Source organism: Oppia nitens, unplaced genomic scaffold (assembly GCF_028296485.1).
Source record: "Oppia nitens isolate AA-2021 unplaced genomic scaffold, nextdenovo-longstitch-racon4-pilon3 scaffold3_pilon_pilon_pilon, whole genome shotgun sequence".
NCBI lineage: Eukaryota > Metazoa > Arthropoda > Arachnida > Sarcoptiformes > Oppiidae > Oppia > Oppia nitens.
In genome coordinates this window covers 5153410-5215319 of record NW_026533221.1, presented here as the reverse complement: position 1 = coordinate 5215319, position 61910 = coordinate 5153410, and the positions used below count along the sequence as shown (strand labels likewise).

The window sequence follows — 61910 nt, the reverse complement described above, 5'->3', positions numbered from 1 at the left end:
AATGATAGCATCACTTCATCACATTTGTTACAGTCATACACACCTAAGACAAAAAAAAATAGTGTTATTTTTTGTGTCCGAAAGCATTATTAATGAGACTATTTTTAGTAGACTTAATCTTTTGGTAAAATTCATTAAATTTCTTTCAAGTTTTACATCATTTGTTTACTTAGATATCTCAGCAATTCTTGTCGTTAAATGTAATGACATTTTGTCTAAAAAGAATTCTGTGATTCTGTAAATTCTGTAAATTCTGCAAATATTTAAATTTATTTGAAAAATGAAATCATTATATACTCACAACATTAAAATACTTATCATATTTTTTATTGGGGCAAACATTGTTTGGACAACATTTTTATGCCTCAATTAAGTTAATACACTTTTTTCTAGTAATTTATTGTGTAAATGAGTTTATTCATTATTTTTGCAAAACATCTGATAAAATGAAAAAATATAAATACACTAATAGATGATTTCATTTATTTCTGGTAATCGATGTTACATTTTTTTAGTATCATTTGTATGAAACTTATTATTACTAAAAAATCAATTTAACAAATAAAGAAACACAAAATTAAATACAAAATTTAGTTTAATATAAAGAAAAAATAGATCTTTTCATCAAAAGTATTATTGCACTAAAACTGTGAATTGATAATCATTTATACAAATATATACTGTACAACACTCTTTCAGGAAAGAGAGAGAGAGAGAGAGAGAGAGAGAGAGAGCATATCGTTAGTCGGTATCAAAAATTCAATGTAAAGTGAAAAACCCTAAAAACAATCTAAAAATAAGTTACAAAAATTGTAATGTTTAGCTTAGAGATGGATATATAGCATATTTTGCGACAAATATCAGTAAAATTGCGAAAGAATTGATGCCATAGTGAGGGAAGTTTGCTTGACTTCAAATAACATTCACTATATATAACAGTTTTTGTCATCAATTTTTTAGTTTACTAGGCTTTGGACCATATTTTTTGATTTTTTCAGACAAAAATAAATTGAAAAAAAGAAAAGTAAATCAATAAATCGTGAGAAAAATAAGTTTATAGAATAATAACACAATTTAAAAAACAGAGTTTTATATTTTTTGATTAACTATTTTTAAAAAATAGACATCTTTTGTTTGATATATACAGTATATATAACATTATAAGCACTAATCCATTAATTTTACGGTTCAAATATTGTTAAAAAAAACAAATAACATATGGATGTGTTAACCTTAGAAATATCACAAATTTTTATTATCAATAAAAAAGTTTTCAATAAGTGTTATGCCATCTCTTGTGTCTATACAGTACAGTATATACAACTATTATTATATAAGTAGAAATGGGTAAATAGAAAATTTCTAATAAATTTCTCAAAAATAAATTTCTATAGAAATTTTTAATTATTATCATACTATGGGATCCCCATATCTATAGCTATTGTAATACTATTTAATATATTAATGAGACATACATTGCAGATATACATACAAATGAGATCTTTATATATAAAATTATAGTTTTGTAAAATTTTATTAATCATTTAATTATATTTTTAGTTTAATATTAATTAAAATACTAATAATAAAAATAATATTTATTTGTAATCAAAATGTATTGTTATAAGATACAGTAACTACAGTAATATTGAGAAAACAAAATTAACATTGAGATCACATAAACAGAAATTTCTTTTAGAAACATTTTAGAAATTTCTCTATTATTTTATAAAATTTTATTTTTTGTCGACACTATATATAAGACATCCCTTTCCCGACTATCAAACATATCTTAATCAGAGTTAATGCATTTTTATCATTATAACTATTAAACTAATGCTTTAAAAGGTTTAGACAAAAAAACAAAAACAATTTTTATTACTGCCATAAATGTGTTGTTTATAAATAAACAGATATTTATGTGTCTAACGTTTGTTCAATGATTTATTGCCAGACATAGTAACCCTGATATTTGTCATCACTTGAATTAATCGTAATATTTAGGATTATATTAAATTATTTCCTATTTTTATTCTCTTTGATGTTTCTTTCAATGTTGTTATTCAACTATTATTTATTGATTTGTTTTTTTTGTCATTTGAATGACAACAACAACAAAATAGATCTGCAATTTAGTTATAAAAATAAAACCAAATTTATGCGAATATTTTTTTATTATATAAAATATATATATATATATATATATATATATATATATTATATCTATCATTTATAGTTTATCATATTATTTTTAAAAACTTTTAAAATTGTAAAGTATATTATAAGATGTATCATTAAAATTTTTATTTAAATATTAGTATTAGATATAAAATAGCATTTAATTTTATGTTTATTAGTAAACTTTTTATACTATCAATTATATTTCCTATGTAATTTTTTATCACTTTTATAGTACAGTATATTTAGAAAATAATCTATTTAATAAATAAATTTTTATTTTAAATAAGTAAAACATATTATTTGAGAAAATATACAATTATTTACAAATTTTTAATATATCATTATATCATTTATTATCATAAAATGGGATGATGTTAGTTTTTTGAAATTTTAAAGCTATTAAAGTTATTAACTAATTTATAATTATCAAATTTATTTAAATACAATATATAATTAGTGTGCTTGAGTATGCTAATTCACAAAAATATGACAAATTTATCAATATTACTGTATAATATATGTAATAAGTTATTTAAATATTACAATACTACTATTACACTTACATAATACCACAATAAAAATACATGTATTTAGTTTATAAATATACTCTTAGTTATAACTTTTAAAATTATAGAAAATTTAAAACATTAATTCAAAACTAATTTTGATGTTTTTAATAAATCTAGAAATAAATCAGTAAACAATTTAATTTCTGTATATAATTCTTGATAAATTATTTAATTATAATTAAATTTAATTACTTAATTCTGATTATATGCTTATAAATTATAATAATGTTTTTATAATACTGGTAATATACTATTATATATTATTAAAAAAGTATTAAATTTTAAATATTATATATTCTAAATAAAATTAAATATAACTTGAATTTTGAACAATAGATGGACTTTAATGCATACAAAATTCTATAATAATATTAAATAATCTGTAAGAATATTCTGTATATATCTATAACGTTAAAAAACATATGATTAAAATAATTTGTTTTAATTTATTAAATATATTTATATAGATAATTAACATGTTTTTATTAAGTATACAAATATATAAATTTATTACTTTAAATTAATTAAATTTTATTTTTTTGATTTAGCAATAAATCAGTATTCAATGGTCAACTCCCAGAGGACAGTCATAAACGTGACCCCAATGACCAGTCTTAAGACTTTTACAGTAAAAGATAAGTTTAACTGTTTTGGCGCATAATTTGCTGACAATTGAACCGCAATATTGACTTTTTTATTTGTAAATATTAGCCACCAATGGATACACATTTAAATTATTTGTTGTTTGCATTAAATGTAATTAAATGAATTGTCTTTTGAAGTTTGATTGAAAACAAGTTGGAGTTAAAGCTATTTATAAGATTGTATTTATAGTAAAACCAAAAGCCAATGGACCCATTATTTTCACAATTGTTATATAATAAACACCAAATCCTCTAATAAATACCTATATTATGATATAAAAAAAGAAAAAATCACATAAATAGAGATATTTGACTATAAAAAAAGTAATATTAAGAAAGTTGTTGAATAAAATTGGGTGCGGTTATGATTTTACAAATAATATTTATTTATTATTTGAAATGTTTATTATTAATATCAAAATAAAGTAAGAGTCAGTAGTCATTTCCTATTACTTTGATATATATAATATATCAAAATATTAATAATATAGATTTTCATAAATGTGACCATAGCTTATAATAAAATTGGTTTCAAAATATATGAAAATCTCATCTAAAATATAATCCAACCTAATGTTTATATCACTATATATTATACTAAATATCATTTGTATCATAAGATTTCTTTGAAGTATAATTATGAGTAAAATATGCACTTTTTATTTATAAAAAGTTTCTTAAATATTATAATATATAGTATATTATTCAGTAATTTGAATCTTTGTTTTAATTATTGTTTTTACAATTAAGTAAACAATTAATTAATAGATGCAATAAATACAGAAAAATAATCTCGATCTCAGCTAAATTAGTGTATGTTTTGATAATACTTTACAAAAACATTTTGATTGTCGGCTTAAATAAACACAAATTCAATGTTTATGAATCAGTTTTGCTGTGCTTTTCAATAGTTAATCGATTAAATGTTGTTATCTTCAGACACTTGTTCCGCTCAATTAATACAATGTTTTTTTGGAAACATTTTTACAAGATTTTTACAAATGTTATTAATTTTTATTTATGTTCACAAAATTTTTACAACACTTCTGTGTATAATTGTTGACATTTTTTATTGACTCTATAAAAACTAATAATATTTATTGATTATTAGATTTCTTTATTTTGTGACACATTTTCAACTTATTTAAAAATTGTATTTTATTTAACAACAAAAAATTCAAATCTCATTTATAATTTTATATAAATTTTTAATGTAGTTACTATTGCTATTATAGTTGGCTAATACAGTATTAGTTTAACAATGATTTATTATATTATTATTAAGATTGTTATTATTTTATTTAATAAATAGTTTTTATTGTTATATTATAAAATATTTTTTTTATGTATTAGTTTAGATTAAAAGTCATAACATCTAATAAAATTTATATATAAAATATTGAAATATGAAATTATGTGACAATCATTATTTATACAAACGTCTATAAAGTATTTGTGAATATCTCACTATTGTTTAGTACTATACTTATAAAAACGATATATACTGTACTAGAATATGTAGTTAAAGTTGGGGCAAATTTTCTATTGAAATATTTATTAAATTTTATTAATTGTTGAAAAATTCCGAAAACTTGTTTTATATAATAGAAGATATATTATAGTTAATCTATTTGTTAAAAATAAATATTATTTTATTTTTTGCTTAAATTATGTAATTAATATATGCTTATAAATTGCTGCTCAAATTAAATTAATGTTTATTATTATTATTTAAGTTTTGGATATTTTTGATACTTTTTTAAAATTATATCATTTCTTCTAACGGATTAAAGTAAGAATATATAATATATAACTTATTTTACAAAAAATATTGTAATTTTATTTAAGAAATTTACTTTTGGGAATGTTATCCGAACCCTATCTATAGTATAGAACTATATTTATAGCTATTATTGTCAACCAATAGACTCTTTCTTTTCACTCTTTTATCTCACTTTATGTACTTTTTTCGGTCGATTTTTTATTGTTTATCTTATTTGAAGTGAAAAAACAATGAAATAAATCAATTGCATCGAGAAATTAATTTCCTCACAAAACAGTCCTTAAGTCTCAAACAACTGTATGAATCAAATTAAATAACTCTGAGATTTTTTGGTCGCACTTGTGTTTGTGTGTAATGTGTAAATTAAATAGGAAATCAATGTTTGCTTCAAATTTATTACAAACAAATCATATAAAAAGCAAAAAACATGTTTTTTATGTAATACAAGATATCAAAAGAATTGTAATGAATTAAAATAATATTTTCATTCATTGATTATATGATTGAATTGAGTAGACATTTGGTGCCAACAAAACTGTCAAAAGAGACTATTTTTCAGAAGTTTTATACAACAAAATAATATTTATGTTTATATATACTAATATATATAATTTGTTATTATATAAATTTACACACATTTTTCAAACATTAAACCACTTTTATAAAAAATTGTATTATTTTTAAAACTCGTTTTATTTTACTTTTTAACAATTATTACTGTATTTGACATTTAATTTTTATCATACAGTATGTTAAGTTAAATACACTTAAATGTAGAAATATATGTATTAATTAGATTGTAATATTTATATAATATAATATATTGCCAATAGCTAAGTAGTAAATATAATATAGATAACATTGATATAATATTAAATATCATTTTATATTTTTTACACATCAATGTCATAGTTATTGACAAATAATTAATACTTTAAGTTAATAAATAATATATCAATTGTATTAACATAATGTTAGTAATGTTACAAATGTCAAGCGGTACCAAAAACTGTATATCAGATTAATATGAATTTATATAAATAACTAAATAAATTATTTAATTAAAATGATTTTTTTTAATTATATAATGAAAAAGTTAATATCGTTAGTATTTTATTTTTGTTTTGATATACTGTACTGTACTATACTGTATGGCATAAATTATAACAATGTATAATAATATGCAATACTGTATATACCGTACAGTACTTTAGCACTGAATGTTCACATTTAATATATTATTAAAATTGGCTTTTATTTAGTTAGTAGTAATATCTCTCTGCAGTCTATTTAACGATCAACTTATCACTGATGAGTGTTTCACTTGTTTTTATCTCTAAATAAATTAATACCAAAATGTTTGACTTCCGAGACCTCATTCTTGTCTATTCATTGACTCCAATGTGTTGTTGTATTAAATTATTTGGTATTCAACAGTCGTTTGCAATGATTTGTGTTGAATCCAAATGAATGGCTTCTCTCCACTGGAAAGACCTCTCATTGACTTTGACTGAAAGAAAACATTAAAAGTAATAATCAAATGGACATTAAATTTCCTCTAAATCTAAACAACACTTAAACATATCATATATGAAATGTCTATGAAGTCTATGACCTCTTATTAACTTATATTTTCAAATGTAATTCTTTGATAACATGTAATAATAATAGCAATGATTTTACTAAATATTATAAATTAATTATTAAATATTAATTAATACTTTATAAAAATTTCAATTTATTAATAAGTATTATTAAATTTTTAGAAATACAAATATAGTAGAAATACATAATTTATAGAAATTATAATATAATAAAAATTAAATTCATTAAAGTTTCTTTAATTACAACAAAAGTTTACAATATTATTGAATATTTATATTAATAGAAATTTAAATGTATGTAAATTTTGTAACTAATTTCTTTAAATTTATTTAAAATGACAATAAAATTAATAATATCTTTGATTTATTGATTTTCTTTAATTTTATTAAGTATTTATACTGTATATATAGTTAAGTAAATAAAATAAAATAAAATAAAATGAATAAATGAATTAACCGAAACTAATTATTGGTATGATTTGAATCAAAGACTTGATTTAAAGCAATTTTTATGTTGAGTACAATAGTATGTTTCAAACCTTATAAATAATTTCAAATATATTTGAATATTTATTATATAAATACAAAAAATATTAATTATATATAAATTTATATATAAATTTATATATATATATATCAGGAATAAGTAAGGGTGTAAGGGTCAAGTCAAATGTCCCATTAAAATCGATATTTTTAGATTTGTCCCCCACTCAGACTTTTTGACCAAATTGAAAAAATTGTGACCAAAAATCGAGGAGAAATGACACCTAAAATTTCTGCACCAAAATTATAATTTTAATTTATAATATTTTATTAAGTGTTATCTTAATATATTAAGTGTATATATAAACATATAAACATTACCTATTATTTAAAAAAAAAATTAAAATATTAAAAATAACTCATAGTATATTTAATGTTTTTATTAATTATTTTTAACTGTTAAATACAATTATTTTATTTTTTACTAATTAAAAAAAAATATTTTGAAAAATGATATAATTTATTGGGAATATTTACCTATTTTCCTACAATCTATATGAGAATTTAAGATATTTTTAGGGAATTTTCTTAACCCCCTTAATTTTGAATTTTTTTTTTATAACATTGCCGTAAGAATGCAATAAAAGTCTACACCCAACATATACCCCAAGATTTTTTAAAGACTCCCCCATAGATACCCCTAAAATCTTGCTTAACCCTGATATATATTAAATATACCAAATCAAATGTTTATAAAAATTAGATAAAGAAAAGTTTATTTAATTAATATTAAAATATAGTCACAATTTTATATTTTGATATTACTCTAAAATCAAATGATATATTATATTTATATAAAATTTTTTATGCAATATATTATTTTTAGAAATTTTATATTTCTCACTATATTGTAGAATACAAACAAATAAATATATAATATTAATATATACTCAAATGGTTTTTAAAAATGATTACAATAATATTAAACAATATTTAATTTATAATTTTTTAACTTAATTATAATATTCATCAATTTATTTAAAATATTATATTATATAATTATGTTTTATATTTTTACTTAATCTGAAAATAACTATTGTATTATAATGTCTATGAAATTTTGTATTTTTATTAGTATAATATATATAAACAACAATAAAAACAATATTAATATTTCAGTTATTATTAATAACAGTTATATATTTTTGTGTTAGTATACAATATGTTGTGTTTATTTGATGAAAATATTAAATAATTACATTTTACAATACTTTATGCAAACTTTCAATTTTATTTAAATTTAATTTGACAAAAAAAACTAGACTAATATCATATTATATTTTATACATAAAGAAGTAAACATTTATTAATATTTTAAATACAATTATACTTTACACAAATAATTACAATATAAATAAATAAAATCATCAACCACACATTACAGATTTAATTTATTGTATAATAAATATATTATATTATATTAATATTTATTTAATATACAAATATATAAATATTTGTATTAAATATATTAAATACATTTTAGAAAATTCAAATATAATATCTAACATTATGTTAGAGTTGTTAAAAACGGTGTATTTTGAAACATTGATAAATTGTACTTGGTTAATTGGTATGTATAATTTATTGTTAAATTAACACACATTATAATTAATATAAACGAAATAATGTAATAAATATATAAATATAAAGAAATGATTAAAAATATCTTTTAGTAGTGATTGAGTCGTTAGGGGACAGGGAGTCACTTCTTCGCGGAATTTTGTTGAGACTATTGACAGGACTGTCATAAAAGCTGGTGTGTCTCGACTTTCTTGTCGTGCCATTCATGTGTGCCTTTTGTGACCGATAGTACAGTTTCGAGCAATTGGGTGTTCCGGCTATAATAGTCGAGTAACTCATTTCAAGCAGTCTGTCCCCTGACATACAGGGCATACACCGACCAAACGTGTCCTTCAATGCGATCCGAAACTTACGAGACATAACCTGATAGAGGATCGGGTTTATGGTTGAACTCAAATAATATGTGACACCAGATATGTGTGTCAATATTGAGAAGACGTTCATCAGAAATGGTGTTAACATACTATTCCTCATCAATATTGTGGCCAAAACTCTTTGGGCGTGAAATGGAGAGTAACAGAAAAAGAAAGAAATAACGACTGCCACTGAAGGACAGACAGACAGACAGACAGACAGACACCAGTTTTCATCATTTATATAAAGAAAAGATAAAAAAAGAAAAACATTAGTAAATAAAAACAAAAGATATACTAATATATTTGAATAATAATTGAATTGTTATATAATTTTCTTAATGTCAATCAGTTATATGAAAGCAAATATTTATATATTAATTGAATCTCTATTTTGTCATATGTTTACATACTGTACACACCATTATTATTATAAGTGTCTAATAATAAACCAAATCAAAAGTTATTTGATTAGCATTAGACTAGTATTGATCAAACATTACATAAAAATAATTAACATTTAAAGCCTATACTCAAAATAAATAATAAATAAGATAATATTCAATAATTAATAATTTTATTTGCAAAAAAATAATAAATAAAATAACTATGTTTATCAATATTATAGAGTATTTATATAAAGTTATTGATATTGTATGAAATAAAGTGCTATCAATAGAAATGTTTACAATAATTTTGGGCCCAAATATTGTTTCTCATTACCAATCAATCTCACGGGACATATACTGTATAATAAATATTTTGATTCAATGAAAACATTAAAACCTTTAATATACAGTATAATAATAATAATAATACAAAAATATAATATTTTTATTATTTATTTATAAATGATCTAACTTTCAATAAAAAATATTTACTTTTTTTAATTTTCATCCATTTTTCTAAAAGTAATATAAATTTTGATTATTGTTATTATTGTATTTTAATAGTGAAATCAAATTTCATTTTTCATCAAAGTTTAGTTTTTAAAATATACGTTAATATAATGGAAATTACTCTTTCAATAAAATAAAAATTCATTTATCATTTTTTTTGTTGTTGAAATTAAAGTCATTTTTAACCTAAATGGTAAATCTGTAAATTGTTTAAAAATAGTAAAATAATATTTATTTATTTTTCATTTTCTTTATTTAATGATTAATGAGTTTATTATTTGTGTTTATTATATCATAATTTATTATCGTAACTTTTTAATTATAATAATCTTATTATAATTGTTTTCTAATATATTTTTTAATTAACTTATATAATAGTATATTTGAAAATATTATTTTGAAGTGTAAATAAAGATAATATACTTAGATATAATATATTTTATAAATTTTTTTATACAAATCTGAAATATCAAATGACAAGTAAATAATTTTACTTATATTTATATAGCAATAGTAGACAAATGATTAACAGTCGTATATTAATTAGTTATTAGTTTAGATAAGAACTTTGTATACAATACAGTCTAAACGTTTCCAATAAAAAGTTAATTAAAAACGATCATGCTCCTTTTATTTTCTAAAATAATTTTTAAACAAATATCAATAGATAACAATATCGTTAGAAAATAATTAATAACAATTAAGGAAAAGTTTTTTAAATCTATTTTTTATATTAAATTGTTTATAATATCATTATAAACTAAATACAAACTTTTATACATAACTTTGAAATAAATAATATAGTAATATACTGACATCTAAATGAATATAACTTTGACTATCAATATATATTTAATAATAAAACATTAATTTTAGTCCAAATTACATGCATTTATAAAAGAACAATGACTATATTACCAGTATTATTATTATTCATATTTAGTATATTTATAAAAATTAAAAAACTAAAAAATCAATTATTTATTTTTATTAGATTTTTGAAATTATTTTATCTTTGTTTTATTGAAAAAACAATTTATTTAATACTAAAGAAATCTTTATAATAAAAAATGGCTCATATAAAGATAAATTGAAATAGATTTAAGAAAATAAATAGTGAAAAATTGTTTTATCTCAAACATATCCTAACTATTGGATATAAATACAAATAAGTAAAAAATACATCATTAAATATCTAATTGGTTTAAATAATTAAATACATTGCAAAAGTGCAACAGTTTATCAAATTGGTTTCTCGTTTCTCAAAATGTTATCATTTGACAAAATTAAAGATTTTTCTTATAAAAACTTCAAATGTATAGGTTTTTCTGTCATTTTCAATATTCTACAAAAATATAATAAAAATATTTCTGACCTAAAGATATGTTTGACATATATTTGTTGTATATTTCAAGTATATTTAATAACAAGATTTAAAAGAAAAACAAAATGTCATTTCATAACACACCTGACATTATTAAAAATATATATTTTATAACATAGCTATAAAATTTTCGGAAATTGCTTAAATTTATGAAATAAATTACTATTGAATTATATTAAATATAAACAATTTTGTAAAATTAATTTATAGAATTGTGCTAAATATAACATAATAATATGTAAACAAAATTATTACTAGTTTATTAAAAAACCAAAAAGTTTGTTATATACACATTATGTAGTGTATATTAATAATATGGAAATGCATAAAAATATGTATTAATTAAATCAAGCAATATTTTAATAATATTTATATATTATAATTGAATTAAAAATAATATCACATTTTCATTTGTTATACAAATATTATATATTTTTCACGTTTTGCATTAAAATTCATCTGATAATGAAAAATTATTATATTGTAAATTATTTACAAAACCATTATAATAATTATACACATTTAACTATCTATTAATAATTAAAATATAAAAACTAATGATTATGTTTTAAATGTGTATTTTCATATATTATAATAATGCTGAAACCGTCACTTAAATTTTAAATATAATAATCTATAAGTTTCATAATATATTACTACAAACAAATATTTAAAATATCCTAAAGTTAATAAAACAGATTTTTAATAATTTTGCTAAATTCCTAAAAAATTAAATACATATAATAAATATAAAAATTTATTTAAGCCTATAATGTATAATATATCTAGAATTTTATTAGAGTATTGTAATAAAATACAGAGATAATGTAATAAATTTATATCCTCAAAATTATTTTTTAAATAAAATCAATTTTTTAAAAGCGTGTAAATTTGCTTCAATGTTGTTGTACTTATTTAGATTTATTTTAAAAGTATTATATATTTTTTACTATACTAATAGAACTTTTTTGTTTACCCCCTCATTATTTTTTGTATCTAAAATTTAAGCTTTGTAATTTGTTTTTTTTGTGTATAAGGTATAAAAAATAATATAATTATGAGCTAGAATTTCACTAATAATATTAACAAAACTAAACGCACATAAAATTAAAAAACTATTTTATGTATTACTTTAAAAATTTTGTGATTTTAATAACGAAACTTTATCGCGAGTTTAAGTGTAAAAGTCAAATACAATCAAATATCAAACGACAAAACTGCAAATTTATTTATTTGATACACATATATAGCATAGGTTCACAAAAATTCACATTTATATATATAACTGAACTAATCTCAGATTCAGTGGTCTAACCATTAATCAGATTACAAATGGCTTTTGAATTCTTTGATAAAAGTATTGTAATATTTTGTCATAAAATTTGTGCGAATAATACCTTATTTATAACACTAGCAATTGAAATGTGTATACAAATTTTACTTTTGATTTACGGTATATTATAATGTTATGTATGATTACTACAAACGAAATAAACTTAAAAATAAAAATTGAGTCAAAAACGATTTTTGTGGCAATAAATAGATTTTTTGACTAAAAATAATATCATCTGAAAAAACCATTTCAAGGAATTTTGAAAATGAGTTTTATTGCAAAACTTTATTTTCATAAAACTATTGATTATTAAATGAACAAATGTTTTACTTAATAAAGAAATTAAATTTTTTTTATCATGAATGTCATAAATTATCATAAGTTAAAAATTACTTAAAAATATTTATTAAAAAAATTAATTACATCATAATTGCTAAACAATATTTTTTTAATAAATTTTTTTCATTTAAAACTTATCTCAATCAAGTTAGTTAATATCTAATTATTAAATATTAGATACGTTTGCATGTAAATTAAGTTAAAAATTTCTTGGAGTTAAACATATATCAATTTAAGCATTAAATCAATTTATAAAATACTGTACTTTATCTTAGTGTATATATGAAATAAAATTGTATTTTATTTAAAAATAGAAACTTATTTAAAATAATCATTTTATAATAATTACAATAAGAAAGTGTATTATATATCCCAAAGTAAACATGAAATAGTTTTATAGTTATATAAATTTATTTTGTAAATGTTTTTGATAAACAGCTGACTTATCGATATAGTATTTGAATGCAAACTTAGTTTTAAGAGAAAATCAATAAACCCTTTCTTTAATAAAGTTTTTTTTTGTTAAATTGTTAAAAGTTGTTATTTTTTGAGTTAATAGTTTTTGATATATTCATGCTTTTCACGAATTCCTGAAAGGAATCCGTATATGCATTCTATAAGTCGGTCTGTCGGTCTGTCTGTCCCACGAGGACATAGGTTCGAATCCAGCCTCAGCTACGAATTTTTTTGTTTTTTTTATTTTTATTTTATTTTTTTTATTTTTTAAGTTTATTTTTAAGCAAAAAAAACAAAATGGAGTCCAATAATTAATAAAATTTTTTTTTGTTTTTTTTTAAATTTTTTTTAAAGTTTATTTTATCAATAATATAAAGAAAATAGTGTCAAAATTTTTTTATAAAATATTTTTTTTTAATTTATTTTAATTTTTATTTTAATTTTTAAGTTTAGATTTGTGTTAATAATCCTAATAATGTAAGGGATCTGCATTTAAATTTAATTTATTTTAATTTTAAAGTTTAGATTTGTTTTAAATAATCGTTATAATGTAAGTTTGTGCATTTAAATTTTTATTAAATTTTTAATACTTAAATACTAATGTTAAATATATACTTGTTTGAAATGAACAAAATAGTATAGAATTATGTGAAAAATTAAAAATATCTTGGTAGTACTTTTCCATAAACTCTGACGTAAGTGTAGTACGTTTATAGTAATTTTCCATGAACTCTGAATTCACAGTAAGTGTCATACTTTTTTTGTAGTTTTCCATGAACTTTTATGCATAATATGTGTCGAACTTTACTTGTAGTTTGCTTTGACCTCTGATGCAAAATACGTGTCGAAATTTAATTGTATTTTGGTTTGACCTCTGATGCATAATGTGTCGAAATTTACATGTAGTTTGGTTTGACGTGTTGTGCGACTGCTCAGTAGGAAGACTGCTATTTCTGCAGTGACCATCATTCAAAAGTCTGGCTTGGTTGGCTAAGCATCATCTACAACAGTAAGAGTAAGTTGTTATGACTAATTTATAAATTATTTATTAATTTTTGAATTTATCAACAGATGGCATTAATTGACGAATGCAAAGTATGCTATGTCGTAACGGTGCTGCTGATGTCCGAACTTTTGTGTGAAACATGTGAGCATCACATTTGACAGAGAAGTTTGTACAATGTTTAAGAATGGAGCGTCTTAAAGGCTTCATTAAACTTGTTTGTATTGTGTAAACTTTGGGTGGAACTAGAAATTTTGGACTAAAATGAAGAGTGACAACAGATAGAGATATTGGATGACGAACATCCAGTCCACCAACAATACGTCTTTGAGAATGATTGTATAATCTTTAGGCACCAATTGACCACAACATGTACTATCCGCATCCTACATATTGTTCTGAACAAGAGGAACCAATGTTTGCATAAAACGATGACGATTTTCTGTTTGCACCAAATGAAGATAACATCAGAGTCGAATCTCAAGAGATTGCCACTGACGAGGTCAACAATATTTCACTTCAAAACAATCCATTTATATTTGAAGACGATATTGACTTCGCTTGGGTTAACGAAATCATGGTGGTAACCATTGAAGACAACATTGAAGTCATAACAATCGATGACGCTGAAAATGATCTCATTACTTCAAATTTAATGACTTATCTCGAATTCCTGAAAGGAATACGTATATGCATTCTATAAGTCTGTCGGTCTGTCGGTCTGTCGGTCTGTCAGTCTGTCGGTCTGTCGGTCTGTCAGTCTATCGGTCTGTCGGTCTGTCGGTCTGTCAGTCTGTCGGTCTGTCGGTCTGTCGGTCTGTCGGTCTGTCAGTCTGTCGGTCTGTCGGTCTGTCGGTCTGTCGGTCTGTCGGTCTGTCGGTCTGTCGGTCTGTCGGTCTGTCGGTCTGTCGGTCTGTCGGTCTGTCGGTCTGTCGGTTTCCAATGGTGTCCAAAAATTAATTTAAAAAATTTAGAATTTTTTTTTTGTTTTTTTTTGAATTTTATTGAATATTGATTTTTTATTTTTTTCGTTTTTAAGTTTATTTTTTAGGAAAATAGTAGTTTATTTTGTAATACTGAATCATTTGATACCCCACATGACTATAGTTGTTTATTTTGTCATACTAAATCTTTTGATACCCTACATAACTATAGTTGATTTTATTTTATCATACTGAATTTAATTTTTAATTATGATTAGGAATTCGTGTGGAAATGCTTTCTAGCATTCTCAACTGGTTATTATTTAAAAACTTTTAATATGTATAGTAAATACTGTTAAATATAAAATAATATTTTTTTATTTATTATTGTTTACTAATTATTTATAAATTTTGCTTATATTTAAATAAATAAGTAATAAAATATAGACGTAATTTTAATATTTATGTTTATCTTAATATAGCATTAACTGTTTTGTATGTATCTAATATTAATAAATAAGTCAATCAATTGATGAGTCGTATTATACTATAGATTGCAAAACATTGTCAGCTCTTAAAGAGTAATAAAAGACTATTATTTGATGACTAACTTATTATTAGTTATTATACAAATAAGATATTAAATCATCTAACAATTATACTGTATATATAGTTATATTACATATTAATCTAGACTCAAGCCATTTATCATAAGAAACAATATGGTATTAACTCTTAATAGATAGCAAATGATGATAACATATTGTATAATAATATATAAGAGATAATAACTTCGATATCAGCCGTGTATTGGTTTAGCAAACACTTGTATAGCGATTGTAAGCATAAAATGGATATAATGTCTTCAATTGTCTCAAACCCATAACCACTACATTGTGTTGTCTTTTGTTAGAAAAGAATATTCTTTTATTTAATACAGTAATCGAAATATATATTTATTCTGTGAACGACTTTAACACACCATAAATACATTGATATTATTGACACAAATACCATAAACCATATAACATAACACACATTACAAGGCAAACAATCTCTATATTTAATCGCTGACTAAAAATAATAGAGAGATAAATATAAATAGTTTATCAATATTTAAACTCTAATATATACGTTATATAATGTATTGAAACAATTGATACAATTCTGTAATATATAATACTGTAGTTGTTTATTATAAACATAGTTGTTTTATTGAAATTTTTTAATTAGTTTTAAAATTTAAATAATTTTGCTGAACTAATCAATTATTTTAAATGTTATTTTACTAACGTTTATCTAATGTATATTAAAATGTGATCTCAAAGTACATAATCCCAAAAGGGTTTTAACTTTTTCATTAATTGGTATGTAATCGACAGAATCGGTATTAACGTCGATGTATTTGAGACATCATTTGGGTGTATGTTATCAACCATTTGTAAGCAATGTATCGATTGCTTAAATCTATGCTTCATTTGATAGACCGGTGCTATTTCAATGTCAAACAAGTAGGAAGTCTTTAGTATTAATACTTACAGTAAATACTGTATTGATTTTACAATCTTATTCATAACAATAGAAATAGTGATGTTGTGATTGTGTAAGAAATGCAAACATCGAGTTATTTACTGTATATATCATATATACTATAAATTGAATTTATGGCCCAAAATTGTCATCACTTGTTTGGCTATAAACCAATGTTTTCAACCTTATAAATAACAACAACAAATTCAATGATTCAAATATTTTGTCGGATAATATGATGTCTTTACATATCAATGATATCATACAAGTTACCCAAATTTAGTCTATATTTTTGGATACAAATTGATTTTGTGGAGCACTTGTCTAAAATGAAATTACAATTTATTTTTGTTTTACAAATAGCTTATAAATTCAATTGTCAAGTGATTTATTGTTGCTTTATATCTGCATCATATATTTGAGCTCAAATTATATTTGACCAATTTTTCATATATATATATACTGTATAACATATATAACAATAAAGTATATATACGTATATCATTGATATTTGTATCGCAAATATAAATATAGTTATAGGATATCATTGTTTCATGTGATATGAATCATATCAATGTCATTGTCAGCACAAACTGCTGTTTATTTTTTTCTAAGCATTTCATAAAATATTTAATATAATAATTTCAATCAATATATTAATATATTGACAAAATCAACATGCTCAACATGTATATATTTTTTATCTAATGTTCAAATAAATAAAAATATTTTACAAAAATATATTATATATTTGAAAAATAATAATTTATGCTTTTGCATATCAAATTTTATTTAGTATTATGATAAATATAATTGTTATATATATGATAAAAATAGATAACAAAACTAAACATCTTGATTAATAAAATTATAGTTAAGTTATATTTTTATTTTTGTTATAACTAAAACATAAAAAATTACACTTTATTTTTATCTGGAAGTAAATAAAAAAACTGTTTTTATTATACAGTATAATATTTAACTTTATTCTGGCATACATTACATTGTTAAACATTATATATAATCTTAATTTAATTATCTAAAAATACTAATATCTTATATTAATAAATAATTTAATTAATTTATTTTTAATTAAATTTTATGTACATTTTCTTAATAAATAACAAACTTTCTATATCTACATTTTAATTTTTATTAATTGTAAATCAAAAAGATGTAGACATAAATAATAAAAATTAATTTTAAAAATCATTAAAATAACTTCATTAATATATTAATCTATTTTGTTTATAATATTTAAGTTAATAAACCAAATAAAAATTCAAAAACACATTTTGAAAATTTTATTCAAATATAATACAATTTTTAATCACATTTTCAAAGTATTCTCTATATCACTCTATTTATACTTAAAAAAATAAGTTTTAGAATATTAATATAATTTTTTAAAAAGATATTTCATTTGTTATTATTGTAATTATAATATTATTATATAAAATCTACGAAATGTTAGAAAAATTATTAATTTAAATCAATATTGCATTATATTAATACAATTCTTAATATTATATTAATAAAACATGTATTTAATTTAAACTCAAATAATTTCAATCTTTGTTGTTTTTTTAGAGTTTCTTTGCTAATCATTAAATAACTTTTATATGTTTTATGTATAAAAATAAAATGTAATTTTATATATCTATTATTGTTTTTAAATTAAGTTTTACATAATAATTTATTTATAGAGATGGTTATATGGAAATTTATAATAAATTTCAATAATAAATTTTACTTTATTACTATGCTATGGGAACCACATAATGCAATACAGTATTATTGATACATAATTTACAACACACTATTAAACAAATAATATCCTTATATATAAAATTAATATAATTATTTCTGTTGTTATAAAATTTTACTTATAATTTAATTGTTTTTAATTAATTGTGATAAATAAAGATGGATAAATTATAGTCTAATAATAAGATACAAATTTAGTACTGAATAGCAAAACCTTAGACAGAAATATCTTTTAGAAATGTTCAAAAAATGTTCAATTATTTTATAAATTATTTTTTTTATCAATATATAGTTAACACAGTGTTATGTGATACAGTCATACAGTACAGTATTATAATGATAATGATAAAAAAATAATCTTATTTATAAAAATTGCTATATTTTTGTATTCAGTACATTTGAATATTATTTATTATTACTGTTATTATTGAAATATTAAGTTAATAATATTATAAAATAAATTATCAAGAACATTTTTTATGACTTAATAATAATAATATATTTCTAAAAAATAGTAAATTAATTTATAAAGACATGAAAACTCTAATAAATTTATAGTCATTTTGTAAAAATCGTAAAAATCATATGAAATGAGATGTTTTGTCAAATTCTAAATAGTGTATTAAAAATGTTAAAATATAATAAAATAGTTTTATATTGAAACCATATTTTATATTATATTAAATGTCAGTTACTTTAAATTAATGATAGCATGTTTAAAATATAATAAAAATTAAAAACTATATAAATTGCATAAAAATTTATTTTTACTTTTTACTATATGCTAGTTTAAAAAATAATTTTAATAATAATATATTATAAATTAAACAAATTAATGGTAATTTAATAGATTACTTAAACTATATGAAATGACATTTACTTATGTTAGCTATTAATTTAAATCATATTACAATATATGTTTTATACATTTAGTATAACAAGTCCAACATTTACTGTATATTATAGATTTGTGAGTAGTAGTGACCAACAAATATAGTGACTTTAATATAAAATCAATATAATTCAATACTAAAACTATAGCTATAATATAGTTGAAACAAAAATTTCCTGATTGTATATGTAATATCCAAAGATATCAAATGATACGGGAAGTCAATCCTAATACCGGTGTGCAGTCAATCAATCACTGACTGATTGTGTACCCAATAATATATCATTTCTATGTTAGTAATAAATGATAGACGACTTGTACTACTATTTAATTTATATAATTTAAAGCCATGTCCAGCGCCTACATCATAATGGACTGACACTATGTGAATGTTACTTAAATAAGATCCACTGATGTGGTAGTGATGAGCCAATTGTCAAGAGGTTCAACACTACACTATGTCATTGGCTAAGACTAGAACTGTATATTCTATGTAATACTACTACTAATAATAATAATTTGACAAACATTGCTAATGTGTGTATATGTGTGTATGAGATCATGTATTCAATACTGATTTAATATAACGACATAACTGGTATTACACTGTTATGTGTTTTTTATAATAAAAGCCACAGTAATAAAGTGAGCATGCTAAAATATTTTACACTTTGACATTATTTGATTTTTTTTGCAAAAATAATAGCTTTTTATTATATACAATACATTTACTGTAATAGAATTACACTATAATAGACTGTAATAAATTTAAATATATTTTACTTTAACAAAACTCTCATAAAATTTTGATATAAATATTAAATTATAGTATCAATGTAAACATCATATTATTATCGCATGATTTTTTAAAAATTAATTAAATAATCAATTATTTCGAGATTATGTATGTATTTGTAATGTGTGTTTGTGAGAAAGCAAGAAAGATATATATATTTATATTTTTTAATGATTAAAATATTTTAATTTATATTATATAATTGTTTTCTCGATATCACTTGAAAAACACAATATAACTGCAATTTTAAATAAATAAATAATTAATTAAATCATATTTCTACTAACACACTATAGATATAGATATAATAATAAAATTTAATTATTAATTGCATTAATTTTATTTTTAATAGTTTAAAATATAAATGCATAATAAAATAATACAATAGCAAAAATATTTACTAGTAAATGGTTAATTTTAGAAAAATTATAAAGAAACTCTACAATAAAAAAACATATTTATATTATGGTTTATATAAAAAATAAAAGAAAAAATAGTTATTTTGTTATCTAAATTAATTTAGCGTAATTTCCATTGTTGAAGATAACAATGTTTAAATTGTATGAATTTTATTAAATAAGAGTATATTAAATACAAAAGTCGAGTGCTTTAGTGGCGACAACTGTTTAAGTAATTAAGAAATTCCTGTATTAAACCATTTCTAGAAAAGTTACGCTTAATAATCAAAGTTACTATTTATATATATATATATATATATATATATATATATATATATATATATAATATAGTAACCAAAATTAAAATATTATTTAGAATATACTAAAATTATAATTTTATATTTATGTTATAATATAGAATAATCAACATAAATTCAAAAAATTGCTTATTGTGATAAATATCAATTATTTAATAATTAATGAACAATATAAACTAGAAATATTTCACAAATTATGATTATAACAAACATAAATTTACTTAATATTTATATTATATAATCAAGTGATATAAGATAAGTTAGTCAACCGATTCATAATTAGGTTAGTTTTTGATGTGTATGTGTCGGATGAATAAAACCAATGGATTTGACAATAATGTGTTCATTAAACACAAATGTAAGTGAAATGCTGGCACTTTTATTAATGGTTAAGTATATCAACTGTTATTTGAGATACTTTTTTTTGCTTCAGTCAACTGTTCCCGATCTCTATGTCACACATCTAACAAACCCAAGTGTGTACCACATTCGCTAACATTATTTAATTTCAATTATTTTTAATACCAAAATGCAATTTAATATATTGTTATACAGATGCCATACTATGCCATGTCATTTAGGCCACTTATGTATAATATTATAATTGTTAATTTTAGTTTACATATTTTATTCATAAGTTATATGAGGAAAAAAATCCATAAAATATTTATAAAGAAACTTTCATTTAATTATTTTTAATAAAAAAATTATTTAATTATATACTCTATATTTATTCTATTCATTTATCATATCTAGGGTTAGATTGAGATTCCCAGGGAGGGAAGTTCCCAAATAAAATCCCTCCAATTTTCCCGGAAAATATGGAAAATATATTATATTCCCTCCCTTGATCGTTAGAAAGGGAAAATATAATTTGTCATACATTATAAAGTACCTAATCTCAATGACTATGTGTTTCAATTGGGACCAGTATGTTAGCAATAACTCAATCAAAATATGAGTCAAATATTATTAAACATTTAGTAAAAACATTAAATACATTTTGCAGTCATTTACTATACAAACGTGTTTTTAATTAAACATTATGTAATGTGAGTTATGGTACGATAGGTGGTACCACAAGGAAATGTCTTCCCAGGGAATTCCCAGGGAAGAGGGAATATAAGGAACTTATGGAAAATAAGACGAGGGAGGGAATCTGATCTAACCCTAATCATATCTATAATATATTTAAAAATAGCAAATACTGTATATAATCTAAATATTATACTCAATAGTTTAAATATATTTTTTATTATCTGTATTCACTGATAATTTATTTTATTAGACAATATATAATTTATAAACCAAATAATAAAATAAAAATAAATGTGATGTAAAATATTATTCATTTTTATTATTTGAATTTTTTCTTAAGATATTTATTATATTTAAAGTACGGCTTATTCTAAAAATACTAAGTATTCACATGTTTTTACGAAAATAATAAATATTCAAATAAAATAATTTCCGACTATTTGCTCTAAATGTTTACTTTTAAATCCTATAATTTTAAACAATGAAATAAAAACTTATTTATGGAGAAAACAAATAAGAGATTCATTTCACATAATATACAGTATATATATATTTCTTTATATCTTAATATGAAAACATTTACTGTATTTTTACAAACATTTAAATAATATTTGTAAAACATAATTAACATCTATTTTAGTTCATATTATTTATTATTTTAATTTAGTAGCATAATAAAATTATTTATCATATAAATTATACAGCTAATTATTATTATTATTATTAATATCACAAAATAAAATTGATTAATTCTAAATATATATATATATATTTATTAATTTAATTTATTATATTTCAATATATATTTTAATGATTGATTATATTACTGTAAATATCAGTTTATGCGTGTAAAGTATAAACACTTTATGTTTGAAAATAACTTTAAAATATCTATATTTCACTAAAATATAGCAATAATTTAATTATCAAATAGACTTAAATTTAGCATTTTTAAAATTTATAGAAAGTATTCACTTTCTATATGTTTATTACTTTTCAAATAACTGCCGACTATTTTATGGGTCAAGTTTTGCCTAAAATCTCTATTAACTTTTATTATTTTATAATTAGAAACATTATTGATGCCCATTGTGTTTGGTATATATATTTTTATTAATATTAAGAAAAATTTATCCGTCCGTTAAATGGTTGATATATCATATAAGGGTCAGCACTGACCTTACTTTTTATGCTTATATATACCTGTGCTTCACGACTGCAACATATAAACTAAATTGTAATACAATTTCATATTAAAATAAAATGTTTTAATAAAAATAAAATTAGTTTTTTAATCTATTGGTGCGTCAAATGAGTAAATGCCGTAAAACTCAACTAATGTTTTACATGCGTTTTTAAGAAATTTCATTTTTTAAAACTGTAAACTTTTATAAAATGCACTAAAAAACTGTCCAAATATTTCGTAACTTTTATTTTATGTCAATTATTCATTATTTTAAAATAATTTTAATCACCTCTTTTTACATTAAAATCACTAAAAAATTGAAAATCGTGAAAATTTTATAAATTGACCACAATTTTTCTAAATAATTTTCGTGGAAATTTATGCAAATTGTACACAATAAATTTAACAAAAAAAAATAAAAAATCTTCGTTGTTAATAAAAAAAATTATATTAATTTTTATAAACTTTTCAACTTTTTAAAAATTTTGTTTGATTTAAATATCAAATATAGTTTTATACAATTCTTTTACGTATATGTATATTATATTAATATATAAACTGTACTATAATTATAACCATTATTGTCTATGACCATTATAAGCTAGAATGTATCATTAATTTGAGTAAATTAACATGGACAAATATTATATGTAATAATAAGATTAAATATAATCATACATTTGGCCAAAATGTGTTCAATAAATGATGTTGTCTTATATTTTAATGGTCACAACAATAGATTTAGCAAATGTTATAGATTAATGAATAGACATTTTGTTGTTAAATATTACTACATCTTGGTTATGCCAGCACTGGGTTAAACTCCATGAACCACTCAGTGCTTTAATTAAGAGCTATAGACCAGTTACTATTAATACTAACCGTTGCCCAACCGATGCCTACCCATTCAAGATATGAGAAGCCAACTATTGATCATTAGATTAGTAGAGCTTTTGATTTTTTGATTGCCGTCCATTCAAATCAATTTCTATACTTAACTATTGCAATAAAGACTTACCACTCATATACAGAATTGCCAAACAATATGCTGTAAAACTCATAAACTATAGGATTCATAGATTTCATACAATACTATTTACTAACTTTTTTGTTGTTTAACTCTATTGTTTGCAAAACTTTATCAAAATTTTGTTTATAATGAAAATTTAATCCTTTAAAATTGTTTCATAATACATCAAATTTATAATATTTAATTTTAAAATATAAGTATAATCGTTTTATTGAAAAATATTTATCTAGTTATTATGTAGATATTATAGTTATAATTCATAAAAATTTTATACAAAAAAAGTTTATTGAAAAAATGTTTAAAAATTTTATATATTGAATATTATCAACTAAAATAATAACATTTTAATTAAATTTAAATAAATTTAATCTATCTAATTCTTATATTTAAATTACTTTAAATATTATTTGCTTTATTTTATATCAATACTAATAAATCTAGTAAATAAAAACTTATTAAAATATAGTTTACTAAAATATTTATAAATAAAAAAATTAATTAGATGTCAAAATTATAAAATAAAAATTTTATTTTATACAATATTAAATTACATTAAAAATTTTCTTTTTCAGTGAGTTTATTGATATTCAAATTTTATTTTATTAAACATTTGCCGCACATATCCTAATATATCACATTTCTTTCACTCTTTTATTGTAATGGTAAATATATTTATATATAATACCTAACTTTTTAATAAATTTTTTATTATGTAAATTAAAGTTGTATATATTTTTAATTTATTTAAATTATACAATAGTTTAGTTTTTTTTTAATAATAAAGCAATATATTATGTATTATAAAATTCAAATATATATATATATATATATAATATTAATAGTTAAAGTTTATTATAAAGATTTTGTTCATATTTTATAATCTATTTCTATATAAATTTTGGCATTAAAGTAGAGTTAATAAAAATCAATATCTTATATGTTATAATCAAAAATATTTACAACTTATATAAAAATAGAGCCTAACTTTAATTATATAGAAAAATTTTATAATTCAAAAATATGATCAATCAATTTAATAAAATATATCGAATATTATAATTTTTATCAAAACATATCAAAATAAAAAAAACATAATTCAATAATAATATTTGTATATTTGGTATTGAGATTACATGGGGCCAACAGTTTAACTAACTTATATGGTCGTCATATATTATATATTAATATTAAATTTTAGTTTTTATACATTTCTCAAATAATTTTTGTAAAATTTCATATAAACTAAATTATTTGCACAATTTTATTTAATACTGTATTTAGGTTTTAGATCTATCCATTGAATATTTTTTTAAATGTTAAAAAATTTTACTCAACATAAACATATCCCTTGGTAGACCCTATTTTTACTAACATATAATGGTATACAATAAAATGTAAATGTACTATCCTGTACTGTATATATTGTATATTATATATATATATATATATATATATATATATATATATATATATTTAATATATTATTTATTTATTTATATACAATATTATGATAAACTCGATGTTAACGTTATATTAATGCTAATCAATGCAATCAAATATAGCAAGTATTGTTGGAAAGAGTCTTTCAAGGAGAACACTGACACCACATTTGCATCTAATATGTCATCATTTCTATCACTTTTTCATTGCATTGATGTTTAAAATAAGGAAATGTTTACAATTATATTATTCATTTCATTTAAAATTATAATATCTTACATAATGTGAATTTCCGCTTAAATGATAGCCAGTGATAGATAACAAATAAAAACAAAATTTTATAAATTACTGTTTTCGCAATGAGTCAACAAAAATAAAAAATATTTATTAATATAAATTTTATTTATAAAAGCTTACAAAATAATATAATAGCTACCATTTACTATTATTATTTGATAATTCAAGATCTAATTTATATAATTTAATTGTAATTATTATAATATATAAAAAACATATATAATTATATATTTTTTGCTTATATTTTCAATAATATTGTTTTTAATCATAAAGCAAAGCCAATGGATGTATAAAAATATTACATAAAATAGACTCATCAGTTATGTGATGCTATTTTAGGTATTTTTAGTCATAGGCTCGCATTATCCGCTAATATTGATTTTAAACATTGTCTGCCAATTGAAATAATATATTGTGCTTCAAATTGGAGTTAATATTAAGCTTACAAAATAAAAACAAAGATATATTGTATATATATTTTATTGAACATAAAAATATAAATAAATATATTAATTATATAAATATTATCTTTATGATTGTAACGATATAAAATTTTCAAAATAAAATATATAAAAATAATAAATTTAAAATTATAGCTTTTATTTTTAATCATTGTACTGTAAATAATATTTTATAAATAAATACTAAAAATTTTCTAAATATAAAAAGCAAACCTATAAAAAAATATTTTTAATTTAAGTGATGTACCCATAACTTGCTTATTATGTCATTTATTATTAGTATAACAAGTTATTTATTCAAGCAATTTCTCCTGGCTCATTTATTTAAACTATCTAAGCATCAAATTATTATATTTATACTTAACATTAAGTTAACTATATATATATATACAGTATATATGTATATAAATTTACAGCTGTATATATTATATATACAGTCCATTGTCCATGTATACAGTATATATGATATGATAGCATCAAAATAGTTATTTATATAGAAAATTAAAATTATAAACATATTGTTTAATGATTATAACATTACTACAATTTCAATCATATTTCATTGATTTATCAATTAATTGTTATCATCACTAGCCTTAATATAAAATAAAATTAACCATTTTTGTTTTATTTGACACAATTTCAAACTTTATGTAAATAACATAAAACTTTATTTGTTTGTTAGTTACTCAGTTGGCATAAAACTCAATTTTAATTAAAATGAAAGAAATTCAATACAATATTTGGTACAATTATTTTAAATGTTAATATATTTTTAAACAATATGTTTCTATTTATATAATCGTAAGAATTAAAAATATATAATAATCATTTAATAATTATATTTAATATGTTATGTAATATTAAATGTTTAACACGCAATGAACTAATTATACATTATTTTATGGTTAACAATTTGATAATTAAAACATAGCTAAATATTAAAGATTGCTAATAAGTTTTTTGATAGATTAGTATTATAAAAATTAGTATTTTTGTTTATACATTACTTTTATACAGTAATGTTATATAAGTTTGAAGTTAAGCCTATTATTAGAGATCCGTTTCATTTGTAGCTCTATTGGGGGCTTAAGAGGTAATAATACATTTGAGACCTAATCAATGCTATGGTTATGCAATCAACTATAATGATATATATTGCTAAGTGATATTTTATATGTATTTTATGTGTAATAACTAAAAAAGTAAAGTGTCTGTTAATGTATACAAACATAATTTGTCTTTTATTTTATTTAAAATATAACAATAAATTGCTAAATATAATAATAAATTAAAGTAGAGTTAACAATGTTATAAATATAATAATTATATGAATAATGAATATAATATGATGATTAAGAAAACTATTAAAAACTAATGAACAAATGTTTTTAAAATTTATAAATATTTTTAAACTAAAAAATATTTTCACAGGATATCACTCAACAATATACTAGTAGTATAATACTACACATGTTTGTACTTTAAGGTACAGTGTTATTGATCAGTGAAAATATCATTAAAATATCCAAAAATTGATTTCAAACATGTTTTGCGTGCATTATATGCAAAACACATTTTTTGCCGAAAACAAGATATAAATTTATAAAAAAAATATTTATAAAAAACACAAAATTTTCTCTCAAATGACATACAGTTAATGATGCTGATAGGTTTTACACTGTCTTATAAACTTAAAAAACAAAAATATCTATAAATAGTAATCAGATATAAGATCGTCAACTAAAATAAGAAACCAAAAAACTCAATCTTTAAGTGTCTTATTTTAGAAGTGAATTAAATGTAATCCATTTTGTTTGCAACTGTAAAATAAAAATATTTTTTTAAAAGAAAAACCAATTCAAATGTTGTGATATGTATAACAAAAAAGCGTTACAATAAAATATATAACAGTTTTTATAGTATAGATATAAAAGAGTTTCTTTTATATTAGTAAGCAAATGGCTTTAAATATAAATGACTGGGCGCTACAATTTTTTTTATCTCACCAGTGTAGAATATTTTAGATACATTAAAGACAGTCATCTGGAAATGTGTGTATCAAATGTATAAATAGAGATATAATGTATAAATGAAATGAAGAAATGCTTTTTACTTTCAATTGTCAATTGCTTTTAGTTGTCATCTTTATAGTGGTTCAAAATTTAAGCATAGAATTGACATATAATGGAGGGATTGCTAAAAAAATCAGGGATCAAATGTGAGATTGAAATCAGATTTAGAGAGACAAACAAAATGATTTTGAGTCCACTTTTTGTTTAATGTCAAAACAACAACAAAAAACACAATAATAACTATTTTACTAAGTTTTAGACTTAACTGCAAATAATATTATTTCTAAATTTAATTGAGAAAAATAAAGTAAAACAAACCACAAAAAAGTTAATTAAATTTTAATTACATTTGGTGTGACATATTTGACGGCAAAAAATACAAATAAATGAAATAAAAAACTACGGAAACAACAAGTGATGTGTGGACTCACCCAACATCTTGACGACCGACCGACGCGAAGCATTCTGTCTTTGCTGTGCACTCGTTGTCGAGTTGTGGCGATTGTAGTCAAATACAGAAGAATTGGTTGTTGTTGTTGTGTCCGGCGATGACAACTCTTTGGATCCGCTGCTCACCTGATGGGAACTTCTTCTCAATTGAATACCAATGAAGACGTAGAGAACCGTTATTAGACTGATTGGGATAACAAATAGTACGAGTGTTGCGATTTCAAACACATACGGATATATCATCTTCTCTATAGCGCATTGTGCCGTCTCCTCCAACCTAACCCCCGTTGGCGACACCTGTAATATGACGTACAGTATATGTATGACTTTTTTTTGTATTTTTTATTTTTAATCCTACAGTTTATTGAAATATAGTGGTATTTATTAAAATTTTTGTGTTAACAAATGCCAGTATTGAAGCATATAGTGTAAAAAATACATTCAAAATATCGATAAATTAGTATACTGTAGGTATTATTTATGCCTTTAAGCCAAATATCTGTATTAATAGCTATTTTTAGATAAAATTATTAAAATATATACATTGCTTACAAAACTACAATAAATTCATAACTTTTGATAAATTCTTTACTACAAAAAGATTAAAAAAATACAAAGAATTTTTTATAAAATAAAAAATGATATTTAAAATTGTAAATGTGAAAATATTTACTGTATTTAATAGTATTCATGATTTTTAAATTGAATATTTTATTTTGCATTTAAATTTATTATTATAGACAATAAATATCTGAAACAGTGTTTACATTAGAGTTAATAAAATGAAAAAATATGATTATCATTTATATTAATATTTAAATAAAAAATGTTTAAAATATAATTAAAGTAAATTTGGATATTTTCCAGAAAGCAAACAATTGAATGATTATAACTAAATAATCTTTTTATAATCTTTTGCATAAATTTTTTATATTTAAATTAAGTTTTTATATAATGTCTGTTATTATATGTTTTTATAAATTACATTAAACTAAGTTGAAAGTCATGGCTATTTATTATACTTATGACGATTTGTTTGTCCTCTAAAAATGTATTATATTTTAATTACGTTTATATGACATATTTGGTACCAAATAACTATCAAATGTATAAATATTAAAATAAGATATTTTGCTTAAATAATGAAATGTTATTATACTAAAACAGTATATTTTTAAAAATGTTTTTAATTATTATAATTAAAAAACATGTAAATTGCTTAAAAATAGAATATTATATTTCTATGTTATGACATCAAATATTTAGAAATTTTAGAGTAAATAATTATATGTATTTATAGATTTATGTATCTCTATATATCACTATTAAGTTTAAAATTAACAATATATATGAATATCTAAAAGTTTTTGTGTCACTCAACATATATTTGTGTTGTTATTAATAATTTTAAATCCCGTTCCCAACATTCGGTAGATTTTTGCTTCAGTATTTGTATGATATACTGTATAAATGTTTGACTAAAATAAACATATTTTTGAAACAGTTTTTCTTGTTTGAAAAAATTTGGAAAATTAGTTTCAAAACATTTAGTGTAGACTTATGTTCAAATTTTATTATTATTTGTTTTTATATGTAATTTTATCTGTATTATAATATTTGCCAAATATTATATGTCTGCTTAAACTTATCTATTGGCAAATTGTATAAATAAATTATAAAATCTAATATATTTTTAAGAATTAATAAAATAATTTTAAATAAGCTTTATTTAGTCAATTTATAGCATAAGTTGTTAATTATGTCATACAATAAATACAATTAAAAATATTTGACACCAAATAGTTTGATATAATTAGTAAATAATATATTTATAAATTATAATTAATAAAGTAATAAGTTTAACTTACATTGTAAATGATGTCCATCTGATAAGCAATAGGTACGGCACAAATTGCACTGAAAGCCCAAATCAATAATATTGTTTTGATAGCTCGCGGCAATTGAGACATTGTGTGGGCTTTCAATGGATGACATATCGCTACATATCTTTCAACAGTGAATGCAGTTATGGTCAGTATTGAGGCATTGGTCGAGATCTCAGATGTCAGTCCTCTTAATATACAAACGCTTTCTCCAAAAATATACGGATATTTTTGCCACAAAAGATACAATTCTTGCGGAAGTCCCAGAAGTAGAAGCAATAGATCAGAAACGGCTAAACTAAACAAATAGTAATTGGTTGCGGTGTGCATATACTTGTTGTTGGCAATCACCACACAAGTACATACATTGCCCACCACTCCTGTCAATAGTATCAACACATATACCACAGTCATTGGTATGACTGTCGACAATGACTCCCGAACCGGTCCCATGACTTGTTTGACATAATCTATCGATTCTTCAAAAGTTTCATTTTCCATAAATGTTTGATTTAATATTAACAAATTCATTGACCCATTCATTTTAATGGTTAACTTATTAATTATTTTTTTTTAATTAATTATAAAATTACATTTTAATCTTATGAAGTTATAGTTAATTAATATACTGTATATATCGTAATAAAATTTCAATTCTTTAATTAACTCAATTTAATCTGAGTTTTTAAACTATTGATATTTTTATAATAAGATTTTATTAACATATCTCAAGTTTTCAAAACTTTATTAGAAAATTGTTAACTAATAAGTAGTATGAATTGGTTAACCGTTTTTAATGCTATAGCGATTGTGAGACCACTTTTGGCACATTTTCAGAGACTAATCATTGAATAGACGACCAAATATTTTGCTCTGACTATCCGTTCCTAGACTTGTAGCGCATGTCTTAACAATATGACTATTGCACTGACTCTCAGACTCTCATCCCGACTATTATTTTGATGACATCAGGAGGTCGTCGTTAGCATTCATGTCATACACAATGAAGTGCGACACGACTGCAGTGGTCATCAAAACAAAATTGTATCAAATTTTGAATTTTAATGTTTCAAATCATATATATATCTTTAATAAACTTATAGATGCAATACAACACAAAATTAATAGTTAAAACATTTATAAGACATTTATAATTAATTTGAAAAATTTATTATTTTATTTAAAAATTTTAAAAAATACTGTAGTTGTAAAAAGTTAGATTTACAAAATATAGCTTAATCAAAATAATATAACTGTATATATATATATATATAAATTATTTTTATGTATTTTTGAATTATATGAATTTTCATGCTATTCATACTAGCGATATATTTATAATCATTCGTGCATAAAATAAATTGGTGAATTGTATTTAAGGTATACAGCTATTGTTATACAAAAATTTGTTATCAACTATTTTTATGTAAAAATTTTTAAAAGACTAAATTTTTCTATTTTTAAATAATAATAAAAACTATATTTTCATATTAGATTTATTAAACTTAAATATAAAGCATGATTCAGATAAGGCGTCCATATAATAGGGAAAGGGTGTGAATGCTTAATTTGGACGATTGTTTTGAGTGTTATAAAAATATTTTTAGAAATTTAATTGAGTATTTAACAATAATATTGCAAATAGCTTTACAATTACGATATAATTAAGTATCTAATTTATATTATATAAAAAATAATAGAGGGCTGAAAATCATATAAATATTATTTTGATTAATCAATATAAAGATTTTAAAATATTTTTATTATTTATTTATTTAATATTTATTTTTATAAGTATATAATTTTTAAACATTTAAATACTTAATTAAACAAGTAATAATTATTACTATATATTATTTCATTTTCTTTTATTTTAAATAATTAGTCATTTTTATATCCAAAATTTATTTAAATAGTATACATTATTTATAGGATAGTACTACCGGTATTATATCTATACAATATGTACTGTATATTAAATAAACAACATTTATCAATTGTAATAAACATTTGAAATATTTTTAATTAATTCCCGAAAATATTATCTAAAATTTTATTTTTGTCGTTTTTTAAATAAATAACACTTAGAATTTATAAATATTATGATCTAATATATTTTTAATAAAATGTAAAATGTATTTTTTATACATAGATACTTATATATAATATTTATACTTCACTTTTTATATATAAATGCTGACAAATAGTTAAATGTTATATAATAAATTTATTTATCAAAATACCTATCATTTTATAATTGTTATGACTATTATATACACTAATTATCTATTATTTTGTTAGTTATAATCATCTATTAATATCTCTTATATCATAATTGACCATTAATTGTGTAATAAATATATTTATTTTTCAAAATTACTACTGTACTGTTTATACATTAAGAATACTATACTAATAATGTATATCGTAATAATAATATTTTTTAAATAATAAATTATAGTAATTTTGACAATTAATTAAAGGATTTTACAATTGTTTACAATTTAATTATAATTAAATAAATATTCAGCTGATTTAAAGTTGTTGTTAATTATTATAAATTAGTTTATAGTTTATTGATATAAATTGTATTTATAAGTTATTTGAATATACTTATTTATAATACAGTAAGTATATAATTATAAATAAATATCAATCAAATATAAAAATCAATAAATATAATATATATTAATAATAATAATTTATTAGACAGCAATATAACTTAAAATTAATAATAATGCAGTTTAATTGAAATATCGTATGTTGTATATTAATACAGTAATACTACAATAAATTGAGTTTGATTTATATAAGTATCTATAAAAAAAATTATATAATATCTCATCATTTTTATATACATTAAATACTGTTATACTCGTAAAGTATTAAGATTTTCTAAAAGATAAGCAAACAATTTTTCTTTATAACCCAAATATATTTTTTATTATAACAAAACATTGTATATATCAAAGTATTGTTAACCAAAATAACAAATTGAATTAATTTATATTCAATAAAAGTGGTTTATGTCTATATTTACATTAATATTAATCTTTAGTAAGTAAAATATCTAAATATAAAAGTAATACAATCTATTGTAACAATACTACAGTACTGTATATATCTGTTGCATAGCATATTAAAAATTGAAAAATATTTATATATTTGTTAATCTTTTATTATATACATTATTATAACACCTACCTATTAATAACTTACTCACAAATGAATTGTCAAAGCTATACAGCTATTGATAGGTAATATACTGTATTAATATAATATTAAATGTTTAAATATTAATATATATGAAAATATGTTTCGCAAAACAAATATTATTAAATATGTTAATAACTTTTATAACTACAGTGTATTAAACTTGTGGTTCACTGCTAATGAATCTCTAAAAAAATCTAAGCTTTTGTTGCTTATTATTACAGTATTACACCGGTATATACAGTGTAAGTAAATTTGGTGTATTTAGTGTATACGGTATATCATATACCGGTCGCACCCAAAATATTAAAAATCAAAATATCCAAACTCATTATATCTAATTACAATTTACAGTAATAATTTTAATTGTTATTATAAATATTTATTGAAAATAATTTATTTCGGATATTTTGATTTATATAAAATAATTTTGGATATTTTTATTTGAATCAAATGAATTGGATCTTAATTTAGAGATTTTAATTTTGGATATTTTAAATTTAGTTGTTTTGAATTAAATATTTTGATTTGGATATTATAAGTTTGGATATTTTGATTTTGGATATTTTGAACGACACACACACACACACACACACACACACACACATCATATACAGTATACTTGTAGTACATTACCGGCTTATTTGACAAAACATGTTTATTAAATAATAATATTACTATTAATATTAGTCTAAATTTATTTATTTATCTCAAGATTACTGAATATTAATTATACTAAAACTATTGCACAAATTTCTATGTAAATATCAAAGTAAATATTATATAATAAAAACATTGTTTAATAAATATAATTAAGCTATAAATAAATTGGTACTAGTTAATTTACATAAATTATAAATTCGTTATTATTATTATTATGCAATATTTCATAAATCAAAATATTTAATTTTGAAGATTATTATAACATAATACTATAGATTAAATTACTGTTTAAATAATAAATTGTCTAAAAATATTACCATTTAGTTAGTTATATAAAGTTATTTATATTAATGATGACATAAATTTTAAAATAATAAACATTTAAACAATAAATATTATAATTAATATTTGTTAAATTACAAAAACAAAATTTCTCTTTAAATATTGCATAATATATTTGTGTGTATGTGTGTGTGTGTGTGTGTGTGTGTGTGTGTGTGTGTGTGTGTGTGTGTGTGTGTGTGTGTGTGTGTGTGTGTGTGTGTGTGTGTGTGTCGTTCAAAATATCCAAAATCAAAATATCCAAACTTATAATATCCAAATCAAATTAATATATATATATAAATATTTAAATTTTTAATTAAATTTATTAAAAAGTTGGTTTAATAAAATTACAAATTTAAATAATGATAGAAAATGATTTGACAAAATGATCATGGTCAATTGTGGTCAATTATTATGATTACTGTAATTAGTGATTAATTGTATAATTTTTTATAATTACTATTAATATACTAATTATTGTTAAATTAATTGATGTCTTAAATTGAATGATTAATTTGTTGATCAATTTGTGCCACACTTTGTGATCGCAATTATTGTTAATAAAAAGTCAAACGAAAGAGTGTTTTAAACTTTGAATCGTAAGGCGAGAGTCGCGACGTCTGTTGTAGTTATCAAAGACAACACAAACTGACAAAACATATGACAAACAATACATGTGTTTAGCCATTGATTGAGTGCCGCAAACAATGGCCACAACGGGTCACTCAGACATCGGGGATGTCGTCGAAGAACAGGTCGTTTGCATCGACTTCTGCGCTCCGATTGACACCAATTTATTGGACTCAAAGTCAATCAAATTACTCGGTTTGGATGACAATGAAGTGATACTTCAGATATCGGGAAATACATTCTTTAGCGGCGAAATGCAACACATCGTCGGCACTCATCTGGTATTTGATATTAAAGACAAACCAACAAAAGGTAGTCAACACTGCAAACAGTCGCCTAAAGATAGAGAAGAAGACCACAACGACAGACATCAATCGGTGGACTTTTTGGCCAAATGTGACCTCAAAATACCGATGAAAAGGATTTTTCTTGAGCCGAGAACTGAATCGACAACAACGGCTACGACAACAACACATGAGAGCTAACGGTAATAATAGTGACACCAATGATGACTATCAAAGACAATCAAATTATCACTTGTTTTCGTCATTTAATAAATTATTTTTAAATATGTATTCATTGAAAATAAAATTTATTTATTATTTAAATAATTAATAATTATTATAAACAAAATAATTAAATTAAATAAAAACTATATATATAAATATATATATATATGTTGTCATATATATAAAAACAAAGTTATGATAAATGTGCAAAAAATATAGTGTCAGAAGTGGGATTCGAACCCACGCCCACATTCGTGGACCAGAAGGCTCAGTAAGCACTAGTAGTACACTAGTGAAGGGAATGTTACCCTTGAGTCTGGCGCCTTAGACCGCTCGGCCATCCTGACTGTTACATACCAGTGCTTGTAATACAATAGTCTTACATTATAAGCACTGTTTGACAACAATATACTCTACTGTAATGTAATACATATTAATGTAATTTATCACTAAAATTCTTAACTACATCTGTATATTTAATGTTCAATTAACAACACTATTATATTTAATTATAATATAATATATTTTTATTAAATAATATAATTATCAGATATATATAATTTTTTTATCAATTTAATGTAATGTATTTAATACACCGCTTATATATATATATCATATATATTTATATATTGTGTTTAGTGTAAAGTTTCGAAAAGTTATTTGATTTGTTATGAATTTTGTCGGCAAATGTAACCATAGAAATGATTTACTATTCATTTAAAGTAATGCTTTAATACAAGTCTTAAGCAATTTCTTGTGACTAAAAAAGCGATGCAATGAAAGTAAGAATATTCTGTAATTAAAAATATATTTAAAATATTAGTTAAAATATTTCTTAATTTATGAATAAATAGAGAATATTTTCGATTGGAAACGCCTCCCATTCTGTGGGATCAGTATTCTTCACGTGGCAAAAGGGAACGGCATCTTATTTAGTAACCACCGGTTTGGACAGTTATGTCAATATATATGATAGGTTTGTTGCTTTCAAAAAATTAATTACATTCAACTTATATTCAAATTACACAAAATTGTTTTTTTAATATCTTATTGATGAAGACATGGTGAGCGTGTGGACCAAATAAACTTACCAGGGTATTCAAATTTATATAATAATAATATTATTATTATTAACAATTTATTTTATCAGTTATTGCAATGGCGTCGCCTGGGATTCAGATGGAGACTTATTGGGTATTATAACCGATCGGTCGCCGTGTGTTATATTATGGGACGCAAACACACATCGCGTCCAAATGATCGACACTGGGGTTAGGGATGTGTTATCTCTAATTATTTGGGCAAAATTGTCATCACCTCTGTTGGCTGTCGGCACATCCAAAGGCAATCTATTGATATATAATCACAGAACTGCCCGCAAAATACCAATTTTGGGAAAGCATACCAAAAAAATAATAAGTGGCGCCTGGAGTGATAATAACCTCCTGGCACTGGTAGGTGAAGATAGAGTATTAACGGTAAGCAATGAAGAAGGAGATAATATAGCCATCAGTTCACTGAAAGGCGACGGACTGACCGTTCAGTTTGCGTTTATGCGATTAGACGACAAAACACAGAATACACAGCAAAACTGCGTTAGTCTTATACTAAATAAAAGACAACTATTTTTGCTTAATTTGTCGGACTCTGAAAATCCAATTCAATTGTCATTTCAAGAGAGATATGGACTGATAGTTGACTATCAATGGTATGGCGAGGGACTCATTCTTATTGGGTTTACATCCGGAATATTTGTTGTCGTTTCTGCAAACTATAAAGAGTTGGGACAAGAGTTGAACCAATTTAGGGCCCATAAGGAGTCGTTGACCACATTTAACGTCTGTCTCAACACAAAGAGATTAGTCTCTTGTTCTGAGAATAAGTTATTAATTAAAAAAAAACAGATTTCTTATATTTTATTAAACAATATTTTATTTTTGAATGTAGTGTTAAAGTATGCGATTTGAATGATCTCAATGATGTTCAGTCAGTAATGACTATCGATGACGAGCCAGCTATTGAATGGATGGAGTGGTCAGATGACGGACAACTACTTGCAATGGTATCGCCTTCGGGAACAATTCACGTATATCTTTCAAAGTTGACAATATTAGGCGATTCATTTGGTACTCGATTAGCATTCTTGTCGTCACTTCTAGAAGTAACTGTCTTTAGTGTTCAGGAAGATCTGTCCGATTCAGTCATTATTACACGAGTAGATGTCGAGCCATCATTGGTAGCGGTCGGACCATATCATGTGGCCGTCGCTATGAATAATAGGGTTTGGTTTTATAATTTGACAGTAAATGAATCGACTGAATTGCTTCGGGAGAGAGAGTACGTCGGTATTGTTAAATGTCTTAAAATAAATGGTGACTATGCGGCCGCTCTGTTCACTAATGGTACCATTCATTTACATTTAATTGAGAATGAGCTCAACCCTAATGATTATGACAGTCGTGATCTCAAAGCATTTCCTGACAGCGCCGGCAGTTCTATAGGAAACGGAAAAATAACAACACTTTGCTTGACTAACGACTTCCTAATCTATGCGACCGATTCGGGATCTATTGAGATGTTTATGTTAGAAGATTGGGTTATGGTTTGTGTTTATCGGCACACAATTGGCATCAAAATGATCTCATCTAATGTTAGTGGCATTCGTATCGCTGTTGTTGACGATAGAAATGATGCCTTCATTTATAATGCCGTCACTGATGTAATGATACAGTTATCCCAAAATGACTTTCCAACTAATCCTAAGTTTATATTATGGGAAAGTTGGCCCTTAGATAAAGGAGTGTTTATAGCGTGTGATATAAAATTTGCATACGTTTTCATATATATCAGGGATACTATTGAAGGACCGGCTGTTGAATATGCAGGAAAAATGAAGATCCCTTCCGGTCAGTTCCCTCTATTGCTGTATAATGGAGTGGTTGTCTGTCAAACACAAAGTGGAAAAACATCTAACTTTGTTTTGTCAACTCATGATTTCGGTGATAAAATGACTGAAAAAAGTCGACTCAAATGTGAATTACTGGTAAATATATTAAAGTTGCGCCGATATCAGGACGCATGGAAAATATGCGAATATCTTAATGATGTCGAGGCCTGGGATATGTTGGGAAAGTTAGCTATTAATGATATGGACTTGGATTTAGCCATTAAAATATATCGACATATTCAGGATTCAGGTTTTGTTAATACATTAGAGAAATTAAAAGCAATAGAAGAAAGAAATTTATTGGCCGCACATTTGGCCAACTGTTGCGATCGACACGATTTGGCGCAGACTTTGTTTTTGATTTCTTCACAACCTCTGGAAGCGCTCGAAATGAGGAAAAGTCTGTTGCAATGGAGCGAAGCTTTGACTTTAGCCAAACGTTTGGCTCCGAAACAGATGACAATTATTTCACGTGAATATGCCGTACAATTAGAGTTTACCGGCGACTATAACAGTGCTCTTGACAACTATGAAAAAGGATTGATCAATAGTGACACTAACAAAGATACCATCGATAACATTGACAATAAAACTCATAACGAGTTATGTATGGCAGGAATCGCTCGCAATAGTATACGATTGGGTAACACTCGTCGTGGTATTGATTTCTTAAACAAATTAACTCCAAATCCTACACTTCTTGAAGAATGTGCCACAATATTGGATTCAATGAAACTATATTCAGACGCAGCATTGCTTTTTGAAAAGAGTGGTAATCCAGAAAAGGCTGCCAATCTTTATATGAAAGTAAAAAACTTTAATAAAGTGTCAGATCTGTTGGAAAAAGTGGACAATAAGGAGATTCAAAGCCAATATGCAAAAGCAAAGGAAATGGAGGGCAAATTCAGAGAAGCCGTTAAGGCTTACATCAAAGCCGAGGAATGGCTTAGTGTTGTTAGGATTTATTTAGATCATCTCAATAATCCCGGTGAAGCCGTCAAAATAGTGAGAGAAACCAAATCAATAGACGGCGCAAAAATGATCGCTAAGTTTTTTCAACGAATCAATGATATGAGTTCCGCCATCGAGTTCCTTATAATGTCGAAATGTCATGAAGAGGCCTACCAATTGGCACAGTCTACTCAACAAATGGACATTTATGCCAATATATTACTTAATTATACCGATGATCCTGAATTGACACAAGACTTCTTAAGTATAGCTATTCATTATGAACAGGAAAGGGATGCACTGAGAGCCGGAAAATTTTATTGCATTGCCGGTCAGTATAAAAAAGGTGTCAAATTTTTACTACAAGCGGCCGCTCAATCAAATGATGGCCAGAACCAAGCCGTGCACTTAGTTATTGAGGCGGCGGCCAAATCACGAGATGAACAGATCATTCGTATAATAATTGATTACTTGATTGGCGAGACTGACGGCGTTCCCAAAGATTTTAAATACCTTTTCCGACTTTATATGTCACTCGAGTACTATAAAGAGGCGGCAAAAACGGCATTAATTATAGCCGGAGAGGAACAGAATGCCGGCAATTACCGCAACGCTCATGACTTACTGTTTGGTATGTTTCAGGAACTCAAAAGACATCAAATAGCCGTTCCCTCGGAGATGACCAACAGTTTAATGCTTATACACTCTTATATACTAATAAAGGTATGGCTGAGGATAAAAGCTTTTTTTATACATCCATTAGTGTTATATAAATATAAATAATTTTTTGTCTGAGTTTATATTTGGCACTAATTTACTCTACCGTATAATCACTTATGACATCTACTTCATAGATATGGATCCGAGTGGGAGATCACATGAGAAGTGCCAAATTGTTGACGAGAGTGGCCAACAATTTAAGTCGATTCCCTCAACGTTAGTATTATTTCATAATTATCTTATTTATTCTTTGATAGTACTATACATCACTACTACTACTACTACTACTACTACTACTACTACTACTACTACTACTACTACTACTACTACTACTACTACTACTACTACTGTAACTAATGCACTCTTGAATATAAATTTCAGTTTATTAGTTTTAGTATATTTTTATTATTTATTATATTGTATGTATTATATTATTATCATATCATTATTTTAGTGTTAATACAATTTATATAGGATGACATAGTCTACAGCAATATTTTTGCATTACAGTATATTAATACTGTATTAATATACAGTATATTTTATAAACATTTTATTTTTTCATAAAAGTTATAATAATTTACTATATATGAAAACTAATGAATAATTTTAGCACATAAATGAGTCAAATTGAGATATTAAATTTCACTTGAGAGAGAGAGAGAGAGAGAGAAAAGAGAGAGAGAAAGAAAGAGAGAGAGAGAGAGAGAGAGAGAGAGAAAGAGAGAGAGAACTGTACTTAATTAGTTAGTTTATAATATAATGTCATTTATGTAAATCATATACAGATATGGTTCCTATACTGACATCAGCGGTAATTGAATGTCAGAGATCGGGTCTGAAACGAGAATCGTTAGAATTTGCGACAACTTTAATGAAAAGTGAATATCGCGACCAAATAGACGTCAAATTCAAGAAGAAAATTGAAACACTTGTTCGTAAGTCTGCAGCTCTTCTTAAAACTCAAGACTCTGAAGACAGTCATATCCAACACAGTCTCTGTCCTTATTGTGATAATGAAGTCATTGATATGGAACTGACGTGTCATAAATGCAGAAATACTATACCATTTTGTATAGCAACAGGACTTAACATTGTAAGGGACGAGCTAACTGTATGTCCTAACTGTCATTTTCCAGCCATTTTAAGTCAATTTATAAGATTACTGTCCACTGAACCAATATGTCCGATGTGTAACACAAGTATTGATTTATCACAAGTGGTTCCCTTACATGACATTCAATTGCTATTGGATTCACATCAACTCAAATGACTCTAAATTTCAAATACAAATATATACTAAATTGATTTTTTTTGTTAGAAATTCTATATTTATTTGAATAATAAATTATTTTGAAAACACATATCTTGTAATTATAGTCGATATGTTGCTATATTAAAAATAGTATTTATATTGCTATTAAAAATATTTAAGTATTAATTGTTGAAACTCTACACTTGAAAGCAATTTAAGTCAAGTTAATCTGATTCCCACTAAACTAATGTATAATAATAACACAACAGTTATTTTTACTGTAAAAATATTGATTTAAACTTGTATTTTGATAATAGATTTTGACTCTTATTTCAATTGATGCAAATGAGTTGTCTGTTGTGTCATTAGAAGTGATTGGACCGCTGTTTGAGTGTAACTTACACTACATTTTGAAACATTTCCAACTTTTTCACTCTTTAGTCGTATTTTTATTACTTATTTGACTGATTAGTGTTGAGTAAAGCTGTCTCTAATTGTCTTCAAAGTGGAGTCATTTGCGACAAATAATTATATTTGAGATCATTATAACACTAATACATACAACAAAATCTGGTAAAACATTTGTTTTATGAAAGACTCGGTTTTGTTGTATTTTTGATAACTAATTTGATAAAAAATATATTAAAATAGAGAGTATTTTCTGATATATTTCATTAATTCATACACAGAAACACAATATAAAACATTCAAAAACACAAAACAAATAATTAAAATAAATACAAATTATTGTTAATATAAGTTATTTATGAAATTATACACTAATTTTTGAAATTAAAGCAAACAAATAAACATTTATTTAATATAATAAACTTGGTTGAAAATTAGTTTATTTTATTAAAAAATCATGTGTGCATAAATCTAAATAACATAAAAATTTTAATTTAAATTATTTGTAAATATTTAAACATTAATATATTATAAAAGACAAATAATTATTTTAACTTTTGGCAACTTTTTTCTAAAATATTAATTATTTTTTGCAATAAACAGATTTTTTCATGTAATGAGATTTAAAAACTTATTCTTTTAATTTATTTTAATATATATTTAAAAAAGATTATATTGATTTTATAATATGACTAAACGTATAATTACTATAGAAATAAGTTTTTAAACAAAAAAATAATAAATAACATACATGTTATTACCAATTATGTTAACTAATTAATTTATACAAATAATAACAAATTTTAATGGACTTTGTTTTAGTAACACACAATACATTCACATATTTAGCGCCAATGGGTTTGGTTTTTACTAATTGCTAAATATACACTATTTGTATACATAAATTAAACACTGAATTTAGGGTTATTTATTGGTCCCAAATATACTTACACAATAACTAAATATATAATAATATATAAGTGAACAGTAGTACAATAATATATATACTCTCTATTTTTGGGTATTGAAAACCATTAATCATAGATATATTATACTTATAATATCAAGTATTAAGATACTATATCTTTAGATAAATATATGAAGAGTTGCCTCCAAATAATAACACATAAATAAAGTACAGAAAAAGGACTTAAATATTAATATCCAAAAAAGTCCAAAAAATAATGTAAGAATAGGCAGACATTGAGGAGACATGACATGAATTATCTATAGGAATAAAAACAAAGAATAATTTATAAATTCTGGATAAATATAAACTAAATTATTTAACAAATATAATATAAACAGTATTTTAGGCAAATTATAATTTTATTAAATTTTTACTTTATTTATTTACTTTTATATATTAACCTAATATATAATTATTATTATTAAATTTTATATATATCTATTTAAATTATGGGTAATATAAAAATATAATTTATTATCAAATTATATAATAAAGTTGTATATTAGTATAAGATATAAATAAATAAATTCTTTCTTATAAAATTAAATCTAAAAATAACTATAACTATAAAGTGATGTGGTGTGTGTGTGTGTGTGTGTGTGTGTGTGTGTGTGTGTGTGTGTGTGTGTGTGTGTGTGTGTGTGTGTGTAATATGTATATATAAATTTACAAAATCTAAAGTATATATATATTACATATGCATATAAATATATATAAAACTGCGCCAATTGATTGTGTGTGATAAAGTGAGTCTTATATTTTGAGCAAAACTGTATGTTGTATTGTAACCCTGTTTTTGAGGCTAAAAGTGAGGCTAAATGTGTATAATAAGTGCAATGCAAATGCAATTAATCTCCTTTTTTTATTTAAACAAAAGTCATCGTTATTTCTATTTTTATATTGTGCTGTATATCAGACGCTAAACTATTAAATTGTCTGAAAGTCCCTAAAAATTTTGTTTAACTTTTTTATCTGCATTTTTCAGAGCATTGAAATGTTTGCAAAACTTTGAATAAAGTAAAGTATTTTTTTAATGCCTCTAATGAATACATAATTATTTAGATTATTCTTTTAGGAATTAGTATTTTTCTGTTATAATATATTGTAATAAAGATTAATAAAAACTTAAAAACAGGTTTTATAAATACTTACATTTGATTAAATCAACAATTTTACCGATTTTTTGTTTGTTGTGTATCCGACTTAATGAAAACAAATTGGTTGTACTCTAAGATATTGACTGTTAATACCAATTAATATGGTTTATCTCTAGTCTTCTTGAGCTGAACTTTAAGTCTTTTATTTCGGATCTGAAATCCATGCATCGTTTGAATGGCTGTTTGGGCCGACATTTGGTTGTCATACGATACAAATCCTGTTTTCAAAAAAATCAATACAAATATTATTTTAATACATCAAATCATTTACTCGTTTGATTTATACAGTAATACCACATATTAGACTTATTATGCTTAATATACTTAATATATACTGTACTACAGTATACTATAATATACTTTAATATTATTTCAATTACATTACTCACCAAAACATTTGCTAAGATTAGAGTTTTTGTCGATAAAAACTTTGGCTGAAATTACATTTCCAAAGGGAGAGAAAGTAGCGATTAAATCATTGTCAGTAAATTCAGCTAAAAATTAGAAACAAATAATTAATTTTTGATTAATAGTATTTATGGCATTAAAATGACTGACGCGGCAAATGATATATAAAAAGATTGGCGCCTTCGGGACCTTCAATCTGTTTGTTTGTATTTGTTGTAATGTTTGCCGACGGCAATGTTGAGGCCAAATGTTGGACACCCGTTAATGTTTGTGCTGTGGACAGGGATCAAGTCAATAATAATACTAATAGGTCTCTCATTTTGATTATATTACTATTGAAATGTGAACCCAATGCAAGTGATTGTGTTGTTTGAGGCGAAGAATTTGTGAGAGCCATCAAAATTGTTGGATTACTTAGGGCTGAGGCCAGTGACAGATCAGTTGCCAAACAGTGTTGCTTTAGTGCTAAAGTTGTGGCCAATTGTTGTTGTTGTTGCTGCTGTTGGGCTGCATTAGTCAATGCCGCTAAAGTCATGTATGGATTGGTCACCAATGAAGTGGACAATGGGTTAGTATTATGTGTCCAAACGTGTGGTAATAATGAATGTTTGTTTTTGCGCTGATCTTTATCTTTCATTATTAATAATATAATTAATATAGATTTACATAAAACAAGTATTAGTTAAAATCCTAAGCAAATTTGCAACTAATTAATTAAAATGTCACATATTTTCTATGACATAACATATTGAAAAATACATGAAAACAGTATTAAAACATAACATACTGTTTCTATTGTCAGTGTCGGCCGGTTTCATCTGAATCGGGTGATGGCACTAAACAATTACATTAAAAACAATATATATATATATACTAATTAAATATTTTAATTAATTCAAACTTAAAATAGATATTTTAATTAAAAATAAAATAATAATAATAGTTGACAATTGTGCACAAAAATTTTTGCTTTTATATTTGTATTACAATAAGAGAGTATCAAATATTTTAAATATCAAATAATAAAATACATCCAACAGTGAAACAACAACACCAAAAAATACAAGTAATGGTAATTAGGGATTACTTTGCATACTTTACAACACAATTTACACAATTATTTAGCAAAATTCAAGTTTTGTAGTGAAAATAACAGAATAATTCTCTAAAACAATTAATTTTTTCTATGGATTCCTATTGGATTATATTCATTAAAATTCAATCATTTGAACAAAAATATTTCATATTAACACAACAACTACAACATCAACACAACAGTAACAACACAGTCAAGTGTTCCCAACAATCAATATAAGTCTTACAAAAATTGGTGACACCGTTATAATTAATGTACTGAAAGTTAATTTCAAAATATACTGAATATATATACAGTATATAACAAGTACTCTATAACAACAACAACGACAAACTTTTCGACAACAAAAATGTTTTATGAAAAAATTGAAAAATAACATTTTGTAAAGTATTATATATTACGATATTAACCTTTAAAATGCAAAAAAATATTTGCATAACATTAAGAATTGCAATATTAACACAACTTCATTTACATGTATATTCAGTATAAATTGTATTATAGTGTATACTATAGTATATTATTTATATTAAATGATATATTTTAGATAAATTTATTACGACAAAAATTTGACACAAAAAACGATAACTATTTTAATAGTAAAAATAAATGCTTTAAAACAATAAGTAGTCGTATTGAAACAATTGGCAAAATTGGTGACATTGTTGAGAGGAGTAATGTCGTGAAAATAGCAATAATAATAAAAATAAAAACAATCGTTGGATTTAATACTAATACAAAATAGCATTACTTTATAACAAAAAAGTAATACTTTTTTATAACAGAATTTTTTTGCTGAATATGACTATAGATGACAATAACGTTAACAGAATTATAACAGAGATTTCATACCGGGATTTGTTGAGTGGCTCTCAATATTGTCTCAGCCATTGAACAGTTATTGCATGTCTGTCCACAAGAGTTTATGGCACTAGTGATAGCACCGGTGACTGACTGGTGTGGGCTTTGGTGACCCAATAGTAATTGTGCTGCCGCTGCCACTATCAGGTCCTTAGTTTCCTTATTAATGGCATCACTTGTATTGCAATTATGACCATTACTACTACTATTAATAATATTATTTGTGGCAAAAGAGGGATTATTATTATTATTATTTTTCTTATACGGTCGGCACCTGTTGTTTGCTTTCATTTGTTGCGACATTTATTTGTTTGTTTCACTCAATATAATGAAACTATTGGTATATATATGTATTTAACTTATTTTTTAGGTATTTATTCGTTGTTAATAATTTTCTTAGTATTTATCGCAAATGTAATACAGAAACACTTCTCCCATAAACTCCAAGTGTATGAATGAGAGCTAATCCCTAACCAGCAATGTATGACATGATGTGTGAGCTTAGAGTCCAAACACACAGTTTGTATGAGAAAACAAACTCTCGATTCTTGTGATTCTTAGTACTTAAGACTTAGTTTAAGCTCATGAGCGCAACAATTGCCACATCACAGCACCACAACATTCAATGGGAACGGGAGATGCACTCGAAAATTTCAAACCAACATCACATTGCCGTTTGAAGCACAGCTCTCAACACAACAACAACACTAAACTACATATACTGTACAACAGCTATCAACTCATGAAGAGTTACACCACTTTTGCTGCCAGTTGTTGGCAAACACAGCATCAGTAAGACATGCGCTCAATATATACCAACATTTCCTACAATACACTCAAAATTAATTTAGTTGTGTTTCTCATACACATCATGTATTTTCGCCTCGTTTAACAACATACTCTCTCTCTCTCTCTCTCTCTCTCTCTCTCTCTCTCTCTCTCTCTAACTCAGTCACTCACTGACTCATATACTCACCCACCCTCTCCATGTCCTCTCTATAACTCTCTGTCATATAAAACATCTCTCTATTCATCCATTGATTCATTTTAATCAATCTCTGGCCGCGATTTTCACTTTTCTCTGCTTTTCATTCAGTCATTCAATTGATTTCATTTTCATTTTCTTCCATACAATTAGTCAAACATAAGTACAAACAATACACACAATATAATCACTGCAACAACAAAAACACATTAAATATTGAATACAATCATAGAAAATAAGTGAAAGACTTAACACATCGCAAGATTAACAATAAAAACATTAATAAGAAAAATAAATTATACGAAACAATCGGAAATAAATTAAATAACACAATAAAATCAACAAATTATACGATTAATTACTATTTATGTTATTGACAGATATGTAAGTCATAAAAAAAGATTGTAAATCACATAAAAATATAACTAATTTAAAACAACATCATTACCGATGGCAGTGTCCGTATGTTATGTAATGCGTTTTGAGCCTAAATTTTAATCATATATTAAAAATATATTAAATAGCTATTTGATTATTTTTAAAATCTACTTAATTAGTAAACAAAATGTTTGCCGAGTAATGGTAATTAAAGTGATTATTCATTTTAATATATATATATATATAAAATTTAATAATCATTATATTTGCCAAAAACAAACACATACCTCAAGAGCTCCTCTTCTCGTGTAATAAGTGACAAAACAACAACCTATTAAAAATATATTATCATTTTTATTATAATTATATGAAAATTTATCGATAATTTCATTTTTATGGTTAAATTGTTGAATATAATAAATTTAATATTATTATTTAACATTATTTATATTATGATTTTACACATTTTTTATCTTTATCTTCTATAATAAAAAAATAATATTGAATTCAAGTCAAGTATAAATAAAATTGTAAGAAAATAATTAGTTTGAATTCTTGTAACGGAATTTCATCAGTCAAGTGAAATACCAATCATTTCAATTAAACACATAAAGAATTAACTGAACAAATAGTGGTACAAATAATGGTACAAATAATGGTATAAATAATGGTGAGGACAAGCAGTTCCTCATCTTATTGCTTGTGATGGTCTACTTCTGCTCAACTAATTTAATATAGCATTTAATTTACTGTCTATTCATTGTAGTTGTGACTCAATCTAACATTTTTTGTAGGTCTCGTCGCATGACACACACACACACACACACACACACACACACACTCACTCACTCACTCACTCACTCACACACACACACACAGACTTATCAACACTGACTCTTCAATTCTCGAGAGATTTCTTAACACTATTGACGAGTTAATTGATGCCACTGTCTGTCCATTGTATTGATATCATCGGAACCAAAAACTGCACATCCATTTGATTACTTCATATAATGAAAAACAGAAAGAGAGACAAATCAACAGAAAGTAATACAGTGAGTGAGTTGCGTGAGTCTGTGTGTGTGTGTGTGTGTGTGTGTGTGAGAGAGAGAGAGAGAGAGAAATATACAAAAGGTATTTCTCATATGATGTCTATTTATTGAACTCTATTTGAGACATACTTTAAGTCACATACCATTGATGTCTTGACTAACCCATAGATCCAATCACTCAAATGTACATCAAATATGAGTGGATGAGTACTAAGACCTAAAATTCCTAATCATAAGGGAATTGATAGCAAATTATCAATAAGTCGCGACCTTTAACTTTGAATGACAGTCACAATACTGATCCCTTAAGGAGAGTCTATAAAATCCAATCATATAATTGAGTTTCAATCCAAATAAATCCAATATTTGTTGCAATAATAGACTTATACCTTAGTTTTTATTGTGCACTGAGTTTTGAATGTCGTTTATTTAACTTAAATGAAATGCACGTTTTGAATGCATTGATTTTTTTTGCCTCAATCTATTGCTACGTTTGGATAGAATTTATTATATTTATTGTATATAAAAAAACTTTTTGTGATATTTGTTTGTTAAATGATTTGAGTAAATATATATACAATTTCTAGAATGATATTTGTAGTGAAAATTTATAACAACAATTTTTAGCCTTCAAAAGGGAAACTTTTTTGAAAGGATTTAAAAGTAAAATATTTCGACTCAAAGTTATATTGGTTTGAAATAACCGATATATATATATACACTTTTTTATATATAAAACAATATTATATTTCTCTTTTATGGCTAATCCATTAGCCAATGGATATTCCCTTTCTTATATGTAAATGATATGCCATATACTCTAAACATCATATAAAATATGCTTTTATCTATTATTATATGCTTTATAAACACAATATAAGTAAAAATACCAAAAACAATATCAGCGCACAATATATTTATAGATTTTTTCAGAAAAAAATAATTTTATTAGAGTTCAAGTCATGTTTGTTTGACTGCCATTTACTCATCGGATTGATCATCAAGTTTTGGTCACAATGACCGTAGATTTAATATAATATGAAAAATACTCATCAAAAGTAGTTTTTATACTGTACTGTATATCATATGATGGGCCTCTTTATACAATCTCTACAATGGTTTTGATGTTTTACAGTCTTAGCACTTAAATATGTGACATTTAAGTCAAATGGGGAGACAGTTTCAAATGCAAACATTCAATACAGAGAAAGACATTGAAAATGGAGTTGATTTGCCATAAAGGCGTTGGGAATAGAGGATAGCCATTGCCATCAAGTCTTGTGTCACAATGAATAATGTGATTGCAGTACACCATCACTGCTTCAGCAGTCACTTCATCTATAATTCATAACAATGTTTAACAAAAATAGAGCAAAGACTCGGATGAAAGTCTCATTCACCGCATTTGATTGCACTTCAGAGACATTCATATATCGGACTTACATAATATACCAATCAATAGATCGCATCAAATAAACCAAAACTATTGCCACAAATGGCAACAAGTCTTTGCTCTCTTGCTTTCCATTATATTTGATATGCAGTGGCGTAACAACAAATACACTACAATATAGTCATGTGAAACACTATCACTTAATAAATGTAATAAACCTTAATTAATATATATTTATTATTACATTTCTTGTATCTAATAAATTTATTTTCCTTATATTATCATTATTATTGCAATAATAATCTTATATATTGTTAAGATTTATATAATAATAATATCATTACAGCAATTTTCAGTATAGTATACGCCTCTAATAAATTGTTACATTTCGTTATTTTTGCTCTTGAATTAAGCATAAATGTCGCCGACTTTCAGAGTTAGTCTTATTCAGTGAAAGATAAAACTTTTTTCAGGTATTCAAGAGATTACTCTATTTATTAGTATTTTTTATTATTAGGAAATTTATTGGAAAAAAGATCATTTTGTTTTCAAGATAAAGACATCACAAATAAAAAGCTTTTTACTCTAAGACTACAAATTTATCAAAATTGCAGTCAATTTAGTTTCGGCTTAACCTCGAGTTTATAATTGAAATTAAAAATTAAAGAAAATAAGATTAGTTTTCAAAAGAAAAATTAGTTAACCTTTGCTTTTGTTGGTTCGTTTATCTTTTAGCAAATTAATGCCATAAATATCACCGAACGGTTCCAGTAGTCTATGGCAATCAGTTTCAGTCCAATCTCTGGGAATCTGTCCGACAAACATCTTCATGGAATCACTATCTGGTTCTCTCACTATTGACTCTTCATTATTGTTATGATTAATGCAACTATTGATGTCATAATTTAAGGAAAACAGTATTAAAATTAAATAAATAAAAATATTTTTCAAATTAATTATTTATAACATACTTTATTTTTTTCAAAAAAATAATATTTTATTTCAGTTATAACAGTCTAAAGTATATTATTATTGTTATTATAACAAAAAAAATAAAAATCAATAAATAGTCTCACTTTTGCTCTTTTTGTTGATCCAATTGTTTTTCAACTTTATCTGAATCGTTGATTGAATTGTCTTCAAGCTGTTGGTCATTGACTGATGCAATGGACTCTTCTTTGATGTCAATATTTTCAGTCATTTTTTATTCACTTAAAAATATATATAAAAAAAATCTTTAAAGTGTCATTAAGTTTTATTAAATGCAACAATAAATTATTAAATATTATAAGAAAAATATTCTCAAATAATAAATAGAAAAATGTTTGCAAATGAAATGTATAAATGATAAACAAATAGAAAGTACAAAAAATTAATTTGTTGACTAATTAAAAAAAACAAATTTTCAACATTTAAATATTATTACATCGATTAAAATTATTAATTTAAAAATGGTTGCACAATAATTTGTTTAAAATTATTAAATTTAAATCACATAATAATAAATAATTTTTTATTAATTGTATATAAATGATAATTTTAAATACAAAGTTTATAAATCACAAAATGTAATTATTTGTTGTTTTAATTACTCAATAAATATGAATAATCTCTTTATAGTTGAAGTTATAAAAAATCACATTTAAATGTTTGTTTGATTAAAAATATTCAATTGGTTAATAAAAATAAATACAATATAAAAGTTTAATTAAAAATAGTACTAATATACAGTATTGAATGTTATCAATACTCAACTGAATATTAAACAGTCAATACACTTGTTTTGATAAATTGTCTGTATATTATCATTAATGGAGACTTTGTAGAGTACTGTAGTATAGTTACTATCAGCTGAACAGTTATCTTGGAGTCCACCCAACGACATAACAGTTCCCCTAAACAACGGTTTGGCAAAACTAAAGAAACCAGAAGATTGTCACCAATGGATGTGTGATTTGATGCCAATCGCAGACTCTATTAAACATAAAATGGAAAAACGGCAGAAAATTAACTGAAAAATCGCTGATAAGATAAAACATAAATAAATAGTAGAAAATTGTGTGTATTAGTCGAAAGTTATTAGTATATTACTAGAAAAAACATTTCTGTAAAATATGCTATATTACCACTTATACCAACAGTTTAAGTACTTATAAAATCCTAACACAAAATACAGCTTGTCTTTTGGGAAGATAGCGCCACCTAAACGGTATAATATAAAAAATTGGTTGACACGTGGTTTTGATTGTTTACATATCAAACCCTTAACCTGTGATTTTCATCTAATTATCTCTAGTCGTGTATAAGATATAACCATTTAAAGAGGTCTGGTCGGAAGTTTTTCGGTGATACCAATGGAGTTATCGGAGGAACACAAACGTGTCATAATTTATTATGAGTTTTTGTCCACACAAGACCCGAACGAAATTCATCGTCGGATGGTGGACAGGTTGGGCAATAATAGCCCTGCTTACAGTACAATCACCAAATGGATCCGACATTTCAAACTCGGTGTACAGTCACTCAAAGATGGCGAAAGAAAAGGTCCGGAAGTTACTGTATCGACCCCTGAAAATGCGGCCGCTGTCGAAAAGATAATAAGAGCAGATCCATGGATCACATACCGTGAGTTAGAGGAAAAGTCAGGCATTCATCGCACAACACTTCAAAAAATATGCACTGATTTGATTGGCGTACGGAAGCGTTTATGTCGGTTTGTTCCTCACTTTCTATCAGATGAACAAAAACAACAACGTGTGAACATTTGCCGAGAAAATCTAAAGATGTGGAAGAATAAGGGACATGTTTTAATTGATAAGATCACTACAGGTGATGAAACATATGTTCACTATTATGAGCCAAAATTGTCACGTGAAGCGAAGATATTTGTGTTTGAAGATGAGGTACCGCCCGATATTGTCAAACGTGATAAAACTATTGGAAAAGTTATGTACGCCGTATTTTTCAATACGGCGGGTTTGGTGGCCGCGGTAAAGTTATGCGGACAGAAGACAGCCACGGCTTTGTGGTACACCACACAATGTCTTCCTAAAGTCATTGAGGGATCTGCAAAAAAAGGAATGCTACTGCACCACGACAACAGCCGAGTTCATACTGCAAAACTGACTCAAGAGTTTTTGGCCAAAAATAATGTCAAGACTGTACCGCACCCGCCATATTCCCCCGACCTTGCAATGTGTGACTTTTGGTTGTTTAGTGGTCTGAAGCATTTTCTTCGCGGACAAGCATTTAAGACAGAGGAAGAGTTGGACTGCGCGGTGATGGAGTATTTTCACTCCATTTCTGAAGATCGCTATAAAAAAGCTTTCGAGATGTGGAGATCCCGAATGGAGCTATGCATCGAATTAGGAGGGGACTATATTTAAAAAATAAATTTTTTATTTTCATAAATTACGTCTAGTTTTCCTTGTGCTACGTTCCCAAAAGACAAGCTGTACATAACAGTTTTTTTTACAAATCTATGGTTTTAATCTGTTGTTAAATAAAGCAAAAAATATATAAAATAGTATTTAAAAATATATTTTTAAAACACGAATAAAACGTGTTGCTAAAATTAAATAACATATTTATTTATACATAAAATTCATATATATTTTGTTTTAAATATAAAAAATAATAATAATGTCTAGAAAAGTGAAGTTTAGCGCATTTAATTGAGATATAAATTTTAATAAAAATAATGATATAGTACTTAATATTATAAATGATTGCACAGGAGTTTTATGAGACATCTCATTACTGGAGAGGTTATTGAATATATAAAGATAAGTGGGATTTGCATAACTCATCTATTATTCAATTGTCACACAAAAAAGCTTTCATTAATTAATGTTTTTTAAATGTTATGTTATCTTTTGACATATCTTTACAATCACTTCAAACATTTTGAAACGACAAACACTTCATTCATATATATATTAATAGGATTTAACATTTGAATAAACATACCTTTTTAGCTTTCAGTTTAGTCTTAAATGATAATTTTTATTATTTTTATTTAATATAATGTAAGTAAAAATGTTTGTCACTGAAAAGTAAATTAATAATTTAATAATGCACTTATTAATAATTATTAATAATTTTATATATATTTATCTATAACAATGAAATGTAAACTTAAACTTAAGTTCAAATTTTTATTTTATTTTTTGTTAATTCCTATATACTAATATATCAAATCAAGTAATATCAATTTTTATATAATTACTGTTACTTAATTATAAAAAGCAATTCAATTATAGTATAGTTTAAATGTTATAAACTTAAAAATTTATATATTTAATCATTTATATATTCAATAGTAGCTATTTTAGTATATAGTTACGATATTTGTATAGTTTTTTTGTCCTACCAATATATTATAATTTATTTTTATTCTAATATTATCATATTATTTTTATGTCATTTTTTTAAAATTTGTAAAAAAATTGCATGTGTTTGGTAGTTATTTTCCACTATCCTTATAATAAATGTTAACATTTAAAATATTATTATTATTACAAAGTTTTATACATACTTGAAAGTTATTGTCTATTTGGCATTTTTTATATAAGATTGCATCAATTCACAAATAGAAATATCAAGTTTTTTAATTTTTTAAATTTACAATTTTGTCAAATTTATAAAATTGTTTATTCAAATAATTTTATTGTAATTTTCCATTTAAGAATCAAAGAACAGATTTGCTAATAATATTGAATTATGAGATCAAAAGTGTCAATAACTTATATTTTGCTGATATAAACATAAAAGCCATTAAGTGTTTATTATTATTATTAAATACAATTGGCATTTATATCAGAATACTTATTGATATTAAAATTTGTAATATATAAGTTAGATATATAAATAACTTACTATATTTAATTAACTTACTATATTTAATTAACTAAAACCTTGATAATTTATATTTCATATGTTATCAAACAACAAATTACATCAATTGTTAATTATTTTAAAAAATAATTTGAATTTGATTTTAAGTTTTTAATATATATTATTTATATGAAATATCTTATTAATACAGTTAATATGTATAACTAATAATACCGTATATGCAATTAATCCATTTATATTTAAATATTTAAATTTCAAATGTTAATTGATGTAAATTATAGTAAATTAATTGAAAATAAATATACAGAGATTTAATTCTTTTATTTGCTATATATTATTGTTTAGTATAACAATTAATATTGGATTTCTTAAAACATTAACAAACATTTTGTGAATAATACTAAAAATGTTTAGTTTTAATAATTATTCGAATTATTTTTTAAGCAATAGTCAAAAATTTAGTAGTTTTTACAATAATATTAATAATAGATTATATTATATTCAATACAATCATTGCTGCCATTCATTGGATTTGTTTTGAAGTTTCGATTAGTTTTGAATGATTTAATTTATATTTTAATAACAAATTATTATTAAAATATAATTTTATATTTATAGTTTATATTTAACTAATAATCAATGATTAGATTAAATTTATTTGACATTTATTTAAATAACCAGTAAATGATAAAAGTCAAGCCCAACTATGAGCACCGGTATTACAAATATTTGTTTGACGACACCAGATGTCGGGTTATATCTAAAGCAAGAATTTTGAAATACTTTTGAAAATTATTCTTAAGGAGTAAAGCATTTAAACGACGTGTGATTTGCTATTCATGGCATCCCTATGAGTATCCCTATCCCTCTATCCCTCTATCCCTATATCTACACAATCCGTCCCAATGTCTATCCGGTGTACATCACCAAAGGCCCCATTCCTTGAGCCATAACTGCGCTCTCATCTCTCTCTTTCGTCTCAATCGTTGCCTAACTTTTCTCGCAATCAGTTTTACTCAACACATTGCCATCAAATGCATGACTTCTATAATAAAGCAAATCCTTATAGTGATTATAGTACTGATGAAGAGCAACATCAGTACCGGCAACGGGAAAGACATCACCACATGGATGGACATCATATGAGATCAGAACACGACAACTGTATGTGTCTGGTGTGGGCCTGTAAGACATGCAAACGTAAGACCGTATCCATCGACCGCAGGAAAGCGGCAACAATGAGGGAAAGGAGAAGATTAAAGAGGGTATGTCTACTATATATCACATATCAATCAACTTTTATATTAAATTTTTTACATTAAATTTTATGTTACATTTAACTATAATTTTATCAAATAATTCAAATTAAATTTTTAATTTAAATTAAAATTCAATAAATTAGATTTTATTTGAAGTAAATTTGTAAAATAAATCTTCCATAAAGGGGTTCAGATGATCTCAATTTCAACTTACTTGAGTGTATTATATGAATTGAATTTTACATTTATTACATCTAACTGTAAGCTTAGATACTAAATTGAGAGACAAATTAATATGAGTTTCAATTTTGAATATCATTTTATTTATAACTCTTGTTTCATAATATTTTGAAATATTCTCACCAAAAAAACCACAGGATATGATTAATACATAAAATAAAATATTTTTGAATCAGTCTTTTATTTAGCAGTTGATTGTCCCACGAGTATAGTCTGTAATATTAATATAATGTAAAAGTCATAAAAAGATTTGTTGATTCATATAATATGAGATATTTTTATATTTTTCTTGAATAACATTTAACGAATGCATTCAAGAATTAGTCATATTTTGTATATATTTATAACTTATATTTTGAAGTAAAATAAACTAAAAATATTATTGAAAAGCTATATTTATAGTATTGTTTTGTTATATATTTATAAATATATGTATATATTTTGAGGTGAATGAGGCGTTTGAGATACTGAAGCACAGGACATGTTATAACCCGAATCAAAGGTTACCGAAAGTGGAAATACTTCGGAGTGCTATTGAATACATCGAGAGCTTAGAAGGTCTTCTTCAGCAAAATAATAATATAGGAAACGGATCGACACCTTTGGGTTCAAACAGTTATAGTATCCCAGAATCGCAAATGAGTTCAAACTCAATGTTTGCCATAAATCACTGTTCAATGGTCTCATCAGAGAACATGTCATACGGCGAGTGTGAGTACAACACGACTGTCTCGTCTTCTTCCTCATCATTGAGTGACTCTTCAATGGTCTCCAGTTTGGACTGTCTTTCATTGATCGTTGAGAGTATATCACCAATAAATATGTGCGAAACTGATAGAAGCCCTCAAAAGACTAATTACCCTTTACTGACATAAGTTAAATAAATGTATTCAACAAAATATGTATGACTTGTCTATGAGAGGCCTACCAAATACAGAAACATAGGACTGTAGTCCATAATGATAGTGACAATGAAGATCGGGATCACATTGCAACTCGTTTTACACATCACTGCACTCCAAACACAATCATTCAATTACCACTCATTTGAATGCAATCCATCAAATCAACGGTTAGGAGACGTAAAACTATACATTTTTAAAAAGTTTTTAGACTAATTCAAAATTATGCCCTCTATTTCATTGTGTGCCTTAAAAGACCAAATTAAACACTGTTTTTAAATATAATAAAAACAATATTAATTTTAAAGTGCATTACAAAATATAATTATTTTTTAATTAAGCAATAATATTTGTAGAAATGAGTGCAAAATGATCTCGATTGGTTTTGTAAATAATTAAACATAAAATTTTATTTAATATCATAGATAAGTATTAAATATTATGTACTTAATAGTTAGATATACCGTAATTTTATTGATTAATAATATATATTATTAATATATAATATGCTCAATGTATTAATAGATGATACTGTAATTAAATTTGTATTGATACTATACTAACTCAATTTTTAAATTATTTAATACTTTTTTTGAAATAAATCATTGTAGTAATGAAACAAACATTTGATGTAATTATTTTTATATAAAATATACAGAAAAATATTTGTTTGTTTGAGACGGCAGATACGGCACCGACACATTCAATATACTGTAGTAACACATGTGCTTTTGAATACAATTAGTTATATAAGACTTTGTGGGGCTTAAATCCGCATCTCATTTGCGATAAACGGTTCAATTGTTATATTACTAGTAGTTTAAAACTATTTCAAACATTGATGTGGTTATAAAACTTTGAGAATTGAAACAATTTTATAAAAAATGTAAATTTAGTTTTTATTGCATATTTTGAAAGCTTGCAGAAATATTTTTTATTTAATGACATTTTTAAAGCAGTTATATTAATATCAAATTATTATTATATAATGAACCAAAAACTATATAATCATTGGTAGAAAATTTATTTAATAATTAATGTTTTTGTGATTTTATGCTACAAAATGTGATGATTGTATAATGTATCATTGGTTTGAATTTATATTTGTACTATATATATATATATATATATGATATTAGATTTAAAATAAAAAATAAAGTCAACAATAAATTTACAAAAATTTTAATAGTTTTTGAGGAGTTCAGGAATTTCCTGTCGTTTATATCATATATTTAGTGGTTTTTTAAAATATCATTTATTTATGTATTTCATTTTACAAAGTGATTTATGAAGCTTAAAAAATATTTGACTTATATTTAAATTTATGTATTTGTTTGTAAATGAATTACATTTCAACAAAAATATTAAAAACTTTTTAAACAATATTCACATCTCTCGTCAGTTATTTAATTATCCAACAAAATATAAATTTCAAAAACTTGGCTCATATTATCGTATAAGTTGTCTTTTTTAAATAATATATCTAAATGTTATTAATATAATTTATACTGTGTATCTTATTTTCAAATTATACAGTGTTTTTCTATAAGGTTTTATATAATATATATATAAATACAAAATTTATACAGAATTTGCTAAACTATAAGTACAGTATCAAAAATGTTTTCAATGTATTCAATAATGTTAATATAGATGTATTGATAGTTTTATAAATATATTAAATATAAGCAACGATATATAAGTCTACAGTATATAAATTTTAGCATTAAACAAAATTGTTATCATATTTGTGATCTGATATATATTTTTATTTTTAGGTAATATGAGATACATGAGTACAATGTTTGCATTGCATATGAAAATTCATTCATAAACGCAATCAAAAGTTTGTTATTTTGTGAAATCAAACAACTTTATGGCCAAAAGTTTATTAAAAACCACAAATGGTTAGCATTTTGAGTGAAAAATTTGCAATAGTTTTTATTTAGTGCTTCCGTTATGACTATTGCGGACTATTCCCAAAAAAGTGTGGCACTGGGAGGTCGTCTATAGCTCTGACAAAATCTTTATAGTTCTTATGTAAGACTCTGGACGTAAAGTTTTTATGCAATACACGAGTAATAACAGTAAAAACATAGGATTTCTACAAACAACTAAAATTCCAATCAATAGTAGAGGTGATGACAAAATCATTTGCCAACACTAGTGCTAAATGTTGTGTAGTGTCCGACATATAGGCGTTGGAATTTCCATATATTTCACATACAATTCCCACTGAAATTCACTCTATAAATGTCATCAATGGTCAGCCTTTATCCAAAGCCACAGAGCATTGGATTGCAAACAAAAATATTTGTTTTCTATGATATGAAGTATCTTTAAATTGCTTTTTGTGTTGAAAATAAGGCACAATTATATACACTGTATATCATACAGTGACACAAAAAAATCTTAGTGTTATTAATAACTAACTTTTTATATGAGAAAAAGCTAGTAATCTCTGTAGTAATTGTTTCATTTCTTTTTACAACTTATGAAAAATATAACTATATTTAGACCCAATCTCTCTCTTACATTGAAAAATAAACTTTTTTACTGTACTGTCACTTTCCGTTAGACTATGACTTTTAAAAACATGTTTTTATTGCCATTCAAAGTATATAATATACACTTTTTTCTTAGTTTACAGTACTATATAGAGATAAGTTACTGTTAAGTTAGTCATATGTATATAATAGTATTTGACTAATAATATAAATACAAATATAAATGAAATCAAGAACTCTATAAATAAAAACAAAAAACATAAAAATTGAGTTTTTATTTTAAACACTTTCATTCAATGTGAATATACACAAAAAATATTGTATAAATGAAGTGATGCATAAAATTTCTCTTATTTTTTATTTATAGATAAAACATTATTTTAAATTAATTTTTTGTTATTTGTAGCACCATGGGTGTGATTCATAAATTAAAACATATATTGATAAAATTGAAAAATTTTTAAAAACTATATTAGAAAATATAGTTATTTAATAAAACTATTATTACATGATTTAATCATATTTCTATTATAATTGTTTGAGTGCTTGAATTAGTAAATATTAGAAAATAATATTATGTTTATATAAACTATTTATATATAAAACGTCCAGATATTTTACGGTAAGATTAATGTTATAAAGATTTAAATAACTACGTTTAACACTGTTATATAATACTGTATATAACTGTAACTAAAGTAAACCAAATAAATATTTAATATGATTTTATTAACTTATCTATGCTGTCATATATATATATATATATATATATATATATATATATATATATATATACAATAACATACTGTATAATATCAAATAACAAATTTAAAACTATATGTTAAATATTATTTGTAAAAAAACTTTATAATTATTTATTATTAATTATTTAACATAAAAATAAATTTTTATTTAAACTTAAATTATAATTATTTTAAAAGCAAAAATTGATTCATTTCCAACACTTTAATGTATAACATTTTGATTAATATTGTGTATAATAGTTGCAAATTATACAGTAGTTATATTATTAACCGTGAAATTAATTTGAATTATATTTCAACAAGAAG

The 61910-nt window shown here is 23.6% G+C and overlaps 6 protein-coding genes and 1 non-coding gene across 10 annotated transcripts; 4 read left to right on the top strand and 3 right to left on the bottom strand.

The window, feature by feature from the left end:
* Positions 1 to 8980: 8980 nt before the first annotated feature.
* On the bottom strand, positions 8981 to 31608 carry LOC128957910 (pyrokinin-1 receptor-like). The gene is made up of 3 exons (XM_054303725.1): positions 31141 to 31608; positions 29254 to 29569; positions 8981 to 9450 (listed from the first exon to the last, which is right to left on the bottom strand). Exons 1-3 carry the CDS (start codon positions 31606 to 31608, stop codon positions 8981 to 8983), a joined length of 1254 nt encoding a protein of 417 aa, XP_054159700.1.
* Positions 31609 to 35948: 4340 nt separating this feature from the next.
* Positions 35949 to 36547, top strand: LOC128958459 (uncharacterized). The gene has a single exon (XM_054304316.1). The coding sequence runs from the start codon at positions 36063 to 36065 to the stop codon at positions 36468 to 36470; it is 408 nt and encodes a 135-aa protein (XP_054160291.1). The 5' UTR covers positions 35949 to 36062; the 3' UTR covers positions 36471 to 36547.
* Positions 36548 to 36713: 166 nt separating this feature from the next.
* On the bottom strand, positions 36714 to 36841 carry Trnal-caa (transfer RNA leucine (anticodon CAA)). Its single transcript has 2 exons — positions 36804 to 36841; positions 36714 to 36759 (listed from the first exon to the last, which is right to left on the bottom strand). It is a non-coding gene; the product is annotated as a tRNA-Leu (tRNA).
* A 378-nt stretch (positions 36842 to 37219) lies between these two features.
* LOC128957909 (WD repeat-containing protein 19-like) lies at positions 37220 to 42385 on the top strand. The gene is made up of 7 exons (XM_054303724.1): positions 37220 to 37276; positions 37349 to 37470; positions 37554 to 37589; positions 37645 to 38376; positions 38442 to 41115; positions 41247 to 41328; positions 41901 to 42385. Exons 1-7 carry the CDS (start codon positions 37271 to 37273, stop codon positions 42383 to 42385), a joined length of 4137 nt encoding a protein of 1378 aa, XP_054159699.1. The 5' UTR covers positions 37220 to 37270.
* Positions 42386 to 43864: 1479 nt separating this feature from the next.
* LOC128957358 (CUGBP Elav-like family member 2) lies at positions 43865 to 52546 on the bottom strand. Of its 4 annotated transcripts, XM_054303101.1 has the most exons (11): positions 52502 to 52546; positions 52152 to 52286; positions 51780 to 51964; positions 48918 to 48961; positions 48701 to 48739; positions 46098 to 46146; positions 45644 to 45940; positions 45461 to 45583; positions 45292 to 45396; positions 44898 to 45120; positions 43866 to 44002 (listed from the first exon to the last, which is right to left on the bottom strand). In XM_054303101.1, the coding sequence occupies exons 2-10, from the start codon at positions 52274 to 52276 to the stop codon at positions 44999 to 45001; spliced, it is 1089 nt and encodes a 362-aa protein (XP_054159076.1). In that variant the 5' UTR covers positions 52277 to 52286; positions 52502 to 52546; the 3' UTR covers positions 43866 to 44002; positions 44898 to 44998. The 4 variants fall into 4 exon arrangements, with proteins under 4 accessions (XP_054159080.1, XP_054159076.1, XP_054159078.1 ...); XM_054303103.1 differs by lacking the exon at positions 48701 to 48739; XM_054303102.1 differs by lacking the exon at positions 52502 to 52546 and having other exon boundaries at positions 52152 to 52289.
* An 883-nt stretch (positions 52547 to 53429) lies between these two features.
* LOC128957908 (histone-lysine N-methyltransferase SETMAR-like) lies at positions 53430 to 54461 on the top strand. Its single transcript, XM_054303723.1, has one exon. It carries the CDS (start codon positions 53430 to 53432, stop codon positions 54459 to 54461), a length of 1032 nt encoding a protein of 343 aa, XP_054159698.1.
* A 2392-nt stretch (positions 54462 to 56853) lies between these two features.
* LOC128957710 (myoblast determination protein 1 homolog) lies at positions 56854 to 58509 on the top strand. The gene is made up of 2 exons (XM_054303516.1): positions 56854 to 57197; positions 57878 to 58509. Exons 1-2 carry the CDS (start codon positions 56967 to 56969, stop codon positions 58304 to 58306), a joined length of 660 nt encoding a protein of 219 aa, XP_054159491.1. The 5' UTR covers positions 56854 to 56966; the 3' UTR covers positions 58307 to 58509.
* Positions 58510 to 61910: the final 3401 nt, after the last annotated feature.

Coding starts and splice junctions, on each gene's coding strand:
- LOC128957358 (XM_054303101.1), bottom strand. CDS start 52,276: ATGACTGAAAATATTGACATCAAAGAAGAGTCCATTGCATCAGTCAAT. Junction 46,147..48,700: donor ACATACGGACACTGCCATCG/GTAATGATGTTG, acceptor GTAATTGTTTAG/TGCCATCACCCGATTCAGAT. Junction 45,121..45,291: donor TAATCTTAGCAAATGTTTTG/GTGAGTAATGTA, acceptor TTTTGAAAACAG/GATTTGTATCGTATGACAAC.
- LOC128957710 (XM_054303516.1), top strand. CDS start 56,967: ATGCATGACTTCTATAATAAAGCAAATCCTTATAGTGATTATAGTACT. Junction 57,198..57,877: donor AAAGGAGAAGATTAAAGAGG/GTATGTCTACTA, acceptor ATATATTTTGAG/GTGAATGAGGCGTTTGAGAT.
- LOC128957908 (XM_054303723.1), top strand. CDS start 53,430: ATGGAGTTATCGGAGGAACACAAACGTGTCATAATTTATTATGAGTTT.
- LOC128958459 (XM_054304316.1), top strand. CDS start 36,063: ATGGCCACAACGGGTCACTCAGACATCGGGGATGTCGTCGAAGAACAG.
- LOC128957909 (XM_054303724.1), top strand. Junction 37,590..37,644: donor GACCAAATAAACTTACCAGG/GTATTCAAATTT, acceptor TTATTTTATCAG/TTATTGCAATGGCGTCGCCT. Junction 41,116..41,246: donor ACTCTTATATACTAATAAAG/GTATGGCTGAGG, acceptor TCTACTTCATAG/ATATGGATCCGAGTGGGAGA.
- LOC128957910 (XM_054303725.1), bottom strand. CDS start 31,608: ATGGGACCGGTTCGGGAGTCATTGTCGACAGTCATACCAATGACTGTG. Junction 29,570..31,140: donor AGATGGACATCATTTACAAT/GTAAGTTAAACT, acceptor GTCATATTACAG/GTGTCGCCAACGGGGGTTAG. Junction 9,451..29,253: donor GTCGGTCGTCAAGATGTTGG/GTGAGTCCACAC, acceptor TCTGTCCTTCAG/TGGCAGTCGTTATTTCTTTC.